At 43.7% G+C, this 72,089-nt stretch overlaps 1 protein-coding gene across 1 annotated transcript; it reads left to right on the plus strand.

The window, feature by feature from the left end:
- Positions 1-5,417: 5,417 nt before the first annotated feature.
- RCHY1 (ring finger and CHY zinc finger domain containing 1) lies at positions 5,418-59,815 on the plus strand. The gene is made up of 9 exons (XM_082271132.1): positions 5,418-5,520; positions 12,321-12,440; positions 24,476-24,591; positions 27,144-27,222; positions 32,084-32,128; positions 43,204-43,262; positions 43,779-43,805; positions 48,416-48,536; positions 59,129-59,815. Exons 1-9 carry the CDS (start codon positions 5,440-5,442, stop codon positions 59,255-59,257), a joined length of 777 nt encoding a protein of 258 aa, XP_082127258.1. The 5' UTR covers positions 5,418-5,439; the 3' UTR covers positions 59,258-59,815.
- Positions 59,816-72,089: the final 12,274 nt, after the last annotated feature.

The following is a 72,089-nucleotide window of genomic DNA, read 5'->3' on the forward strand; positions in this document are numbered from 1 at the left end:
GTTTACCCGTGGCCCCCCACTAACCTACAATCTGACCTCAATGCACTTTTCATTGGGCAACTATGTGGCAAATGAGGTTTAATGTTGATAAATGTAAAGTTATGCACTTGGGGGCTAAGAATTTGCATGCATCATACATACTAGGTGGAGTAGAACTGGGGAATCCATAGCGGAGAAGGATCTGGGTGTTCTGGTAGATCATAAGCTTAATAATGGCATGCAATGCCAAGCTGCTGTTTCCAAAGCAAGCAAAGTGCTTTCTTGTATTAACAGAGGCATGGACTCCAGAGAGAGAGATATAATTTTGCCCCTGTACAAATCATCAGTAAGACCTCATCTGGAATATGCAGTTCAGTTTTGGGAATCAGTTCTTAAAAAGGATATTGGGGAAGTGGAGAAAGTGCAGAGAAGGGCAACCAAACTGATAAAAGGCATGGAGGAGCTCAGCTATGAGGAAAGGCTAGAGGAACTGAATTTATTCTCTCTTGAAAAGAGGAGATTAAGGAGGGACATGATCAACATGTGTAAATACATAAGGGGTCCATATAGTGAACTTGGGTTTGAGTTGTTCACTTTAAGGTCAACACAGATGACAAGGGGGCACTCTTTACTTCTAGAGGAAAACAGATTTCGTCTCCAAATACGGAAAGGTTTCTTCACCGTAAGAGCTGTGAAAATGTGGAATAGACTCCCTTCAGAGATGGTTCTGGCCAGCTCACTAGATTGCTTTAAAAAAGGCCTGGATTCTTTCCTGGGTGTACATAATATAAATGGGTACTAACATTTTTTTTAGGTAAAGTTGATCCAGGGAATATCCGATTGCCTCTCGGGGGATCAGGAAGGAATTTTTTCCCCCTGCTGTAGCAAATTGGATCATGCTTTGCTGGGGTTTATTTTGCCTTCCTCTGGATCAACAGCGGGTATAGGATTGTGTATATGGGATTGTATGGTTGGGTTTTCAATACTGTTTTTTTTTTTTTATGGTTGAACCAGATGGACTGAAACACACAGCTCTGCCTAAGCAGCACTGATCTGAGGTTTGAAGTAAAATACAACATACATAAGATAGGAGGAGGACATGGGGAAGGGGCTGAGAGATGCAAGTTTACAAAGATCACTTGGAGTTATTTGGGGGAGAGGATATGTGCTAGAGGGCACTTTGGGAGGGGACTTGCGCTAAGAGGAGGGTTGTATATGAAATCCGCCCCCCCCCAAAGTCCTTTTTGCTGGGAGAAGAAATGTAGGGAGATTTGTCGTGCTGGGAAGGGAAAAAGTATTTGTACTGGAATAAAGGTTTGTGCTGGGAGGGAGGATTTGGGGGGGCGGAAGGGGGATTTGCATGGGAGGATCTGTTCTGGGAGGGGGAGCATGCAAATTATTGGATTTTTATTTTTTTTGTTGCTGTCGCTGTTTTCCAGTTTGTCTAAAAGCTCTTTTGCGCAAAAAGAACGCTTTTTGGACGCCATGGTTGTTCTCAAATTTCCAGGCACTAAAAACTGGAAAAGCACAGGCAGGGCACTGGAAAAGTCACCAGGTGAAATCCTGGCATGATACAGTGTAATCCGTTAGGATCACAACTTTCTATCATGTCATTTAGTGTATTTACATTTTTGAATTTGCCGCCGGTTCCACCCCCAGTGCGTCGCAATGCTCGCAGGGAAGGGAACCGGAAGACAGGTGCCAGCATCGGCTGAGCACACAGCATAAGGACGGCGGGGGAGGACAGCAGGGGATCGCAGGGGAAGGTGAGTTTTAAAATATAAAACAACAGATTTCCATGGAAAACAATGTACCGCTTTTAACACAGAAATCTGGACATAATCAGACTGCCAGGGAGGTTAAGGTAGGCTCAGACATAGCAATCAAAGCATATTTTATAGGTACAAGGAGGCCACACCCCTCAAGCCCCTCCCACTGTTAAGAGTTTGGATACACCCATATTTTTGCGCTCCACAGATCACTTTTCCCCTCAAGTGTCCCTCATTCTGAAGTTCAAAAGTTGGGAGGTATGTAAACCCTGCCCCACCTCCTGGCATCTGAAACCCTTTAACAACGTCAGCCCTGGAAGGTTTTACCCCCTTACTGACCAGGCCATTTTTTGCGATAGGGCACTGCATTACTGTAACTAACAATTGCGCGGTCTTGCAATGCTGTACTCAAAATAAATTGATGGCTTTTTTTGCCCACAAATTTTGTAGAGCTTTCTTTTGGTGGTATTTGATCACATCTGCTGTTTTTATTTTTTGTGCTATAAACAAAAAAAGAGCAACAATTTTGAAAAAAAAAAAAAAACAATATTTTTTGCTTTCTACTATAAACAACATGCAGTAAGGCTCCATTCACACCTGGGCGTTTTCAGCTCCCAAAACGCTCAAAAGAAACGCTTCCAAAACGCCCAACAAGTAAAACCCCATTCATTTAAATGGCCCCTGTTCACATCTGAGCGTTTTGCAAAACGCCTGTAGCTGAAAAAAGTACATGAGCTTCTTTTTGGGCTGATTACCAGCGTTTTTGATAGATGTCAATGAAAAACGCCTGAAAAAATCGCGGTAAAATCGCGGTAAAAATCGCGGTAAAAAACGCTACGCTCAAGTGTGAATGCAGCCTTAGTCCAATTATATGTCGCTAATCACTGCCATTAGTAGTATAAAAAAAAAATCCCAGTATATACCATAGATCGTAGATGATATCGCTTTCATGCAAACCAATCAATAAAAACTTATTGGGATTTTAACAAACGCATGTAGCAAAATTACTTTTTTTTATCAGTGCTGCCTATCTGTGCCCATCAGTGCATCCTCATCAGTGCTGCCCCATCAGTGCAGCTCATCTGTGCCCATCAGTGCCTCCTGATCAGTGCTGCCTATCTATAGCCATCAGTGCAGCTCATCTGTGGCCATCAGTGCCTTCTCATCAGTGCTGCCTATCTGTGCCCATCAGTGCCTTCTCATCAGTGAAGCCTATCTGTGCCCATCAGTGCCTCCTGATCAGTGCTGCCTATCTGTACCTTCTCATCAGTGCAGCCTATCTGTGCCCAACAATTCTGTCTATCCATGTCCATCAGTGGTGCCTATCTGTGCCCATCAGTGCAGCCTATCTGTGCCCATCAGTGCCTTCTGATCAGTGCTGCCTATCTGTGGCCTTCAGTGCCTTCTAATCAGTGCTGCTTATCTGTGCCCATCAGTGCCTTCTCATCAGTGCAGCCTATCTGTGACCACCAGTACCTTCTCATCAGTGCTGCCTATCTGTGCTCATCAGTGCAGCCTATATGTGGCCATCAGTGCCTTCTCATCAGTGCTGCCTATCTGTGCCTCCTGATCAGTTCTGCCTATCTGTGCCCATCACTGCAGTCTACCTGTACCTCCTGATCAGTGCTGCCTATCTGTGGCCATCAGTGCCTTCTCATCCATGCTGCCTATCTGTGGCCATCAGTGCAGCCTATCTGTACCCATCAGTGCCTCCTCATCAGTGTTGCCCCATCAGTGCTGCTCATCTGTGCCCATCACTGCCTCCTGATCAGTGCTGCCTATCTATGGCCATCATTGCAGCTCATCTGTGGCCATCAGTGCCTTCTCATCAGTGCTGCCTATCTGTGCCCATCAGTGCCTTCTCATCAGTGAAGCCTATTTGTGCCCATCAGTGCCTCTTGATCAGTGCTGCCAATCTGTACCTTCTCATCAGTGCAGCCTATCTGTGCCCATCAGTTCTGTCTATCCATGTCCATCAGTGGTGCCTATCTGTGCAGCCTATCTGTGCCCATCAGTGCCTTCTGATCAGTGCTGCCTATCTGTGGCTATCAGTGCCTTCTCATCAGTGCTGCTTATCTGTGCCCATCAATGCCTTCTCATCAGTGCAGCCTATCTGTGGCCATCAGTGCCTTCTCATCAGTGCTGCCTATCTGTGCCTCCTGATCAGTTCTGCCTATCTGTGCCCATCACTGCAGTCTACCTGTACCTCCTGATCAGTGCTGCCTATCTGTGGCCATCAGTGCCTTCTCATCCGTGCTGCCTATCTGTGGCCATCAGTGCAGCCTATCTGTACCCATCAGTGCCTCCTCCTCAGTGTTGCCCCATCAGTGCTGCTCATCTGTGCCCATCACTGCCTCCTGATCAGTGCTGCCTATCTATGGCCATCAGTGCAGCTCATCTGTGGCCATCAGTGCCTTCTCATCAGTGCTGCCTATCTGTGCCCATCAGTGCCTTCTCATCAGTGAAGCCTATTTGTGCCCATCACTGCCTCTTGATCAGTGCTGCCAATCTGTACCTTCTCATCAGTGCAGCCTATCTGTGCCCATCAGTTCTGTCTATCCATGTCCATCAGTGGTGCCTATCTGTGCAGCCTATCTGTGCCCATCAGTGCCTTCTGATCAGTGCTGCCTATCTGTGGCTATCAGTGCCTTCTCATCAGTGCTGCTTATCTGTGCCCATCAATGCCTTCTCATCAGTGCAGCCTATCTGTGGCCATCAGTGTCTTCTCATCAGTGCTGCCTATCTGTGCCTCTTGATCAGTTTTGCCTATCTGTGCCCATCACTGCAGTCTACCTGTACCTCCTGATCAGTACTGCCTATTTGTGGCCATCAGTGCCTTCTCATCGGTGCTGCCTATCTGTGCCCATCAGCGCAGCCTATCTGTGGCCATCAGTGCCTCCTGATCTGTGCTGCCTATCTGTGCCCCTCAGCGCACATCAGTGGAGAAAAATTACTAATTTGCAAAATTGTATAACAGAAACTAAAAAAAAAGTTGTTGTTTTTTTTCAACATTTTCTATCTTTTTTCTTTTGTTTAGCCATAAAATAAAAATGCCCAGTGGTGATTAAATACCACCAAAAGAAAGCTCTATTTGTGTGGGGGGAAAAAAATGCTAAAAAATGTCATATGGGTACAATGTTGCTTGATACGCACAATTGTCATTCAAAGTGCGGCAGCGCGGAAAGCTGAAAATTGCCCTGGGCAGGAAGGGGGTGAAAGTGCCCGGTATTGAAGTGGTTAAAGTAGCGCAGTGCCAATAAGAAAAATAAAAAACAAAAAAGGTGAGCTGGTTATGAAGGGGGTAAAATCTTCTACTTTTGAGAAAAAAATATAAAATCTTCTGGCGTTAGAGGATAACGTGACGCACAGGTAGCCAATCCACAGCAACAATACCCAGGTGAGGCTGGTGCAAGGGTATGCAGGCAGCAAGTGGCTGAAGGAGATCAGCAGCATTGCAATGCAACCAAAAATTTAGAAGAAAAAAAAAAAGATTTACAGTTGTCAGTCAGCATGAAGATGAATGGGCAGAAGTGTCTATAGAAGCATTGGCATTGTAATGTGAGCGGCGGTAGAGAAGGAAGGCTCAGGCTGACTCTAGCACAGCCCTCTGAGGCCTGTCCTCACTCCTTCAGTGTAATAGGCTGAGCCGTCACATCACAGAACACCGGGCTTCCGCTTCCTCGGGTCACACATGGCTGCCAGCTCAGGCTCCGAGGACATGGAGACGGCGGCGGGGGGCTGCGAGCACTATATCCGGGGCTGTGAGCTGAGGGTGAGGAGAGTCCGGGGGAGGGGGACTATAGGGTGCGGCCATTATCCCCGGTATATAAGGAGTCGGGTGCTGTGTATACAGACAGCTGGCTGCACTACAGGGGAGCAAACCATAGCAATACCTTCATAGGAAGCTTCTAGGCTCTGAGCTGACTTATACCCTCAAGCAATGTCACCTCTTCACAACCAATTCTCACATTTCCCCTACATGGAAAGATCGCCATTTTGCTGGGAAATTACTTAGACCCCCCCCCCCCCCCCAAAAAAAAATGTTTTTTTTTTTTGTCACAAGCCCTGGGTGGTTGTTGCAACTTTTTTATATATCCCACAATATTTGCGTAGACATTTTTAAAACGCCAGTTTTTCAGGAAAAATGACACTGATGAACTTTAGTACTGTACACGCCAGTGTTAATTTCGTCGACTAAAATATTTTCATTGACTAAATACTATTTTAGTTGACTAAAATACGACTCAGTTCACACTATAGCGATGTCAGATATCGCATGCGATTTGCACCGCACTGCTGTGCAAATCACGTGCGAGGTCTGTGCGATGCGAATTCAGCCATGCAGATTGTATGGCTGTATTTGCATCACATTCGCACCAAAGTCGCAAAGGACCCTTTTTTTTTAGTCCGCACCAGAATGTTCACACCTATGCGATCCGATTCCTGTCCAAACTGACAGTTCGCACTGCGATATGCAAACTGATCTATGGGTTAACTTTGTATTGACACTCTCAGCGGTTTGCATATGGCAGTGTGAACTGCCTGCGAGTCGGGTGCGATGTAGGAACGCACAGTGGATTCGCAGGGTTCACACATTGTACCAATGTGAACCGGCACTTAAACAATTCAGATGACTAAAACTAAAATGGCATTTTAGTCAAAAGACTATGACTAAAACAAAATTGAATTTATATCACAATAGTTAATCTGTATCTGTAGTGCATGTTCAAACCGTAGCAGACAGCGGGCAGAATCACCGCGATTCTGCCCACGATCCGGAAATCATTGCAAATCGCGGGACGCCTGTGCGTTGCTGTTGATTTGCAATGGCACCCCAAACGATGTTGCCGCGATTTCCGCCTGCCAAATCGCGGTAACATCGTGCAAACAAAATCGCGGGTCGCATGACGCCCCAAAGAAGCTTTTGTACCTTTTTTGGGCGTCATGCGACCTGCAATTTTGTTTGCGTGATGTTACCGCGATTCGGCAGGAGGAAATTGCGGCAACATCGCACAGCGTTTGGGGAGCCATTGCATATCAACGGCAACGCACAGGCGTCCCGCAATATGCAATGATTTCCAGAATGCGGGCAGAATCGCAGTGATTCTGCCCGCGGTCCACTACGCTAACGTGAACGTAGCCTAAAGCCCCGTTCACATACAAGCGACGCTACTTCGGTCGCGGTGCGAGCAGCGCGCCGCGACCTCGGAGTGGCCACCACGGACTTCATAACATTGAAGTCTATGGCGATCGCCTCCTGGTCGCCCCAAAGAAGCTCCGGACCCTTTTTCTAAGTCGGAGCGACTTGTGCCGCTCCTATTAGAACGGGTCCGCAGCTTCCCTATGGGAGGCGACCTGTGAGGCGACCAGGTCGCCGTAGTGTGAACGGGGACTAATACCATAAATAATAAACATTCGATTTTTTTACTCCTGGAGTATAAAATGTTTGGCAGTTCTAAAGAAATAATGCATTCAAATGTAACTAAAATGTACTGCAGATTTTAGTTGACCAAAATACAACTAAAACAATTCAGATGACTAATATAGGACTAAAACTAAAATGTCAAAAGACTAAAATACGACTAAAACTAAAATCACATTGTAGTCAAAAGACTATATAACTAAAACTAAATCAAAATTTGATGTCAAAATTAACACTGGTACACGCAAACTCAATCTTATAGCACAATGTTTGGTAGAATATAAATTATACGGTTATGCTGAGTAAACAGACATCTAACATGTCTCAATGTACACTTTAGTACTGTACACGCAAACCAGGGTGGATAAAAAATTTGACGACTTTTTAAAAAATAAAAAAAAATCTGATTCTTTTTTTTTTGATTTTTATTAAATTTATTTTGATAAAATTCTTTTGAAGTAAAAGTCTATCTAAAGATAGTTTTCTATTTAAGATACATTAATAATTGAGTTTATTCAGCATGAAATGGAGCTTAGTTATGTAGCATGAGGCTGTATATTTGCAATGTTTACAGTTTTGGTAAACTCATTCAATGAATCCAAGCCCTGCAAGCTGAGATAACATGCACTGCATTGATGCATTCACACAATTTCACAGTAACCATGAGATAAAACATAGTTCAGAAATTTTCCTTTATCCCATTGTTTTGCAAATCTATGTACACTACAAACTGTATGATTGAATCAGTTCTGATATCGCTGTTTTTCTAACCTGACAAGCTATTATTCTAAAATCTTTATTTTGTTTACAAATACTGTATTGAAGATTCTAACTACCAGCAAGAATGAGTCCTTCCATTTAAAGAGCACCTGTCATTTCAGATCCATCATGGCAGCGCCTGTTAGCGGACATCCAGTCACCTGCTGCCGCCACGTCCCTCACCTTGTTGTGTCACTGCCACATCATCAGCCATCCTGGTAAAGTGAATGGGACTGTCAGTGAGTCAACAGCGGGTCAGAGGAGGAGCCGCTGCATGACAGAAATGCCGTTTGCTCTTTAAATTTAGGATTTAAATCAGGTTTTTTTACTAGTAATTTAAATCTACTTGATTTAAATTAAATCAACCCTGATGCAATCACAATCTAATAGGGAAATTTTTGGTAGAATGTAAATGATGATGTTACACAGAGTAAATGTGTTCCAAAAAATGTCTCGCTTTAAATTTGCGTACGCCGGTAGAAGGGTGACACATTACGGTACTTGAAAATCTCCATAGGTGACGCTTTAAAAGCCTTTACTGGTTATCAGTTTAGAGTTACATAAGAGGTCTGTCATGCTACAATTATTGCTCTCGCTTTGACATTTGCGATGATACCTGACGTGGGGTGCAATTAATGTATACATTTGCATGCCGGGCCTCCATGTCCATTCACATTTGCGCATGGGGGAATAGGGCGCTTAATTATTTATTTTTTTAAGGACCCTTTAACACTTGTACGACCTGAAAGTCATGTGACTTTGACGCGATCGAGACGTGACTTTTAGTAATGCCTGTGTAATCTTGAGGTCTATGGACCTCAAGTCGCATCAAAGTCAGACCAAAGTAGTGCGGGGACTACTTTGAAGTTGCTATAGATATGAACGGTACACATTGGAAATCATGGGGTACCACTTGTCATGCGACTTTGCAGTTCCAAGTTGCAGGACAAGTCACACACGTGAAAGGGGCCTTATTGTATTTTTGTTTTTATTTAAATAGATTTTTTACACTGTCCCTTTTTATTTTTGTGTGTGTTTTTTATATTATGAACGACATCCCTTGTGATAGCATGAGCAATGACAGTTACTGTCAGAGATCTTGGGGGGGGGGGGGGGGGGGGTCTATTAGACCCCAGATGTCTCCTCTGCTCTCAAAACAACAAACTGAAACCGGAAGTGACAAAATCCTCATTGCTTCTGTTTTCCAACGTCATAGAGAAGGGGTGAGTATGAATGATGTACTTACCTTTCCCTTTTAGCAGCCAGAGAGAGCAGTCGCCCCATCTGTGTCCTGTAGAAGTGATTGGTTGGCTGTAGAGCTGCTCAGATCACTTCTACAGGAAAGTCCATCACCAGCCACAAATTTGATACCAGGATGATGGCTGCAACCATCATCCCAGTATAACTCCTTTAATCTGAGGACGTACGGGTAGGTCGTAAGAGAGTGATGTGATTAAGCAAGTTAATTTCATTTTTTAGTGAAGTCACCCTCTGGTTCACACCATTGTGCTGCGTTAACCACAGGTACTATTTTTTCCCACGCCCACTAGAACACAAAGTTGTTGATATGACTAATATTGCTTCAAGCGGTTGTACTGGGGTGATACCTGCAGCTACAGGCAACACCCCAGTACCGTTTCTTAAAGCCGACGGTCGGCTTTCTTGTAATAACAAACGATGCGGCTAAGCAGTCGCTCAGCTGTTATTACAAGCAGATGGAAAGACCCTCCCCACCTTCTCCTCCTGCCTTCTTCCACGGCTCTGCCCGGGTCTCCTGTCCCACTGGGAGGCCCGAGCGACCAGCCGACACGTCTGCCGGGTGGCTGAAGACCCGAACAAAGCTGGAATCAGCTCTGATCGGGTCTCCGCTGTAAAAACCCAGAAGTGATGTCATGACACCACTTCCAGGTACTGGAGCCTTAAAAGCACCAGATTTAAAAAAAATTGACAGTATTCAAAACTGCCAGACTTGGCGTTTTTAATGCTTTTAGGTACAGAGGAGAGGTTTGGGGTCTTATTGACCCAGATCCCTCCATAAGGAGTACCTGTCACTGCCTATTACTGTCATAAGGGATGTTTACATTCCTTGTCACAGCAATAAAAGTAATAAAAAAAAAAAATAATTAAAAGGACAGTTTAAAAATAAAAACTTTTAGGCCCCTTTTACACTTGTGCGACTTGTCATGCGATTTCGGACTGCAAAATCGCATGACAAGTCGTTCTCCATTATTTCCAATGAGCCCCATTCATATCTGTGTGACTTGAAGTCGTACCGACTTCAAAGTAATCCCTGCACTACTTTTGCCATGATTTTGATGCGTTTTGAGGAAAAGACATTATAAGCCCAGTCAAGCTCGCATCAAAATCGCGACTTTGAAGTCGCACAAGTGTGAAAGGGACCTAAATGTGCAGAATATCTGCACCTAATATCAGCTATCGGCCTGAAGGGTGGCCAGGAAAATCAGTATTGGTATCATCCCTGAAAAAGACAATATTGGTTGATCCCTAGCACACATTACTGTGTTCAGCCCCATAAGGGCCAATTCACACTTCCCCTCTGTGAAATAGTGGAGCAGCTGGTGCAATTCACCGCTCTGGGTTGCAGCTGCATTAAAGGACATTGTGATGCACAATTAATCGCATCACACTGCTTTCTTATTTGTTTATTTTTCTACTAACTTTATTTAGTGTACAAAAGGTAGACTTCATTCACTCGCGTTGCCCAACATTGCAGTGCGATTCTGGCCGGTGTTCTGTAATAAAATTCAGCAGCTGGGCTGCGTTACAGTGTGAATGGGACACATAGGAAATAATTGTTTACTGTGTGTCCCTGCAGTGACAGACGTTTTACAATGGGATAAGACGCCTGTCAACGCATATAGTGTGAACTGGCCCTAAGATGTATCTTCAGCCCTGCTCCAGAGATCTTTACCATGCAGCCATGCCTGGCACTGCACAACCTTTGCACAAAAAAAGTCCAGACCGTGTCATCGTGCCTACCAGAATGCACTTGAATTCCTTGGTTGCGGACCAGGGATGAGCTCTTAGTCTAAACTTGCCAGGAAGCTGTCACTATGGACTGCCAGTAATAGGCATCTGAGGTTTTCCCCACAGCTGCATGTATACATCCCCTTAAGGCCCCATTCACACTTGTTGCAACTTTGAGTGCGACTTAAATGCAATTTTGGCTCTGACCAATGATAATGGATGATTGTTGCACAACTGTCATGTATAACATTCAGGTGCGACTTTTGAGGGTTTACATTGCAGTCTTTGGCACTCAGGATGCCTGAAAGTCAGACCAAAGTAGTGCAGGAACCTGTTTAAAGTCGCACATATTTTAACGGTTGTCATTGAAAAACATGGGGTGCGACTTGTCATGTCTTTTTAGTGTCCAAAGTCACATGACAAGTCGCACAAGTGTGAATAGAGCTTTAGGAGCATGTACTGTATATGCAAGGTAGGGAATGCCTCAGCCGCTTATGGTTGGTGGTCCACAGTGACAGCTTCTTGGTGGGTTCAGACTAGGATCTGAACATGGCTGAGCGCAGCCTTACTGTGAATGTTCTCCTCTGGATGGTTTAGGCTCCATTCACACTATGGCATCCCGGATCGCGGGCAGAATTGATGCAATCCTGAATCACGGTAAATTGTAGGATGCCCATGCGATCCCCGTCACTTCCAATGGAACCCAAAAAGAGGGGAGATTTTGCCGCGATTGTCACCTGGCGAATCTCGGTAAAACCGTGCAAACAGAATTGCGGGATGCCTGTACAAGAACTTCTTTTGGGCGACAGGCATCCCGCGATTCTATTTGTGCAATTTTAAACTCCTTAGGCGTCAATCGCGGCAGAATCGCACCGCGTTTGGGGTGCTATTGGAAGTGATGGAGATCGCACGGGCATCCCGTGATTTGCAGTGATTCGGGATTGCGGGCAGAATTGTGGCGATTCTACCTGCGATCTGGGACACCAAGATGTGAATGGAGCCTAAGGCGCTTGTTGAACAATGACCAAGCTGTCACCAAAAGGTTTCTGTTGAAGATTTGAATTGTGGCTACTATGACAGCCAATGATCAGGAAGTCCTGACGTTTACAACTCCTTAAAGGGTGATTTAAAGGCAGTGGCAGCAAGGGGTAAAGTAGAAAGGGAGGCTAAAATAATAAGTTTTTCACACTGCCTCACCACTGCTCTTAGGCCTCATGTACAAGAGTGATTTGGCCTGGGGAGTGTAAAAAATGGGCGTTTCTTGGCGCCCAGAGGCACAGGTGGTACAGCTTCCTTTTTAAGTAAACCCATGAGGACAGAAATTTGAGGGTTACCAGTGGCTGATTTGATTTAAAGACGCAGATTCTTGATCTCAAGCCTTGTGTTTTTTGTGTTTTTTTTAGGCTCCTTGCTGTGGTAAATTTTACACTTGTCGATTGTGCCATGATAACAAAGAGACGCATAAGATGGACCGTTTCAAGGTCGTGGAAGTCCAGTGTCTAAAGTGCAAGTGCATTCAGAAGGTATATTATTTTACGTTTTTTTTTTTTTGTATATGTAAGTGTCAGTTAAACTGAAAGGAACATTTCTGAAGTGATTGTTAGGCTCCAAGTCACATGAAAAACTCGCACACCATTTTTTTCAATGAAACCTACTCAAATCATGGTGACTTAACGTAATTGTAAAGTCTTGTGTTTTTTTTTTTTTTTTATTAAAATAACAAACGTGTTAGACTTACCTCCTCTGTGCAGTTGGTTTTACAAAGAGCAGTCTGGATCCTCCTCTTCTCAGGTCCCTCTCTGTGCTCCTGGCCCCTCCCTCCTGTTGAGTGCCCCCACAGCAAGCAGCTTGCTATGGGGGGACCAGAGCTGAGCTTGAGCTCGGTGTGTCCATTCAGACATAGAGCTGCTGTTCGGCCCCACCCCCTCTCTCTCCTGATTGGCTTACTGAGTTTGATTGACAGCAGTGGGAGCCTGGACCGCCACTGCTGTGTCTCAGCCAATCAGAAGAGAGTCCCGTCACACTTGGACATCGTTGGATAGAGAGGGGGATCAGGTAAGTATTAGGGGGCTAAGGGGAGCTGCTGCACAAGAAGGCTTTTTACCTTAATGCATAGAATAGATAAATATCATTTAGATTCACACTTTCTCATAACCTGGGACAGAGGATAAAATTACAATGATTAGAGGAGAATGCTTGTACACAGAGCAAAGTATAATTGCAAAAGTTACATCAAAATGGGCAGTAGTGTATAGATATAACGTGGAGGAAATAATATTTGCTTGTTATATATGCAGTCTTGCTGCATAGTGATTGTACCTTACTGCTTCTCTTTTCTCAGTGCAAGTATGTGGGTCAGCTCAGACCGGTGATGGTTCACTGAAAACCATACAAACTTTTAAATTGTATTTGTCATTCAGGAAGGTTGTTGACTGCACCCACAGAAAGCCACTAGACTAGATGGTTGTTCTATGGAATACCATTGGTAATATCCTATACAGCTAGCATATACAACTTTGTGACACCACAAATTACTTTAGCTAATGTTTACAATGAAAAATGATTTATTACATTGTAAAGAAAATATACTAATGCTTTTTAAAGGTATTCTGCCTTCATTTTCATGATTTTGTTAATTTCCCTTTTTTTTTGTTCTCTCCGTTCTCCCCTTCTCATCTCCTTTTTCTTCCTCCCTTCACCCCTCTTGTGCCTTCCTGCTACCTTCTTTATGTCCCCTACTTTCTTTTTCTTGCCCCTTCTCCTATTTTCTCACCCCCTTCTCCTATTTTTTCACCCCTTCTCCTATTTTCTCACCCCCTTCTCCCCTCTTCTGGTCCCCTTCTTCCCCCTTCTTCCCCTTCTCGTCCCCTTCTCTTTCCTCTTCTCGTCCCCTTCTCTTTCCTCTTCTCGTCCCCATCTCTTTCCTCTTCTGGTCCCCATCTTTCCTCTTCTCGTCCCCTTCTCTTTCCTCTTCTCGTCCCCCTTCTCTTTCCTCTTCTCGTCCCCCTTCTCTTTCCTCTTCTCGTCCCCCTTCTCTTTCCTCTTCTCGTCCCCCTTCTCTTTCCTCTTCTCGTCCCCCTTCTCTTTCCTCTTCTCGTCCCCCTTCTCTTTCCTCTTCTCGTCCCCCTTCTCTTTCCTCTTCTCGTCCCCCTTCTCTTTCCTCTTCTCGTCCCGCTTCTCTTTCCTCTTCTCGTCCCGCTTCTCTTTCCTCTTCTCGTCCCGCTTCTCTTTCCTCTTCTCGTCCCGCTTCTCTTTCCTCTTCTCGTCCCCCTTCTCTTTCCTCTTCTCGTCCCCCTTCTCTTTCCTCTTCTCGTCCCCCTTCTCTTTCCTCTTCTCGTCCCCCTTCTCTTTCCTCTTCTCGTCCCCCTTCTCTTTCCTCTTCTCGTCCCCCTTCTCTTTCCTCTTCTCGTCCCCCTTCTCTTTCCTCTTCTCGTCCCCCTTCTCTTTCCTCTTCTCGTCCCCCTTCTCTTTCCTCTTCTCGTCCCCCTTCTCTTTCCTCTTCTCGTCCCCCTTCTCTTTCCTCTTCTCGTCCCCCTTCTCTTTCCTCTTCTCGTCCCCCTTCTCTTTCCTCTTCTCGTCCCCCTTCTCTTTCCTCTTCTCGTCCCCCTTCTCTTTCCTCTTCTCGTCCCCCTTCTCTTTCCTCTTCTCGTCCCCCTTCTCTTTCCTCTTCTCGTCCCCCTTCTCTTTCCTCTTCTCGTCCCCCTTCTCTTTCCTCTTCTCGTCCCCCTTCTCTTTCCTCTTCTCGTCCCCCTTCTCTTTCCTCTTCTCGTCCCCCTTCTCTTTCCTCTTCTCGTCCCCCTTCTCTTTCCTCTTCTCGTCCCCCTTCTCTTTCCTCTTCTCGTCCCCCTTCTCTTTCCTCTTCTCGTCCCCCTTCTCTTTCCTCTTCTCGTCCCCCTTCTCTTTCCTCTTCTCGTCCCCCTTCTCTTTCCTCTTCTCGTCCCCCTTCTCTTTCCTCTTCTCGTCCCCCTTCTCTTTCCTCTTCTCGTCCCCCTTCTCTTTCCTCTTCTCGTCCCCCTTCTCTTTCCTCTTCTCGTCCCCCTTCTCTTCCCCTCATCCCTCTTGGCGTCCCCTTCTTCTCCCCTCCCCATCTTTCTACCAATGTATACTTGATGCACAGTAAGAGCAACACAGGAGGGACATCAAAAGGTTTTTAGACCATAGTGTTAGAAGACATTTTAAAATAGAACACGGTCAAAGCACTTTTGGCCTGCGGTTTCTATAGAAAGTAAACACGGACTGTTTACATCTGTGCAGACTTTTTTGATCTTCAGCCAAACGAATATCCTCAGCAGTAGCAAGTACAAATAATTACAATATTAAAACATCAACCTTTAACAAATATGTAAGACTAGCACATAGGAAACAATCTCATGTACATAAGTATTCACAGCCTTTGCCATGACACTCAAAATTGAGCTGATCATTTTTGAGATGTTTCTACAACTTAATTGGTGTTCATCTGTGGTAATTTCTGTGGTAATTTCTGTTGATTTAACATGATTTGGAAAGGCACACACCTGTCTATATACGGTTCCACAGTTAATAGTGCATGTCAGGGCACAAACCAAGCCATGAAGTCCAAGAAATTGTCTGTAGACCTTCAAGACAGGATTGTATCAAGCTCTGGGGAAGGGTAGAGAAAAATGTCTGCAGCATTGAAGGTCCCCATGAGCACAGTGGCCTCCATTATCCATACATGGAAGAAGTTTGGAACCACCAGGACTCTTCTTAGAATGGGCCACCCGGCCAAACCGAGCAATCAGGGGAGAAGGGCCTTAGTCAGAGAGGTGAGCAAAAACCCGATGGTCATTCTGACAGAGCTCCAGCATCTCTCTGTGGAGAAAGGAGAACCTTCCAGAAGAACAACCATCACTGCAGCACTCCACCAATCAGGCCTGTATGGTAGAGTGGCCAGACGGAAGCCACTCCTCAGTAAAAGGCACATGGCAGCTTACCTGGAGTTTGCCAAAAGGCACCTGAAGGACTCTCAGACCATGAGAAACAAAATTCTATGGTCTGACTGAACTCTTTAGCCTGAGTGGCGAGCATCATGTCTGGAGGAAATCAGGCGCCACTCATCACCTAGCTAATACCATCCCTACAGTGAAGCATGGTGGTGGCAGCAACATGCTGTGGGGATGTTTTTCAGTGGCAGGAACTGGGAGACTAGTCAGGATCGAGGGAAAGATTAATGCAGCAATGTACAGAGACATCCTTCATGAAAACCTGTTCCACAGTGCTATGGGCCTCAGACTGGGGCGAAGGTTCATCTTCCAAGAGGACTATGACCCTAAGCACACAGCCAAGATAACAAAGGAGGGGCTATGGGACATTTCTGTGAATGTCCTTGAGTGGCCCAGCCAGAACCCAGACTTGAACCTGATTGAACATCTCTGGAGAGTTCTGAAAACGGCTGTGCACCGACACTCCCCATCCAACCTGATGGAGCTTGAGAGGTCCTGAAAAGAAAAATGGGAGAAATTGCCCAAAAATCAGTGTGCCAAGCTTGTAGCATCATACTCAAAAAGACTTAAGGCTGTAATTGGTGCCAAAAGTGCTTCAACAAAATATTGAGCAAAGGCTGTGAATACTTATGTACATGTGACTTTTTTCCTTTTTTATTTTTAATAAATTTGCAAAGATTTCAAACAAACTTCTTTCACGCTGTCATTTTGGGGTATTGTTTGTAGAATTTTGATAAAAATAATTTAATCCATTTCAGAAAAAGGCTGTAACATAAAATGTGGAAAAAGTGAAGTGAATACTTTCCGGATGCACTGTGTGTGTGTATAATATATATATATACACTGTGTGTATATATTAGGGATCGACCGATTATCGGCAAAGCCGATATGCACTTTTCCCGATATATCGAAATCGGCCCCGGAGGTTACTGATATTTGGGGTAAGTGCTGTACCCGAATGATGCCTGCAGCTAGAGGCATAACCCCGGTACCGGCGTTCATAGCCGATGATCGGCTTTCTTGTAATGACAACCGATGGGGCTGAGAAGCCGCTTGGCTGTCATTACAAGGAGCGGGAGGGGACGTCGTTCCCCCCCCCCTCCCGCCGCCTTCCGCGGTTCGCCCGGGTCTCTCGTCCCACAGGGAGCCCCGGGCAACCAGCCTGCACGGCCGCCGAAGGCCCGCTCAAAGTCGCATTCAGCTCTGATCGGGTCTCCATGCAAAAACCTAGAAGTGATATCATGACATCACTTCCGGGTGCTCTGCGTCAGATTTAAAAAAAATGACAGCATTCAAAACAGCCAAACTTGGTGTTTTATATGCTTTTAAGTGCAGAGGAGGGTTTGGGGTCTTTTAGACCCCCGGATCCCTCCACAAGAGTACCTGTGAAGAAAAAAAAATAAAAAAAAAAACAATTTTTTTAAATGTACAAAAATATTGGTGCATATCGGCCGATACCGATATGCATTGGCCAAAATATTGGAAACGAAAAACCGATATCTATCGATCACTAGTATGTGTGTGTGTGTGTGTGTGTGTGTGTGTGTGTGTGTGTATATATATATATATATATATATATATATATATATATATATACACACAGTTGGATATAGAACATAAATGGTATGTTCGCTTATACAGACATACTGTATATACAGTCTATCTCAATCATATAATTTGGTCCTGTGTTGCACCACAACGGATTTGAAATGAAGCAGTCAAGTTTTGATTTGATTGAAGCATAGATTTGTATCTTTTAGCCGGTTCACACTATGGCGATCGGACTTGGGGGGCAACCTGTGAAGTCACGTGCAGTGCGACTTGCACAGACTTCATAAAATGAATGTCTATGCAAGTTGCTCCAGGTCGCCCCGAAGTAGTACAGGAACCTTTTTCTAAGTCAGAGCGACTTGTTTTCGCTCCTATTAGAACCATATTGTATTACACAATGGACCGCAACGGTCCGCGACTTGTCAGGCTGACAAGTCGCCTGACAAGTCGCATTGGTGTGAACGGCCTCTAAGGGGTTTAACAATAAATATTTTGAGTGTTTAGGAATTGCAGCCATTTTACACCACCACCCCCCCCCCTCCCCCATTCCTTCGAATATATATTATTGTTAATATGTTTTTAATTTTTTTTTTTTTAAAGCCAAAACAAAAATATTTTGCCAGCGTCCAAATCTTTATGGATCTAAGGCCTCATGTACTGATAAACAGAAGTTTAGGAGCAGTTGGGTGTTTTTTTTTTTTCAGCAGCCCCTGATCTCTCCTCTATGTTATCTTGTCCATCCATGTACACTGACTATTTTATAGTCCTTTGGGGGCAGTTGAGTTTAGTGTCATTTTTTTGAAAGCAAAAAAATGCATCCTGGACAGAAGTTTATTGGCTTTTAAAATGCCAAATGCATGTAACCGCTTGCAAACGTGTGTAAATGCGGTAAATCGCGTTTATAACCATTTTTTTATGGGGAAACATTTCTAACCATTTGCAGTGAGAGAGATGGAGAGAGACTCTCTAATGTGCTAGTCTTATTTGTTAAAGGTTGTTGTATTTGGATAGGGGTCCCTGATCTTTATAGGATTGTAATTATTTGTACTTGCTACTACTGAAGATATTCATTTTAGAAACATAGGTATGTTTTTGTTTTTATAGGTTAGGGTTGTGTTGTACCATTTTTCTTGTTTATGAGTTAATACTATATTGTGGTTATGTAGTTTGCTCTGCACACATGGCTTATTAATAATTTTGCCTTAGATTCTAATCTGGGAAAAGCTGGTCAACATGCAATTTAACCGACACAGACAGAGCCATGTTTTGCCTGTGACTACCCAACCACTAACCTCTATAACATCCATCTTTGCCTTGCCATCTACCCTCACATACATGTCCAAAATATTTTTCAAATGCATACATAGGCAATGAAGCATTGGTATTTACAAGATTATGGCCACATACACACAGTTACTTGCATAGCCGACTGTACGCAGCACATGCAGCTTCCCGTGCGGGGGAAGTGCGTTGAAACTTTACGCTAGGCACATTGGAATGCCTACAAATATCTTTGTGCATTAACTTATTTTGTTTCAGATTGCTTAGAAGTAATCCTATAATTACATTTATGTTTGTGTAAAAAAAAAAAATGGAGTGCTTCCATTTCTTCCGGCAGATTATTTAGGTAATACACTAGTGACATTTACTCAGATATAAACTTGTGTAAATAATACATGATCCAGAAATTCCAGCCTAGTTATTACCGTGCATGTTATTTGGAGAATCACTTGACTTCTGGTCTTGTGGCTAAACATCTTGTGTTCTGTCTGTTCCCATTATAGCTTTTTGAACATTGTAGTTTTTTTTAATAATCTTTTTTTTGCATAAGTCCAGACTATCTGACATCTGCACTTAAAAAACATTTATTTAGAATAACTTTAAATTCATACTCTCAGTAAGTAATGCATATGTAATACTTGACCTGCCAAAAGATTTTAATTCTGTGATCCACACACATCTATCGCACTACACAGCCAGGCTGGTAACATAATTTCTTCTGAAAATTAGGTAATCTTAGTCATGTTCCTGACTACCAGAGGTGTGTTGCACAGGTACAATCTGCCAAAAACAAATCTTCTGGCAGGCCAAGACATAAAATATATATATATATATATATATATATATATATATATATATATATGTGTATATATGTATTTAAAGTGTGGATTTAACTCTTTTCCTTAATTTGCCCTTTTACAGACTCCAAGAGAGTGCTTTTATGGGTTCTCTTTCCCTAATAAATTTCTTCCCCTAAATTCTTGCTGATGAACTTTATTGCACGTGATAAACAAAACCAAGTCATAATCTCCATACTCCCATGAAATGCTTTTTGTGATTAGTGCAAATGTGCAAGGCACATGTCTTAGATTGACATGAAGAAAAAAAGGTAAAAAATGCATCAAAAACAAACCAGAACGCATCAAAAATGCGTGAGAACACGCTTACAGAAATGTATCCTGAGTGCAAAAATGTGGCAATAACTGGCCATAAAGGAGATCTCCAACCATGTGGTTATACTATGTTCATGTAAACATGCTTCACCCCGACAGCAGAGTATAACTACATTCCAGACCATGGTAAAAGTGTGTGTGACCTCATCCAGAATAATCAAACGCCTGAATAAAATCTAGCAGCTGCTATATTATTATTATTTTAAAAAAGCATGCCAACAATTAAAAAATGATGGGGGGAAAAAAAACACGCCAACATTAAAAAAAAAAAAAAAGAAAGCGTGGGGTCCCCCCAAAATCCATACCAGAGCCTTATCCAAGCATGCAGCCCAGCAGGTCAGAAAAGTGGCGGGGGTGGACAAACAAGCAAACCATACCAGTCCAAATGCCCTCAACATGGGGACAAGATGCTTCGAGGCAGGGGAGGCTCTGCCCCCTCCCCCCCTTGGCGGTAGTTGTGGGGGTGTGTGGGCAGGGGGCTTATTGGAATCTGGAAGCCCCCTTTAACAAGATCCTGCCATTCCCCATGTGAATGAGTATGGGGTATGAGTAGGAGTACCCCTACCTATTCACCAAAAAGGTGTCAAAAAGTAATAAAAACACAGACAGTTTTTAACAATTCCTTTTATTAAAAAATAAATAAAAAAAAACAGTTTCCCTCAATGTAAATCAATGGTCAATCACAATACCCGCCCACGGCCGGCACTCGAAAAAAAAAAGAGTTTGGCAGATGTGTGTTGATATCTCATGCCTGCAATACCTTCAAAACAAAGCAGAGCTAAAGCTGAATTGAAGCCTCTCAAAAGCTGCAAGTGCTTCAAGCGATCTTTGTTATAGACTTCTATGGAGGCTTTGAAGATTCTTTGGAGCACCACTAAAGCGACATGGGGTATAATTTTTGAAGCAAACGCAAACAGGAACTGTAAGCTTATTTACCATTTTTTTTAGTGACAGGTGCTTTGCCTGGCGTTCAGAGAGCTTTAAAAAAGCGTGTCTGAAGCGATGTATACGAGCCCTTCAAGTGATTACAAACAATCACCTTGTAAAACATCCCATTCAGGCTGGGTTCACTCTTAATAAAGCCGGTTCACACAGTTCCAAGGCAGCCACGATACGCATTTGGAAAGGGTCCTGTTCGTCTTTGGTTCCGATTCAATTGCGAATTCGGGCAAAAATTTAGACCTGATTCACACCTGAATAAGTGTACAGCCAAAATAATAAAGGCAGAACATTTTTGTAGAGATGTATATACTTTTTTTTTTTTTTTTTATTAATGATCACATTCCCTCTGTTCTCAGCTGCATAAGAGCTGGGGGAGGAGAAGCAGCTGCACACTAAGCTTACCAGTAAACAGCTGTGCAGCGGGGCCTGTCAGGACAAGCCTGATCATTGGAGGAGAGCACGTTAAGTTCTCAGCATAGCTAGAGAACTGACCAAAGCGTGTTCTCCTGCTTAGTGTGGTCAGTTTTTACCGGAAAGCAAAGACTGGCAGTAACACCAGAGATTTCACACAAAGGAAGCAATACAAAGAGAACAGGTTACTTTCTCATACAAGTACATGGTACAGCAGTCACATATCAGGAATATGAAGTGTTGGGGTAGCAAACGCTTTAAAGTGTAATGACAGCCAAAGCGCTTTTTTTTTTTTTTTTATTTTGCTTTAAGTAAGGAATGATAAAAAAAAAAAAAAAAACCCTCTTAGGTTTTTTTTTTCCATCTGTGTCTCATTGGAGAGCCAGCAAGGGATTGACTGCCATTAGGTAAAGTGACAGCCACAGAGCAATGGTTTTGCTGCTGATGGTGTTGCTTGTGGCAGATTTACCAGTGTGATATGAGCTTTAGGCCTGTTTCACACAGGCTTCAGCTTGTATAAGAGCAGTGTGTACAGCAAGCTTTGACAAAGCATTTGCAGAGCTTTCAGCAAGCTTTGTTGAAGCTTTTAAAGCGGAGTTCCAGTTCCCTAAACAATTTTTAGTTGAAGACGCCTGTAGCTTTGACAAATCAAGTACATGAAGATTATCAAACAGTCATAATGCATTTTGTTTTATTTTATTAAAAAATAAGCTTTTACTTACCTGATGTCAGAAGCAGGCAGGTTCCATTCTAGCTGTGGTCATCTGAAGCCCTCCCGCATTCATTTCCAGGATTTCTGTGCAGCTGGCTACCCAGCATGCACCCGGATTTCGCGCCTGAGCAGTAATATCACAGTGCGGCTCTCCCTCCCGTGCAATTACGTAATGCATCAGCTGTTGCTGCATCCCCACCGCGTCCCAGTACGCATGTTCCGTCCCAGTGCGCATGCACAGTCAGTCACTGATCTTGGCTGTAGGTAAATTGTTGCTTAAGTCCGCCTATTCGCGTAATTTCCGGCCTGCAAATAACGCGATATTTCGTCCCTAGGCGATTCGCAAGGAGCATGGCATCACGGTGCTATCCCAGGGGCCCTTGCAAATCGCCGAATGACGTAATCGCCGAAGCGTCCACCATAACAGCGGCGGACGAAAATAGAAAATAAAAGGTATTTGCATAAAAAAAAAAAAAAAATGACTAAGATTGTGAAATGTATTACTAAAGTCTGAATGATCTAAAGGGACTTAAAAAAAAATATGTGGAACTCCGCTTTAAAGTACTATTCAACTCCAGTTTGTAAATGCTGAACACGTATCCTAATGGGAGTGCTGATTGCCATTTTAAGTAAGCTGCTAGCAGGCTTCAGCACTTCTTGAAGCTTCTTGAAAGCCTATCGAAAGCTTGCTTAAAGTGGCAATTAGCACTCTCATTAGGATCTACTATATGTTCAGCATTTACAAACTGGAGCTGAATGGTGCTTTAAAAGCTTCAATAAAGCTTGCTAAAAGCTCTGCAAATGCTTTGTAAATTCTTGCTGTTCACTCTTCTCTTATACAAGCTAAAACCTGTTTACAGCTTCTGGTCCCACAGCTGCTAGAAATAATGCTTGGTGGACCCTGCTGTTCTGTGGAAAGATGTTTTGTTCTTTTATAGAGAATGTTTCTTCCTTATACAAGTCTTACCCTGCTTTTCCTTTCTTTCCAAGAATAGAACTGGGTGATGGCTGTGAACAGTTAGCCTAAAATAGATACAACAATCTGGGAGTAAAGGAGATGGTGGGATTAAAGAGGACAGATCATATGAAACAGGAAAGTGGAGATTTTGCCACTGATTTCATGCCATACCGAAAAGAAAATTGCTAGTAAACTGTTGGGTTGGTAGTGTTTTCTATCAGTCCATAACAAGACTAAATTGGCTAATAGCAGTGCTATCGCTGGACAATCATCGAATCAGTTTCTGTCTTTCATCTTCATTCCTCATAGACCTTTTAGGTCCCTTTCACACTTGTCCTGCGACTTGGGACTGCAAAGTCATACCCCATGATTTCCAATGAGTATCATTTATATCTGTGTGATTTCAAGCCGCAGCGAATTCAAAGTAGTTCCTGCACTACTTTGGTCCGACTTTGATGCAACTTGAGGTCCATAAACCTCAACATTACACAGGCATTGCTTCAAGTCGCTTGACTTTCAGGTCGTACCAGTGTGAAATGGGCCTTAAAGGGAATTTTTCTTCTTGCCCCTATACCTTACAGGTCATGAAATTCAGGTTTTGGCTTAATGCCAGTCTGTTGTCAGTCTCTCTTTTGGGTTCAAAGAAGTATATGAAAATCCAGCATGGAGATGATGATGATTTATACTAGCAGAAATAGTTTTGCATTCATCACATTAGCACATCTCGATTTCCAAGAGAGGCCTTCTGATAACTTCCTACTTTAGCGATCTGTTGGAATCCACTGAAAAGCAGTGGGAAGGGAGAATTTTATCAGGATATTCCAGAGCTTTGCCTAACATCCTGGCATATAAACTTTTAAAAGCAAAGTTTAAAGAAGAACTCCGGGGGAAAAATCCCTACGCAGTGGCGCTGTGCCCGCACTGCATGGGTTAGCTGCTCATTTTGTTCAGGGGAGCTCAGAAAAGCTAAACTTACCCGACCCTTTGATTCTCTGGAAAACAGCGGTGGACTGTTCCTGTCATTCTCATGTCCAGAGCTGGTCTATGGGCATGATGATGTCAGAAACAGTCCATGCAAAAGAACGCTAGTGTGGGAGGGGCTGAAGCAGCAGGGACCAGTCTTGCGCTCAGAGGATTAGGTAAGTATATCTCTGCTCTCCGCACCCATAGACAAAAACGAGCAGATATCCCATGCAGTGCCGGCAAAGCATGGGATTGTTTTCTTAAAGTTTGCTGTAGATAGGTGTAGATCACTCTAGGGTTGTGCACTTTATACCTGTAGCAGTTTTATATTTTCTTCCATGACAGAAATGCCTTTAATAATTGTATTATGTCTGTAAAAATAATACACAGCATGGACTCCAAAGTGTTTCTCATGCTAAAATTGTGTGCCACGCTCCTAGTAAACAGGAGCCATGGTGTGGAAAGTATGGCATATGTGTTTTAGTGGTGGCACCCCAAAGTAATGAATTTAGATGCCAAGCTATCAGTCTTTCTCTGTGACAGTTCCTGTATTATTCACAATATGGCAAACATTGATTTGTTTTCATATTTATTTTTTCTTTAGGCTCAAAAAAGTTGTGAGCATTGTAATCATGTTTTTGGAGACTATTACTGCGATATATGTCATCTTTTTGACAAAGACAAGAAACAGTATCACTGTGATGGATGTGGAATTTGCAGGTATGTCTTGTGTTTATTTTATAAATTGCCTTCATAAACTATTATATGAATGTGAAGTAATTGTGAAAACACAAAGTAGCAACATTTCCTTTGCAGAACAATAGTGAACTGACATATGGTTCCTCCGGTGGGAGGAACCATTTGGAAGAGAGCTGCAGAATTCTTACCTTAAGGACCTAAGGAAATTGGGTTCACCCATAATTGGTTTGGGCCCAAGGTTGTTTTGCAGCATGGAAGGAGTTGTGCAGTCTTTTTCTCAGCGTTCCAGTTTTGTTACATTTGATTGGTCAGAATAGCGTTTTCTGCCCTTGTGTAATTTCATTGGCCAGGGGGACATGTGGGGAAGCTAGCATTGGTTGGGTGTTGCGATTCCCAATCAGATCTGCTCTGACTGCTGGTGGGGAGAGCCATTTCTTCCTGAATATGGTTTAATTGGCCTGGGAGGAGGCCGAGGGACAGGTTGGGTGTTGCGGTTCCTTATCAGGTTCTCCCTGATGGCTTGTGGAAGGAGCCCTAGCCATTCAAGCTATATACAGGCAGAAATGGCTCATCCCAGCAGCCATCAGAGGGGACCTGATGGGAAACTCATTGCCAAAAGAACAGCCCAGAAGGAGCATGTCCATCTATATTGTCGCTAGGATGCAAGCGGCTCAAGGCTACTCCTTCAAGGCTGACTGACAAATGAATTGATCCAGCCTATTACTACTTAGACCTCCTAAAAGCAGTACTTACCCCTAATGCCCAGAGGTTATTGATTCTTAAATGCCCAAGTCAGTAGTGCCAACATTCATTAGTAAACTTGACAATAATTCTATGGCTTATTTGCATACCTTAACCACTTAAGCCCCGGAGGATTTGGCTGCTCAAAGACCAGAGCCTATTTTGTGATTCGGCACTGCGTGAATTTAACGGACAATTGCGTGGTCGTGCCGCACTGTACCCAAATGAAATTGAAGTCCTTTTTTTTCCCCACAAACAGAGCTTTCTTTTGGTGGTATTTGATCACCTGTGCGATTTTTTTTACTTTTTGCGCTATAAACAAAAAAAGAGTGACAAAAAATCGCAATAAGCGTATTTTGATTGGTTTGCGCAAAAGTTATTACGTTTACTAACTAGGGGAAATATTTATGTCATTTTTATTGTTTTTAACTAGTAATGGCGGCTATCTGCGATTTTTTTTATTTTTTTTTGCGGGACTGCAACATTGCGGCAGACAGATCGGACCCCTGACTGACATTTTAGACACTCTTGGGAGTACCAGTGACATTACTACAGTAATCAGTGCTATAAATATGCACGGTTACTGTAAAAATGACACTGGCAGGGAAGGGGTTCACTTTATTGGTGATCAATGGGTTAAATGTATCCCTAGGGGCGTGATTCTAACTTTGGGGGGCGTGGCTTGTGATGCAACCACAGAGATATACGATCCTACATAGCAGGATCGTATAGTCTCTGCACTTGCATCAGGGAGAATGACAGGCGGCTTTGTTTACATCAGCCGTCTGCCTTTCTCCCTGTCCAGCGGGAGATTGCGATTGACTGGCGGACATCGGAGCCGCCGGTCACGCGCGCGGGGATGTCAGGGAACGAGCGGGGGCGGGTGCTTGTGGGTTTAGCGACGTACTGGTACTTCGCTTTACCCAGGAGGGGCTGACTGCCGCAGTATATAGTAGTGTGGCGGTCGGCAAGTGGTTAAACTATTTCCTGCTCTTTTTTTTTTTTTTTTTTTTTTTTAATATAAGCTGACAAATGTATACAACTGCAAAAAATAAATATATTTGTGGCCTAGGGAACCTCTCCAGCGCCAACACCACTGACATTTTTGCCCGGTCTCCTTACCAGTTTGACTTCTGTGGCCTTCTTGATAGGTCAGCCCAGAATAATGCAACTTCCATGCATGGACACTGCAGTTGATTTATCCTGGCACCAAGGTATGCTGAAAATGTATACTGATCTGTGCATGAGTGGCAAGTGTGCATCCAGAAGAAACATTGCTGGCAGGCAGAAGAGACAGTCTATTTTGTGATACTATAAAAGCCTACCCGCCAGCAGTGTTTCTTAAAAAGACTTTAGTTCTGCTTTAAACATATGGCACTGCAAATGAGCACTGTAGTCTGAAAACAACAGTGTTAATCTGCAGGTTAAAAGCTTTAATATTTTCAGTAAAACTTCTGGCCTCCATGCGATCACATTTCATAGCTGAGCTAGTGATCACATGATCAGAAATCATGCTAATTGGGGATCTGAGATGTCAGGGATAGCTGGTATTGAGAACCACCAGCTGCTGCTAAGTGTTGTTTGGTAGCTCTCAAACAGAGAATGTTAATATATCTCCAGAACAGGAGAAAGATTATTTACAGATAGGGAGGTGGGAAGGGTTTATCAAACCATATACTGTATTTTGATTCTTGGCTGTCAGATCACAAGTGCATGCTGCCTAATACAGCAATAAAATACTAGATATCTCACCTGTCATTTTGAGATGCAATGCACTTTACTCTCACTATACCTTTTTTAGTTTTAAGAGGATTACCTTTTTTGTTCATTAGGATTGGCCCAAAGGAACAGTTCGAGCATTGTGCAAAGTGTAACTTATGTTTGCCATTAAGCTTCAGAGGAAACCACAAGGTAAGAAAGCAACATCGATCTTTTATCTTGAGTTAACCTTAAAGGAGAAGTACTGCAAAAGCTTGTTTGGCTGTTCTGCTCCTGTGGATCACAGGAGTGCAGTTCGTTCTGCACTCCTGTGTCCCATTTTCAGCAGAGAGCAGGCTGAAGCATGCTGTCCGCTGATGTCACAGAGCCAGTCCAGGCTTGGGAAAAATAGCAACCATATGGTCAGGACCTGCCCTCATACCTGGACCAGCACCCGGCCGCCCCCGCCTCTCCACAGCTCAGCGCTCCAGTGTGCGCGGGAGGGGGGCAGAGCATAGAGCGGTGACTGACAGTCACCAGCTCTCTGCTCAGGGAGCTCTGAGAACTGAGCGATTGTCAGTGTTGCTAGGCTCTCAGTCTTAGAGCTGGCGGGGGTCAGGTGCAGTATTGGACCAATGCTGCATCCATTGAGGTAAGTATGATTCTACAATAAAAAAATACCCATACTTCTCTTTTAAAAAAGTTGATCGAAAATGCAGGAGAGACCCACTGCCTGGTGGTATGCACCAAATTTGGACCCCTTTCACTTAGGCAATTCTGTAGGCTGGTAGTTTTTTTTTATCTTGCTTTTGCTTATGCTTGTTTATTTCAAAAGAAAATAGAAAAACAGTAAGAACCCTTTCACACGCATTCTGATCAGGTCCTCCTGTCAGTTTTCAGGCTGACTTGATTGAAAGCTCCATGTAGCTCTGTGGACAGGTGGGTGTAAACTGACTTGGGTCGGTTTACACCTGACTGCCTCTGAGTCTGTCCAGGTTTTGCGCACCTAAACTTGATGGATCGGAGGTAGCCTGATGTAAACAAACAGCAAAATCTGTTTACATCCGACCACCCGTAGAGCCATCTCGGATCCGCCTGTGTCCACTGTGTAAATTCAGGTAGGCACCGATGTCAAAACACTGACATCCATCCTGATCAGCCCCAATTTGGCAAGGGAACCACTCACAGATGCCCTTCTGTACGGAGTGGAGTGGCTCTGTGTGAAAGAGCCCTAACAGCAATAGAACAATTCTTGTTTTATCTACTTGCTGTGTCTGATTTCTCTTGATGCAGAGTTGTTAGTACAGTACAGGCAGGCCATTATTCAGAAGGCCTAAAACATGGATGCAAAAGCATGTTTCGTGATGCACCAATCATAATTTGGACTTCTAGTTTAATAGCAGGTTTTGTTGACTCTGGTTTAAGGAAGAGCTTTTTTGGTTCATTTAAAGGGGTAGGGTGAGCCCGTGGTTGCAGGAAATAAAGTCACACCTATTCTTGCTTTAGTTATTTTTGTTATGATGGGGGCTGGAAATCTGTGTTTAGCATAGCTAACCCCATTTGTACTGTACAGAGCAGATATCTTATCAATTGTACTATGTTTGATACATGCTCTTACTAAAAGGTTAAAGGTTTAGTAGCTAGTCCTCTCCATTGTATGCTATTGAAACCGATAATGCTGAGCTACTTTCTTGCAGTCAGCCATGATGGCCTCTTCTCAGAAACATTTAAACAAATATATATATGAAAAAAAAGTTTTTAGTGTTGCTGTGTGACAAACGTATAGTGGAGTTTTCTCAGTTTTGACTGCAAAATGGAAATACTCTTTGGCAGCTCACCATAACCCAAGCTAGAAATCTAGTGTGCTTCTAACTTTCTGTTTGGGATGACCACAACGTATTTGCTGCACCAAAATTCCAACCAGCCGTGCCTGCTGCAAACAGAATTCTGCCTATCCCCCACCATTTTATTGTCCCACCCAACATGTATGCATTGATTTTTTTCCTAGCAATACAGTGTAGCAGCCTTGACTCCCAAGAGCATGCCAGCAAACTATGAGACATTTATCTATTCATTTATACAGCAAAGCTATTCTAAACAGGAGCAAAGGCAGATTGTGTGCCAGGATTACTACAAGGTTTCAGCTTGATTCATAAATCATTCCCTCTGCTGGTCTATATAAGTCCTGCAAAATAAAGAAACCTGGCCCTGACTACTTCCTAAATATGCATCTATTTGGATTGAAAATCTGTCTCAGAAATTCACAAATCTGTTGCATTTGGCTGCCCACAGTTCCAGGCACAGGGGTTACAGTAGTCAGATGAAATGTTACATAAACTTGCTAAACAAGAGCCAGCCAGGATTGTTTCTAATTGTGTTGCTGCTTTGCTTTATGAATGTGGCATATATTGTGTGTAGGTAAGGCCCTGTTCACACCTGAGCGTTTTTCAGCTCCTAAAACGCTCATCTCTGAAGTCTCAAAAACGCCCAACAAGCAAAATCCCATTCATTTCAATGGCCCCTGTTCACATCTGAGCGTTTTGTTGCCTGAAGCAAAAGGCCTGAAGCTCAAAAAACTACACAAGCTTCTTTTTTGGCAGATTGCAGTAGTTTTTGCTAGATGTCAATGCCTGCCTCCAAAACACCTGGAAAAATGCCTAAAAAAAAAAAAAAAAAAACGCCTGAAAAAACACCTGAAAAAAGCCAGAAAAAATGCCTGAAAACGATTGTAAATGGAGCCTGAGGCTCCATTCACACCTGATCATATCCTTTCAAGCGTTTTTTTTTTTGGGCTTTTTTCAGGTGTTTGGAGGCAGGCATTGACATCTAACAAAAACGCTTTTAATCTGCCAAAAAAGAAGCTCATGTACTTTTTTGAGCTTCAGGCATTTTGCTTCAGGCGACAAATAGTTCATATGTGAACAGGGGCCATTGAAATGAATGGGATTTTGCTTGTTGGGCGTTTTTAGACTTTAGAGATGAGCGTTTTATGAGCTGAAATACGCTCAGGTGTGAACAGGGCCTTAAAGACTCTTGGGAGATGTAGTTCTGGGGGGTGTCTCTATCAGTAGGAACAGATCTCCCAGCAGCTGTCAAGAATTTTGCAAACCTGGCTATGACGTTAGAGGGAGTAATAAAAGATGTTTCCTGCTACTGGAACAAGGTAAAAGATACAAGAAATAAAATATGCTGGGACATGCTTTAGAATGGATGTAGGGGGGGAGTTGAGGTTACATTTAGGTAATGCTTGTACATTTGCTTGCAGAAATAGATTTCACTTTCACTGCTGGCTTATAATTTTATTATTCATTCAAACCGTGAATAGAAACACACTATTGCTAGAAATCTTAGATAGCTTTTAGTCCTACCTAAAGTTGTCTTTTTAGTGCAAAGGTTGTTTTTCCATTATTTCTTTTGTTTTTAGTTTCTATTAAAGCATCCTAACTAACATCTAAAATTGTCTATATGTTAGAGAACAACACAAACTTTTTTTTTTTTTTTTTTTTGCTTGCTATTAATCTATTCCTTTAATACACAGCAGCCACACCTTGAGTGTCCAGGATATAAATAGCTGATATTTGCAAAAGTGTATGTCCGCTTGCCTACCCGCTGCAGTACATATACTACAACCGGCAGGCTCCTACAGGCACAGCCCCGTATCAGTTCGTAGCTGCCTGTTTCTGGATTTCAGGTGCATGTCATATAGCGGGAATTTTTTATCAGATCCAAACCAATGATTCATGGACAAGACCTGCTGATCGGCTGTGTCAAATCTCAGCCCAGAACCCTGTGTTGACTATCAATATAGAGCTCTGTATAGAGGGAATGATCACTTTGGTTTTTTCTCTTTAAAGCAGGGAAAAGGAACAAATCTATCTGCATTAAAAAGCAGCACATATTACACACATTACACATTGTTAGGTGCACGGTTAACCCCTCCCCAGCCAGGGTCATTAGTGTAGTGATCCTGTATGTTATTAGCACTGATCACTGTATTCGTGTCACTAATGATGTCAGTGACAGTTAGTTCCCACAAAGTGTCAGTTAGTGACAGATTGCCCACCACACCATCACTGTCCCCACTTTAAGTTGCTGATCGCCACCATTACTAGTGTTCCTGTGTGTGTGTGTGTGTGTATATATGTATATATATATATCTATCATTGTTATGCTATAACTTTCACACAAACCAATTAATATACATTTATTGGTTTTTTTTTTTTTTTTTTTTACCAATAATGTAGCAGAATATATTTTGGCCTAAATTTATGAAGAAATTTGATTTCTTTTTTCATTTTTTTTTTATTGGATAGGTTTTAGAGCAGAGTAAAAAATTATATATTTTTCGAAATGTTTGGTCTTTTTTTGTTTTATATAATAAAAAATAAACAGTGGTGATCAAATACTACCAAAGTAAGCTCTATTATTGTGAAAAAAATTATATAAATGTCATTTGGGTAGAGTGTTGCATGACTCAGCAATTACCAGGTAAAGTAGCGCAGTGCCGAATAGTAAAAAAAATTCCCTGGCCTTGAAGTGGATAAACTCTTCCAATGCTGAAGTGGATGCAAACAGGTGCAGCACCCTCTTTAAGGCTCGGTTCACACTACGGCGCTCCGACTTAGGGGGCGACCTGTGAAGTCGCGTGCAGCGCGACTTGCACGGACTTCATAAAATGAATGTCTACGCCAGTCGCTCCAGGACGCCCCGAAGTAGTACAGGACCCTTTTTCTAAGTCGGAGCGACTTGTGTTGCTCCTATTAGAACCGGTCCTGTACTACACTATGGGACGCGACGGTGCGTGACTTATCAGGCTGACCAAGTCGCTTGACAAGTCGTACCAGTGTGAATGGAGACTAATGCCAACCAAACAAAATAAATGTTAATGTGTATAGTTTAGGTAAACTGTTTGTACTTTAGGGTGCTTGTCAACAGGAAATACCTGATGGTGTGTCGTATCCACAAAACTTCTGCCCTTGTATGCCCAATATCAGCCCTCTAAGAAAGGGAATGCAAAAAAAGAATTATCAGATACTTGAAGTGTTCATGCATTTTATTTTTATTTATTTTTTAGTGCATAGAAAATGTCTCAAGACAAGACTGTCCTATATGTTTAGAGGTAAGTAATGTCATGAAAGTATTTCACTGTTTTTATGTTGTTCAGTGTTTTTTGTGTGAATGCCTTCTGAATTCGAATAATAGTTTGTCATGTTTAAATTCCCCTTCTGGTAAGAAGAAAGCAAACCCTTTTACTTTTAGTCTTCCGTTTTCTGTATTTTTTATCTACTATTTGTAGACATACAGTATTTTTATTGTTTTATCAAGTGGAGAGAAGCAAAGTTTGGTGGTTGATTACAGCTTTTAAACTGTAGTCACACGTCTTTGATTTACCAATTAAAAGTTGTGATCCAAATGACATACATGACTTTTAATGTTCACCTCCCACCTTTATGAGATTTCACAAACGTAGAGTTCTACAAAGAAAGATGCAAGTATCAGGGAGTTTGAGGTATAAGCCACACTGCTGCTCTTGTACTCTATGCACACGTGACACTAAACCACGCTGCTTCACCAATCACCATGCCATTTGTATATCTCCCAAGTTTTTGAGATGGGAACAAGGGACACCTATTAGCAAACATATCTAGGCATAAGACACACCCCCTGCTACACCCCCTGAAAAGAGAAATGTAATTAATTTAACCCACAATTGCTTTTTTGTACCTCTACTATTCTTTTATATTGGCTTTTAAAATTTACAAATGCAGCAGTTTAGAAGTTGGATGAACGGTTTAGCCCTGGAAAATACTTTTTGAAGGATAAAAAAAGCATTTTATAAACAATTGTATAGATCAGACCAAAATGAGGAACTTTGTTCCAAATCAAGGACAGTCCCTCGAATTCAGGGACAGTTGGGAGCTATGCATATGTGATATACTGCACAGAATTCCTTTTTGATATTGGCTACTGCTAGGCAGCAGTGCATAAAAGTTAGCTGTGGTGTGAATATCTCCTGTCAATACCAAAGCCAAGAAAATCTGAATTTTGTGCAGTATTTTTGCAGTATGTATGGTTTATAGTAATATAAAACATCTCAGATTTGTACACTTTACTTGTTTTATTATGAGCGGTGAGGCGTGACCCCTACACTATTGTAAAGTTTTTGAAAAAATAATAGTTCATTTTCAAAGATTGTTCTGTGATCTTTCCCTGTCATAATAAAATATAGATTAGCTTATGAAACCTAGTAGCATCTTTCTACATCTTTAAATCTATGACTCACGTGGTGTAAATCTCATGTGGTATGAGAGCAACGCCAAAGAAACATTTTGTTTGAGAATAAATAGGAAGGGATTAACAGCATTTTAGAAATGTATTTCAAGTGTCTGGCAGCATGTCATGTACTGGAGGCCTGTTGATATAGTCTTTTCATTATTAGTATTATTATATTATATATATATTATATATATATATATAAATATATGTATATATAATTTTTTATTTTAATTTTTTTTTGGGTAAACCATACAATAGATACATGTATAAGCTGCACCAAAGTTATGAATTGATGGAAAGTTCTCTTTCTCCCCACTTGCTAGTAAAATGTCTGATGTAATCTATTTCTGGCTCGGAAAAAAAACAGTCCTATTTTAAAACCAGTGTAACATTTGGAAAAAATGTGTCTTTCTCGTCCAGAGACACAGGAAGTCTTCACCATCAGGTTATACTGATGCCTACAGGAGTATTGGACCCTGGCAAACAAAAAATTGTGGGCCAGCTCAGGATAACCCCTCCAACAACCAACATAACTCAGTTTTTTCTAGTGTCCTACGAGGATGGAAATGTTTCCTAAAGCAGTACTTCACTCAAAAGGGGCAAGTTCAGTTTTATCCGCCTCAACCAAACACACATATTTTGGATTATTTTTATTTTTTTTGGAGGTGGATACCTAGTCTAAAGGCCCCTTTTCACGCGAACAAGCCGATCGGATCCGCCTGTCAGTTTTTCAGGCGGACCTGATCGGATCCTCCATGCATACCTATGGAGCAGCGGATGTCAGCGGAGATATGTCCGCTGACAACCCGCTGCTATCCGATCCTGTCCATGAAATCCGGACGGATGGAAATTCCTATTTCTCTTACGTCCTCCGACAGTCGCCGCCTCTTCATATTCGTCACATATGGGGTATTAGACTTTGCTCCGAAGGAGTAGCTAGGCAACAGAATATGTTAACAATAAAGCTTTAACATATCCCACCCTCAAGGGGTGGTCCCCTCAGTCAATACCCTCCTACTTCCTGCAACCATATCTCAGTTTTAATGTCTAGCTTGTCAGGAGTGGCTGGCTCTCTCTGTGCTGGGACTTTCTGTCCCAGACTCTTTCTTCTTTTTAATATTTTGTTTGAGTTTTTCTCTCTACCTTTATTTAGCTGTTATTTTGTCAGCGTTAGTTAGTTCTTCGGACGAAGAGGATCATGCGGACTGGGTCTCGGGCTGATCCCCCTGGTCGCAGGTCGTGGGTCAGTGGCTTCCCAGTCTGCCATCGAGCGTTCAGCCAGGTAACGCTCCTGGCATAGTGAACGACCCATCCCTGTTCGGTGCAGGGATGATTGGTGAGGTGGCTACCTCACTGGACGCTGTGCGGTTTCTTAACCCCCATTTTGTGCGTCTTGAATTGCGACTCTCCCTGCCTCATGTGCAGCGGCTTGTTCGCCTGTGCGGGTCCCCCACGCCATGTGAGGTAAGTGTATTTATGTGGGGACCTGTCTGTCTGGGGGGGTGTCAGTCTGGGACTGTGTAACCTGCCTCTATTCACACTGCTTGTCTCCCTATCTCTCGGCTGCATGCTGTGGGCTGCAAGGGGGGGGGGGGAAGCTGTATGACACTGTGTGTGTCAGACTGGTCAGTGTGAGAAGCTGTGTGCTGTGGGGCATGTTTTTTTGGCATGTTTGGGCATATACAGCGATCGCTGCGGCGATCTGACATGTATTCTTATATTGGAATGTAATGTGTGTTTTAATGCACTGTGGAGCGGCGGTTTCGGCGCCAAACGACGCCATTTTGCCTACACCCGCTCCGGCCGCATGGTTTACATGCATGGCGGCCATTTTCTTGTAGCCTCCATAGGCTTACATAGAGCGCCCTGGCAGCATCACTTCCTCTTTCCAGGAACACCGATCGAGGCAGCAGCAGCGGCGAGGGTCTCCTCAGGTTTTATCCTTCTGTTCTTGCTATCCATTGCCTGTGTTCAGTTTGCATATTCCCTGTGGGGGTCTCATTGTGCTTGAGTGTGGTGCGGTGGGCTGCGCTTGCCGCGCTTGCTTAAAAGGGGCAGTTAACCCTTGGTTGTCTGGCATTACAGGGGCAATGGATTCTCAGGAGGGCAAATTTCCTACAGTATTGGTGGAAAGCCAGGGGACCGCTGTTTCCCCCCCAGGGGGGGATTTAGCCACTATTGTGGCTGGCCTTGCTGCTCAGGTGCAAATGCTGGTGGCTGCACAATCTACTAAAAGGCCCAGAGTTGCTCTTTCCTCTGATTCTGAGGGTGAAGGTGATGGGGCTGTTCTGGCAGGGGCCTCCTTATCGGGGTCCCGCTCCTCTCTTGATCTAGTGGGGTCTGAGGTGGAGGCTGAAGTTGAGGGGGTTGATAATTCTCCCCCTGGCTCGCCTGAAGAGCTTGCAATCATGGATGAGTTGATTGCTTCCATTAAGCAAACGCTGCGTTTGCAGGACGAAGTGTGTCCCCCCGCTGCCTTGGCGGCTTATGGGACGCAGAGGAAACGCAGGACGCCGCAGGTTTTTCCCTGCAATGCTGATTTTCAGCGCGCTGTTAAGGATCAATGGCGCGATCTGCGCAAACCTTTTGCGGTACCAAGTAAATTCAAGCTGCGTTATCCTTTTTCGCCTGCCACTGATGAAAGGTGGTGTGTGCCTCCACCAGTGGATCATGCAATTGCGGTTTTGAAAAAAGCCACTGCGATTCCTGCGGAGGGTTCCCCTGTTTTCCGTGATGCCACGGATAGGAGAATGGAGTCTCTTGCCCGTCATACTTATTCTGTTACGGGTTCTATGCTTAAGGCTCTGTTTGCTTCTCTCATGGCGGCCCAGGCGATCGCAAGTTGGACGCAGATGCTTAGGCGCGTCCTAGTGGCCGACTCGGCCTCGCCGGCGACCCTGGATATGGTGGATCAGATCCACCAGGGTGTCATGTATCTGTGTGATGCGGACCTGGACCTGATTCCGTTGGCTGCACGTGTGCACAGCGTGGCGGTGTTGTCTCGCCGCCTGGTTTGGTTAAAATGTTGGTCGGTGGACCAATCTTCACGTAAGACCTTAGCCAATCTGCCTTATGATGGGTTTCGCCTTTTTGGGGAGTCCCTGGATGTGTTGATTAAGGGGATCACCGGGGGTAAGAGCACTCTCTTGCCCCATTTCCCCAAGGCTAAGGGGGCTTCTGGGAAGAAGCATGCTAATTTTTGGCCCCCTCAGGGGTCCTTTCGTGCCTTTCGGCCGCACTACAAGGGCAAACCGTTCAAAGGTCAAGGCTCTCAGAAGAAGCCCTGGTCTGGTAAACAGAAGTCCGGCCAATCCGGACCTGCAGCCCATAACAGTTCGGCCTGAAGGGGCGCCCTCACCCAGTTTTGGGGTGGGGGGACGCTTGCTCGGATTTCTTCAGCCCTGGTTGGCCCGTGTGCGGGACAGATGGGTTCTGGAAATCGTTCGATCTGGTTACAAGATCGAGTTTCTCTCTCGGCCCGAGAGCAGATTTTTTCCCTCAAATCTTCAACTGTCTCCAGAGCGCTTGCGGGACCTGCACCTGGCGGTGCGGGACCTGAGGGCTCAGGGAGTGGTGGTTCCGGTGCCTCATCGGGACAGGTTTCGGGGGTTTTATTCCAATCTGTTCACCGTGCCCAGAAAGGAGGGCAAGGTTCGTCCGATTCTGGACTTGAAGGCTCTGAACCGCTCTGTGCGGGTTCGCAAGTTCCGCATGGAATCCCTGCGGTCGGTGGTGGCTGCCCTGGTTCCGGGGGAATTCATGGCCTCCATCGATTTGAAGGATGCGTACCTTCACATCCCCATATTCGAGGGTCATCAGAGGTACCTTCGATTGGCCATTGCGGAGGATCACTACCAGTTCGTGGCGTTGCCCTTTGGTCTCGCCTCGGCTCCGCGGGTCTTCACCAAGGTGCTTGCACCGGTTCTGGCATTATTGAGGGCCCAGGGCGTTTCTGTCCTGGGGTATCTGGACGACATTCTGGTTCGGTCTGCGACCAGCCAGGGTCTGGAGGAGGACCTGTCTGTCACGATGCAAACTCTGCAGGAGTTTGGTTGGACGATAAATTTTCCAAAGTCGACACTGAGTCCGTCGGTTCGTCTCCCCTATCTGGGAATGATACTGGACTCGGTGCAGGCGAAGGTCTTCCTGCCGGAAGACAAACTCAGGACTCTCCGGGAGGAAGTCAGGTCCCTCAGGGACGTTCCGAACTCGTCTCTGCGGACGTGTATGAGATGTCTGGGATTGATGGTCTCGGCCTTCGAGGCGATTCCTTTCGCACAGTTTCACACGCGGGGTCTCCAAGCGGAGATCCTGTCCAGGTGGGACGGGCGACCTCAATCTCTGGATCTTCAAATCTCGTTGAGTCTTCGCACCAGGGAAAACCTTCTGTGGTGGCTCCAGTCCCCGTTGGTGTCCGGGGGCAAGTCGTTTCGTCCGATCTCGTGGACGGTAATCACCACAGATGCCAGCCTGTCGGGCTGGGGTGGAGTTCTGGGCGTTCTGTCCGCTCAGGGGACTTGGTCGGAGGGGGAGTCTTCCCTTCCGATCAACATTCTGGAATTGCGTGCGATAAGTCTCTGTCTTCATCGCTGGACGGACCGGCTGCAGGGTTGCCCGGTTCGGGTGCAGACGGACAATGCCACGGCGGTGGCCTACATCAACCACCAAGGGGGCACCAGGAGTGCCCGAGCGGCTCGAGAAGTGGCCGACATTCTGTCTTGGGCCGAGACTCATGTCCCGGCGATAACGGCGGTTCACATTCCGGGAGTGGAGAACTGGCAGGCGGACTATCTGAGTCGCCAGACCCTGGATCAGGGGGAATGGTCTCTCCATCCGGCTGTCTTCCAGATGTTGTGCGCGAAGTGGGGTCTTCCAGATGTGGACCTGTTCGCGTCTCGCCTCAACAACAAGGTGAAGAGGTTCGTGGCAAGGTCGCGCGACCCTCGGGCAGACGCGTCGGACGCGTTAGTGGCCCCGTGGCATCAGTACAGGCTGATGTACGCGTTTCCACCGATTCAGTTGCTGTCCAGGTTCCTTCGCAGGTTACATTCGGAACGCAACACAGTGATTCTTGTGGCACCGGACTGGCCTCGCCGGTCTTGGTACGCAGACCTCGTGAATCTGGCGGTCGACGCCCCGTGGCGTCTGCCTCTTCGAGACGATCTACTGTCTCAAGGACCGATATACCATCCTGCTTTACAGTCGCTGGCTTTGACGGCCTGGCTGTTGAGACCGAGGTCCTGAAGGAGAGGGGTCTCTCTCCGGAGGTCGTTCATACTTTAATCAACGCGAGGAAGTCTTCCTCGGGGAAGGTTTATTACCGTACTTGGAAGGCCTATTTTGCCTGGTGTGAGTCCAGGGGGTTTTCACCCCGCACGTACTCGGTGTCCCGTGTGCTGTCTTTCCTTCAAACGGGTGTTGATCAGCGTTTGGCGCTGGCTACGATAAAGGGTCAGGTGTCTGCTCTGGCCGTTCTGTTTCAACGTCCCGTGGCTTCCAACCCATTGGTTGGCACCTTTGTTCAGGGTGTGCGGCATCTGGTTCCCCCGAGGCGGGATCCTCTGCCCCCTTGGGACTTGAATCTCGTTCTATCTGTGTTACAATGTGCTCCTTTTGAACAGATCAGGGAGATCTCGTTGTCTATGTTGTCCAAAAAGGTCGCCTTTTTGGTGGCGATCACTTCGGCTCGCAGAGTGTCGGAGCTGGCGGCTTTGTCCTGCAAGTCTCCGTACCTGGTTATTCATTTGGATAAGGTGGTCTTGCGACCTAATCCTTCTTTTCTTCCGAAACGAGTTTCGGAATTCCATCTTAATGAGGATATTGTCTTGCCTTCGTTGTGCACGAAGCCTAAACATCCAAAGGAGGTGAGATTGCACTCTCTGGATGTTGTTCGGGCGATAAGGGTTCACCTTAAATCGACTGAGTCTTTTCGAAAGTCGGACTCCTTGTTTGTTCTTCCAGAGGGTCCTCGGAAGGGCATGGCGGCTTCGGCCTCTACCATCGCCAAATGGATCAGGCAGACCATTGAACAGGCCTATGCTTTGCAGGGGAAGGTTCCCCCTGTGCCTGTGAAGGCGCACTCTACTAGATCTCTGAGTACGTCTTGGGCCTGTCGTCATGGGGCTTCTGTAGCCCAGGTGTGTAAGGCGGCGACTTGGTCGACCGTGCACACTTTCACAAAATTCTACAAAGTAGATGTTCAGGCATCGGCGGATGCTTCCTTTGGCCGCAAGGTTCTTAGTGCGGCTGTTCCCTAGGGTCCCTTGTTGGGGACTCCTGGCTGTTGGGATAAGTTTTGTATCCCCTGGTTTTTTGTCTTTTCCTGGGTTGTTGCTCCTGTTGAGCACTTGTTTTTTGCTGTTGCCCAGCTGGTTTCCTTCCTTTGGTAAGGTTCCTTCTTTGATGCGGAGACTGCGTTGCCTTTCGGCGCGGATGCGTTTCCCACCCCTCATGTTTGCACTGCTTTGGGACGTCCCCATATGTGACGAATATGAAGAGGCGGCGACTGTCTGAGGACGTAAGAGAAAACGGAATTTTTGTAAAATCTTACCTGTAAAATTCCTTTCTCTGAGTCCTCCGACAGTCGCCGCCCCCGCCCCTCTTTTGGGGTTTGATTGTATACTCTACTGCTATTCCACTAAAACTGAGATATGGTTGCAGGAAGTAGGAGGGTATTGACTGAGGGGACCACCCCTTGAGGGTGGGATATGTTAAAGCTTTATTGTTAACATATTCTGTTGCCTAGCTACTCCTTCGGAGCAAAGTCTAATACCCCATATGTGACGAATATGAAGAGGCGGCGACTGTCGGAGGACTCAGAGAAAGGAATTTTACAGGTAAGATTTTACAAAAATTCCGTTTTTCCATCCGTCGGATGGGATTAGATGAGAACGGGCAGGCGGTCCGTTCTCCGATTCCCCCATAGAGGACAGCGGGGATCTGACAGCAGAACACAGAGCGGAGACGGAGCTGTCATCGGCCTGCTTAGTGGGGATCGGCGGCTCTGTCGACGGAACGGACCCGTGTGTAAGGAGCCTAACTTCCTTGGAAGTCCCCTTAATCCTTATGAGTTTAGGTGAGTTAAGGCTTAAGGCCTTTTCAGTTTAGAGCCAGAGCCGCATCAAAGCTACCCAGTGCCCAGGATGAAGTTTCTAAATTTTGCCCCACCCCACCTATACCCCATTTTTTTCCCAGGGGGATTTAGCTCTTTGAAACTATTGAATAGAAACTCTCTCTAATTATTAGATGGAAGAGAGATATGAGCACATTAGAGATTATGGGTGGTGGGTACACTCTACAAGCAGTCCTTGCAGGGCTAAGCCCAATGGGGCTGGGTGTACTGCTTGTAGCCCCTGTCAGTGGATGTGGGGCTAGGGGTATGGATGGCGGGGATGGTTAGTTGAAGGTTGAGTTAGGTGCAGGGTTTTGGAGAGAAAGTGAGGGTTTGTGAGGTGTTAAGGTGAGGAGGACCTTAGGGATAGATCACTCTGCACAGTGAACAGCATTGAGCTGTCAGTATCTGAACACAATGTACCAGCAGAGAATGGTCTGGCATGTAGGCATGATCTGAACTTCAGAATATTTTTCTTTCTATCACCCAAAGATACGCATATGTTTTTCTCAAAAATACACGTTTATGCCCATGAAGCATGTGGATGATGAGCCATTAGGCAGGTCCAGATCATCCAGTGAAAAAAACAATAGTGGTCATCCTTAAGTATACAACATACCATTATGTTTTCTTCCCCTAAGATCAGTCAGCCAGAGGTGTCGTGTGCTTGCTTTTGGAACCCACAGACATGAAAATCCTCTCCTAGTCTGGCCACAGTTCAATTAGCCCCCTTTTACATGAGTGGCTAGGGGGGAGGTAAAACATGAGGTGCTCAATGGTTCACAATCGTGGTTTTACCACCTCCCAGTCTTCCACCTTGATTCTAAAATACAGCTAGAGGGGGATGTTCATATTCTGTCGCCTGTCAAACTGCCCTTCAAGTCAATGGGGTAAAGCCACAACAATGAGATAAAAGCTTGGTTTGTAATTGTGGTGTGTTAATCCCAATTTGTTAAACAAACCGGTATTCGGTAGGGGAACACCTGACAGCGGCTGCTTAGCTGCACACTTGAAAGGGATCGATTGTTGATTGCTTTTCAGAGCATGGGCTATTGTGTACATATCCTTTTGGTTTTGGTAGCTTGTTGACAAGCAGCCTCTGAAGCATATGGTCCCTGTAGATTTATTCTCAGCCACTCCTAAACCCTATCTTGCTGCAAAAAAGAAGAGCAGAGACTTGGGGAGCCCCACACCTGGCAGCCCTTCTGCCAACATTTACTGTTTGTGCTGTGCCCATCCATGCCTCCCATCCAGCTCAAAACTCTCCTCTTTTTGTTTGGTCCTGCTGACTGGAAGCCTCAGAGCCTAGGCACATGACAGGAATGCAATACTTTCAGGCGTTATGTCCCTAGCCTGAGCTCACACCTATCTCTGATCTTTGGACTTTTTATTTTTATCCCTTCCTTTTTTTTGCTTTTCATTCTGGAGGGAGGCTCCACAGTGACATCTAGTGTCCTTTGGTCATTATTGCAGTGCTACTGCATTGTATTGTAAGTTTTGTTACAAACCTAAAATGTGGTATTCAGAAGAAAAATAAAATAATCAGCACCCCCCTCCCAAATAACATGAAAACACTACCAGGTGGATGATTCAGCCTTACCCATTGCCAGTTGCAGGCATTTGTACTACAGAAGTGTTTCTAGTTTACATTAGGCCTGGTAGCAGTTTTTGCTGTTGCCCACCTCACAGTTGATCTTCTTTTGGATGTGCTAATAGTAAAGACTTGCTGTGTTCCACAAAGGATGAGAAAGAAAATAGGATTTTGAAGTCCCACCCCTGTGTGTTTTAACCATGCTTTTGGTACATGTTGGTTGTAAGAGGGATCATCCTGGGCTGGCCTACAGTGTTTTCGTTTGCCAATGTCTGATCCTCCTGCAGGTGCAAGTATAACCCAATAGTGAAAGCTTTCTGTGGTCCTACATTGGGTGGCAAGAAAGGCTTTTAGTACACAAATCTCATTATTTACTGTAGCCCTGTCAACTCTTAGTGATAATGTTATCATTAGTAAGCATTTAGGCTAGCATTTGCTTATAGTATCATTCTCTTAGTATATATTTACAGATTAAGATAATCAATCTGTCAGGCTTTAGCAGGTAATACAGTATGACAAGGCTTATTATAATGTTTGAGGCAATAGAAATGCAAATCTTTAAGAAGGCGGTACCACTTTTGCTGGTGCTTTTCTGAGTTAGGAAATGTATGTCAATTGCTTTCATAGGTATCCAATTAGCATTATTATTGGATCCAGAGCGAGCAGAAGGAGCCATAAAAAAATGGAATGTTAGATTTGCAGGATATGAATGGAAAAATTAATATATTTAAGGGGCTGAGATGAGGTGAAAGTGGATATATTTGTTATTCTTGTACTCGTAGACCCCTTTCACACGGGGCAGGTCAGTTTGGATGGACTCCCCTTGCTCAGCAGGAATCGCTCTGTTGATTGAGCAGGCGGATGACCGCTCACTGTGCAGAGACGAACCTGTCAGAATCCCGCTCTCCTTTATGGGAGGATTGGATGAAAACGGACAACGTGTCCGTTTTCATCCGATCTGAGCCGCTGGACAGATAGGGAACGTATCGCCATTCATTTGTTTTCAGCGGATCCTTTCGGATGTCAGGCAGGTGTTAGTGGACACATGTCCGCTGACATTGGCCTCCCCATAGAGGTCAATGTGTGGCCCGATCAGGTCCACCTAAAAAACGGACAGGCGGACCCAATCGGTCTGATCATGTGAAAGGGGTGTTAATCAGTTGCATTTTTGTATAAACTAGACATGGTAAATATATAAAAAGCATTTCTTTTACAGGATATCCATACCTCCAGAGTGGGAGCGCGTGTGCTTCCTTGCGGGCATCTCCTACACAGGTGAGAAACCGCTTCGGTAGAATCACTTTCTAATAGTGACTTTATTCTTCATACAGCATACTGTATCTATGGACAAAATGTAAAATTGCATTTCAATCATTTCTAGCCTACTCCTAATAATCAGTGCGATCTTGGATTCTGTAAACTTACTTTGTGAAGATCCCCACATATCTACTACTTTGAATTCTGTGACATGTTGTCACTTTGTCCTGTAGATAGGCACTACTGTGTCACAGAATTCACAGAGCCTGCTTTCTGAATTACAGAGGTGTTGAGAGAAGGAGTTTCAGGAGAAGTTAATACAGGAATCACCGCTTGCAAACAGAAAGGTACCAGGGTCTCTTTAAAGTCTGTTGTGTCTTCTAGACATCACAGTGATCCAACTTCTGTGGGTATCTCTGCAGCCTGGTGTACTAATCGTGTGTTCTTTAGCTGTTTATTTATGACCAGATTGATACATTTTATATCAACATTTGTTATATAAATTCTAATGTGTTGTACTCTGCTTTCCTCTAGTCCATGCTACGAGGACATGCTAAAACAGTAAGTAGATTACACAAATCTAATTTGTGTATCCTGACCGAATGTAATAGTAGTATTGTTTGTTGATCCAAAACTAAGCCAACATTGAGAAAATACATATTGTTGTACATGCCTATATTTTAATTTGGCTATTCTCTACATGCCCAAACAAACAAACATTCTTTTCATAAACTGATTTTTAGCGATAATTTCTGCTGGCTTCAGACTTTACTTGGGGATGACCTTTATTTGGCTTCCTTGGACTGCAGATATTATTTTTCCAGCGAACAGAGCATTACATTACTACATTATTACTGTAACTTCAGGGTTTTATGGAGTAAACCAATATATATATTTTATAGTGTTGTGAGCTCAGCATCCTGGTTCACAATGTTGTCAGCTCAGCACCCAGGGTCACTGTTGGGACCTCAGCACACAGCGTCACTGTTGGGACCTCAGCACCCAGGGTCACAGGGCTGGGAGCTCAGCACCCAGGGTCACAGGGCTGGGAGCTCAGCACCCAGGGTCACAGGGCTGGGAGCTCAGCACCCAGGGTCACAGGGCTGGGAGCTCAGCACCCAGGTTCACTGCATTGGGAGCTCCGCATCCAGGTTCACTACATTGGGAGCGCAATAGCCAGGTTCACAGGGTTGGGAGCACAGCACCCAGGTTCACAGGGTTGGGAGCACAGCACCCAGGTTCACAGGGATGGGAGCACAGCACCCAGGTTCAAAGGGTTGGTAGCACAGCACCCAGGTTCAAAGGGTTGGTAGCACAGCACCCAGGTTCAAAGGGTTGGGAGCACAGTGCCCAGGTTCAAAGGGTTGGGAGCACAGCACCCAGGTTCACAGGGATGGGAGCACAGCACCCAGGTTCAAAGGGTTGGTAGCACAGCACCCAGGTTCAAAGGGTTGGTAGCACAGCACCCAGGTTCAAAGGGTTGGTAGCACAGCACCCAGGTTCAAAGGGTTGGTAGCACAGCACCCAGGTTCAAAGAGTTGGGAGCACAGCACCCAGGTTCAAAAGGTTGGTAGCACAGCAGCCAGGTTCAAAGGGTTGGTAGCACAGCAGCCAGGTTCAAAGGGTTGGTAGCACAGCAGCCAGGTTCAAAGGGTTGGTAGCACAGCAGCCAGGTTCAAAGGGTTGGTAGCACAGCAGCCCGGTTCAAAGGGTTGGTAGCACAGCAGCCAGGTTCAAAGGGTTGGTAGCACAGCAGCCAGGTTCAAAGGGTTGGTAGCACAGCAGCCAGGTTCAAAGGGTTGGTAGCACAGCAGCCAGGTTCAAAGGGTTGGTAGCACAGCAGCCAGGTTCAAAGGGTTGGTAGCACAGTGCCAAGGTTCAAAGGGTTGGTAGCACAGCAGCCAGGTTTAAAGGGTTGGTAGCACAGCAGCCAGGTTCAAAGGGTTGGTAGCACAGCAGCCAGGTTCAAAGGGTTGGTAGCACAGCAGCCAGGTTCAAAGGGTTGGTAGCACAGCAGCCAGGTTCAAAGGGTTGGTAGCACAGCAGCCAGGTTCAAAGGGTTGGTAGCACAGCAGCCAGGTTCAAAGGGTTGGTAGCACAGCAGCCAGGTTCAAAGGGTTGGTAGCACAGCAGCCAGGTTCAAAGGGTTGGTAGCACAGCAGCCAGGTTCAAAGGGTTGGTAGCACAGCAGCCAGGTTCAAAGGGTTGGTAGCACAGCAGCCAGGTTCAAAGGGTTGGTAGCACAGCAGCCAGGTTCAAAGGGTTGGTAGCACAGCAGCCAGGTTCAAAGGGTTGGTAGCACAGCAGCCAGGTTCAAAGGGTTGGTAGCACAGCAGCCAGGTTCAAAGGGTTGGTAGCACAGCAGCCAGGTTCAAAGGGTTAGTAGCACAGCAGCCAGGTTCAAAAGGTTGGGAGCTCAGCAGCCAGATTCACAATTTTGTGAGCTCAGCATCCATGTTTACAATGTTGTGAGCTCAGCATCCAGGTTCAAAGGGTTGGGAGCTCAGCAGCCAGATTCACAATTTTGTGAGCTCAGCATCCATGTTTACAATGTTATGAGCTCAGCATCCAGGTTCAAAATGTTGTGAGCTCAGCACCCAGGGTCACAGGGCTGGGAGCTCAGCAGCCAGGTTCACGGGGTTGGGAGCTCAGCAGCCAGGTTCACGGGGTTGGGAGCTCAGCAGCCAGGTTCACGGGGTTGGGAGCTCAGCAGCCAGGTTCACGGGGTTGGGAGCTCAGCAGCCAGGTTCACGGGGTTGGGAGCTCAGCAGCCAGGTTCACGGGGTTGGGAGCTCAGCAGCCAGGTTCACGGGGTTGGGAGCTCAGCAGCCAGGTTCACGGGGTTGGGAGGTCAGCAGCCAAGTTCACTGGGTTGGGAGCTCAGCAGCCAGGTTCACTGGGTTGGGAGCTCAGCAGCCAGGTTCACTGGGTTGGGAGCTCAGCAGCCAGGCTCACTGGGTTGGGAGCTCAGCAGCCAGGCTCACTGGGTTGGGAGCTCAGCAGCCAGGTTCACAGGGTTGGGAGTTCAGCAGCCAGGTTCACAGGGTTGGAAGCTCAGCACCCATGTTCAGTGTTGGGAGCTCAGCACCCATGTTCACAGTGTTGGGAGCTCAGCACCCAAGTTCAAAGGATTGGAGATCAGCGAACAGGTTTACAGGGTTGGGAGCATAGCCTTCTAGGTTTAGAGGGTTGGGAGCCCAGCACCTGGGTTCACTGTTCACTGGGTTGGGAGCTCAGCATTCGGGTTCACAGTATTGGGAGCTTAGCATCCGGTTTCACAGTGTTGAGGGTTCAGCATCCAAGTTTATAGTACTAGGAACTGAGTGACCGGATTGGGGGCAGAGCATCCAGGTTAACAACGTCAGGAGGAAGAATGTTCAAAACTCATTTATTAGACAAGAATTATTTTACTGAAAGAGTAGTTTTTGCTTGTAATAGATTCCAAGATAGTGAGTCACAGTCAACAGGAAGTGGCTGAAAACTTGCTTTGGGCAAACAGTGTCCTGAGTGAGGATAGGGTCTTTTTCCCTTCCCTGCTCTGGTAAAATGGAAATAAAAGATATAGCTAGACATAGACTTTAAGTAAACACTAAATCCGACTTTTTCTTAAAAACGTCCCCTTAACACCCCCCTTAACTATCCTGCATGACCGTTTGCTTAGGTTTTTTATTTCTGATCCAGGCCATTCACAGAATTCAGCTGCTCCTGCTACTCTGTGTAAGGGACTGCTCAACAATGGCTGTGAATTCCCAGAGTCCTGACGTCACCCATAGGCTTCCATGACACAGTCGTTGCAAGCGTTCCCTCCTCTCCCTACAGCAGCGGCTCACTAATGCAGGGTAGCTGGAGCTGCTGGATCTTGTGACTGGACCATATTAAAATTAGGCAAGTACACAGATCTATTTTATACAGGGTATGCATGATGGGTAGGAGGAGGGTGTAGAGAATCTTCTTAAGAATAGTTATTACACTTTAGGTGGTTTGTAGCAGGCATTTACATTATGATAGATGTGCCTGTGTGCTATCGACATGACTGCCACAATCACCTTCGTCACCGCTGCTTACAACTTCTATCAGTCTTCCCCCGGGTCCAGCACCCTTTCTGTCTTCCATCGGGTAGCCATGGATGATATAACTCCTGCACATGCACTCAGTCGTTAGATCGTCCCCAGCACCTGGCTACATTCCTCTATTCTCATTTTTCTTTTCAGTTTTCCAATTACCTTGGGGTGCTTATTACTCCTGTTTCATTTTCCATTTTATAAATATCAATTTAGGAACAGGGATGGGCTGCCCCCCTTGTACTAGATGCAGAAGATGTACACTATTGAGAACCCAGGAACAAAAATCTTATCTGAGGGATATAAGAAACCACTGGCTGGATTAAAGCTGGCCATTCACTCACTGGTAGATTTGATCTCCAAGGTTCATACAGAAATTTGTGTCAGTACATTTGATAATGCCATCATAGACTTAAATAACGTCATTTGAAAGTACCTCAAAATGTAATTTGCTTTTAACCCCGGGTCACACCAGTGCGACTTGTCATGCTGTTTGAAATCGCATGACAAGTCTCACCCTATTGTCCGCAATGGAAGCGGTCATATCGGTGCAACTCCGATAGATTTTGAAAGTAGTTCTTGCACTACGTTTGGCACGTGCCAAGTACAACTTGCATAGACTTCTGTGCATGAAATCACAGATGTCTTCCGTGTAGCACCTGAAGTAGTACTACTTTGAAAGTCTGCTACTTCAAGTGAAGTAGTACCATTTTAATGTTGAGTTTGGTGTAACCGGGGGCTTATCATTCAATGGTGTTCATGGGATTTCCCTATCGAAAACCACATATACTGTTCGATATTTGTTTGTTAGAGAAAAATTTTCCAACCTGCTCCTTTACATTTTCTCTACGGTCAAAAACAATTGTCTGTTTGATTAGAAAATTGAGCGAACATTCTGAAAACAAACATTTTCCAACAACATTCTACTGGTGCTTTGCCACCTTAATTCCCCAGCATCTACATAAAAACTGATATGTCTATCTTGAGTGGACTAACCCTTTAAGCATAATGCAATTCCTTGGCACTAATGAAATGCTTTTTTTCACAACCAATAAAACCTTTAGTTGGCATACTTATCTGCATTTTCCGTTGTTCTTTATTTCTTTACAGAGGATACCGTTGTCCACTGTGCATGCGTTCTGTATTGGACATGTCGCAGTACTGGCGCCGACTGGATGAAGAAGTTGCTCAAACACCGATGCCCTCTGAATATCAAAATACGACTGTCAGCGTAAGTAATTTATTACATTTTTTTTTTATTTACATGCTGTAGATCTCCAATTTTTTTTAACCATGCCATCAACATATTGCCACCTATTGCTGCCTTTTATATAGAGATTGGTGATAAGCTTTCAGAATATGTTAGAATAACCACTAACGTGGACAAAGACCTTACACCATTTTGTGGTCAATATGCAAGTAGGCTTTTAAATTAGATTATATAAAAGCATAGTGCATGGCGTTCACTTCAGCTCTAAAATAACAATGCTGAATAATCATTTTTTCAAGCATTATTTTTATTGATATTTTATCCAACAGTACATAGTAGAGTAAACATTGCATAGACCAGGGATCTTCAAACTACGGCCCTCCAGCTGTTGCAGAACTATGCGTCTTATGAGGCATTGTAAAACTCTGACATTCACAGACATGACTAGGCATGATGGGAATAGTAGTTCCTGAACAACTAGAGGGCCATAGTTTGAAGACCCCTGGCATAGATTGTATTCAAGGACTTACATAGAAGCTATAGGCAGCTTTGTAGTCGTTAACTTGGGAGGTATAAAAACACTAGTCCGAATTCAAGCATGAGTGTGAGATACTCAAGGTACATGTTTAGCAGGATAGAACAAACAATAAAGGACAAATCAAAGATATTTATTGGGCCACCAGTCACAGTGCAGAAGAATTCCGTCATGCTGGTGTCCTGAGAGAGAAACACATTACTTCCTCAAAGAATGAGTTGACAACAGTTGATTTTCCTAAGCCAGCAAACATTTATTCAGACACGGCATCTGAGTTACAATCCACTGATCCCAAGCTCTATGGAACTGCTTTAGGTTCACGGGCTAGAGTGCTATACAGTGCTCGTAGCTCACTGTGAGGTTCATCTGAGTCTTCACATCAGAAACATTAGGAGTCAAAGGAGACTTCTCCACTTTTTAAGAATCATTAGTATGGCAATAAACAGTATGTGAGCTACCATTGACCTGAATTTGTCAGGGAAGTTGTCCATTCCTATGCTGAGTAGGGCTAGTGCCATATTAGGTTTTGTTAGACAACCTGTGTCCTCGGAAATAAGTATGAAAACTTTATTCCAGAAGCTTTTTAATTGCGGGCATTCCCACAGTATGTGTATCAGAGTGCTTACTTTTTGGCATCCTCTCCAGCATTAAATGTCAGTAGTACTTGTAATTTTCGTTTAATGTATTGGGGTTAGATACCACCTGTGTAGTATTTACCAGTAGTTTATACATTTAGTAAGTATTGAGCTATACTGTATAGCTTTCAGCCAGTGAGCCCAACTCTTGTTCCCATTTTAGCATAGAGGTGGATTTCATAAATTCCATTTTAGATTGTAGGAGATTTTATAGCCCTTTGCCCTAGGAGTGGTGGAGGTCCAGTATGTCCAGGCTGTATAGAGTAATGTAAGTGGGGGTTGGGTTTCGATGTAGGTATGTTGAAATTTGTAGATTTGCAAATTGGTCCAAAGCTGAGACACAAAGTGTTTTTTAATATGATCAAAGTAGTTGATCATCGATCATTCTATCTTTTAGAGGGATCGAGTTTAAAGGGAGACCTTTTCTGAGGGGAAGATTAGGTATTATAAATTCCAGGGGGATAGGTATGGAGGACTTAAGCGAAGAAGATTGGGATGTTTTAATGAAGTAGCGCCAGGCTTCTGTTGCTGCTGTTGTATATTATTACACAGGATTTATATAGCGCCAACAGTTTGCGCAGCGCTTAACAAAATGAGGGCAGACATTACAGTTGCACTACAATTTGGAACAAAAGGAATCAGAGGGCCCTGCTCGTTAGAGCTTACAATCTAAAAGTATAGTATAGTAGGATGGGTACTCTTTGGGGAAGCCCCAGTAAAGGTTTGTGCCAGGAGAAAGGTTTTTAGGTGTCCCCGTTTGATGAAGTATTGTTCTATGGCTAGCCAGCTGAATAATCATTTTTAATGGTCTTTGGAATTGCTGCGTGTTATTCAGGAGGAGAAGCAATCCGCAACAGAGAAGGGCATGGAGGGCAATACTGAAGAATGGAGAGATGTTTTTTTTTTCCCCCAAAACAGTAAAAGGTGCACAACAATATTAAATAAAAAAATAAAATCGGAAGTAAGGCTTTAACACTTGATAAATGATGTAGGAACATTTCCAAATGTAAATCACAAGCATGCATACATTTTACTCTTCATGTACAGTATATTATTTATATATATTTTTTAGTACGTAGTATGGGTATTAAATTGTATGTACTTACAATGGCCACAAAGTTAGAGGGGCTTTTAAACTAGGGAATGGGGGGGAGGGTACAGATGTAGAATTAGCCAGTGGAAAGCAAGATTCAGAGGGCAGAAATGGGGGCATTTGCGGTAGGGTGTTTGGAGCTCCTATACCCAGGGTGGGTATGGGGAAAAATCACAAGAGCAGCCTAAAAACATCAAATGAGGATATTTGTAACCGGTCAAAATTACGAGGTTTGTATACCAATAACTGAGACTTGGTTTGACAGCTCTCATGACTGGATGGTGACCATTCAGGGGTATTCCCTTTATCGCAGAGATAGAGAAGGTAAAAAAGGGGGAGGGGTATGTCTGTATATTAAGAACAGTATACAGGTAAATATGAGGGATGATATTAATAATGGAGCTAAGGACGAGGCAGAATCCCTATGGGTAGAGCTTCAAAGGGAAGGCACGGTGGTGAAGGTAATATTGGGCGTATGCTATAGGCCCCCCCACCAGAGGGAGGAGGGGGAGGTGGACCTCATTTTACAGATAGGATTGGCAGCAAGGATGGGAAATGTCATTATAATGGGGGACTTTAATTATCCTGATATAGACTGGGCAGAAGGAACCGCACACTCAGCCAAGGCTCGGCAGTTCCTAAATGTTCTGCAGGACAATTTCATGGGTCAGATGGTGAATGCACCGACAAGAAACAATGCGGTACTTGACCTACTGATTACCAACAATACAGACCTGCTCACGGATATAGAAATACAGGAGAACTTAGGAAACAGTGACCATAGGTCAATAAGTTTCAGTATTAATTACAGTAATAGGAAGCACAAGGGTAAAATTAAGACGCTGAATTTCAAAAGAGCCAATTTCCCAAAACTGCGCTCACTGCTAGAAAATATCAATTGGGATAGAACCCTGGGAACAAAGAATACGGAGTAAAAATGGGAGTGCTTCAAGAGCATACTTAACAAGGGGATTGGCCAGTGCATTCCAAAGGGAAACAAATTTAAAAGAGCAAAGCTAAACCCTGGGTGGATAAACTCCAACATAAAAAGGTATATTAGTGCTAAAGAAAAGGCCTTCAAAAAATACAAGACTGAGGGGTCATTGGCAGCATTTAAGCATTACAAAGAGTGTAATAAGAAATGTAAAGATGAAATCAGGGCGGCTAAAATAGAACACGAGAGACATATAGCGGAGGAGAGTAAAAAGAACCCCAAGAAGTTTAAGTATATAAACAGTAAGAAATGAGGCCAGAACACATTGGCCCCATAAAAGATGACAAAGGAAATATGGCCACTGAGGACAGAGAAAAGGCGGAAGTGTTAAATAATTTCTTCTCTTCAGTCTTCACAAAAGAATCGGGGGGCTACACAAACCTAGCTTGTAAGGCCGAACTAAACAACACACCTCAGGAAATACCGCCATGGCTAACAGAAGATAGACTTAAAACGAAACTAGAGAAACTTAACATAAATAAATCACCGGGACCGGATGGCTTGCACCCGAGGGTTCTTAAAGAGCTCAGCCAGGTGATTGCCAGACCATTATTCTTGATCTTTAAGGATAGTTTACAGACGGGTATGGTGCCAGCTGATTGGAAAAAAGCCAACGTGGTACCAATATTTAAAAAGGGGCCGAGATGTATCCCGGGTAACTATAGGCCGGTCAGCCTAACATCTGTAGTCTGCAAGATTTTGGAGGGGATGTTAAGGGACCACATACAAGACTTTAGTAATGAAAACTGTATTATTAGTAGTAATCAGCATGGATTCATGAAAAATCGTTCTTGCCAAACCAATCTATTAACCTTCTACGATGAAGTGAGCTGCCACCTAGATAAAGGTAAGCCGGTGGATGCGGTGTATCTGGACTTTGCAAAGGCCTTTGACACCGTTCCCCACAAACGCTTACTGTACAAACTAAGGAAGGTAGGTATGGACCATAGGGTGAGTACCTGGATAGAGAACTGGCTCCAGGGGAGAGTCCAGAGGGTGGTGATTAATGGGGAGTACTCGGATTGGGCGGGTGTGGAAAGTGGGGTCCCCCAGGGTTCTGTCCTGGGACCAATCCTGTTTAATTTATTCATAAATGATCTAGAGGAGGGGATATCTAGTACAATCTCAGTATTTGCGGATGATACTAAACTAAGCATGCCAATATCTTCTATGCAGGATGTGGAAACCTTACAAGCGGACCTGAACAAAATAACGGGGTGGGCAACTGCATGGCAGATGAGGTTTAATGTTGAAAAATGTAAAGTAATGCACTTGGGGGCCAGAAACCAGAAAGCAAGCTACTCACTAGGGGGGGAACCTCTGGGTGAGTCTAGGATGGAAAGGGACCTGGGGGTACTGGTAGACAACAGGCTTGGCAGTGGCATGCAATGCCAAGCCGCTGCAAGCAAAGCCAACAGAATACTGGGTTGTATAAAAAAGGGGATTCACTCCAGAAATAAAGAGATTATTCTCCCGCTCTACAAGACTCTGGTCTGGCCACATTTGGAGTATGCTGTCCAGTTCTGGGCACCGGTCCTCAGGAAGGATGTGCTGGAATTGGAAAGAGTCCAGAGAAGGGCAACAAAAATAATTAGGGGAATGGAGGACATCAGCTATGAGGAAAGACTACAAGCACTGAACTTATTCTCTCTGGAGAAGAGACGATTGAGGGGGGATATGATATCAATGTACAAATACTGTACTGGCGACCCTAGCATAAGGAACAAACTATTCAGAGAGAGGAGATACAATAAGACACGTGGCCATTCACTAAAACTAGAGGAAAGGCGGTTTAACCTTAAAATGCGTAAGGGATTCTTCACTGTAAGAGCGGTAAGGATGTGGAATTCTCTTCGACAAGCAGTCGTATCAGCTGGGAGCATTGATAGTTTCAAAAAACTATTAGATGGGCACCTTGGAGACCACAACATACAGGGGTACACAATGTACGGTTATAAGCAAACACACACACATCATAGGTTGAACTGGATGGACTGATGTCTTTTTTCAACCTCACTAACTATGTAATACAGGGAGAATTTTTATTTTTACATTTGGGCATGTACGATGGGATATATAAGCACAAGGATACTCCTTTTTTACATGTACAGGTCTTCTGCTTTCACAAAATATATGGTTTGGCATTTTATTGGTGCATGTTAAAAATGCACAGTTGGCTCAGCTATCTAAGGCCTCTTTCACATGGCTGTTCTGATTAGGTTCACTTGTCAGTTTTTCAGGCAGACCTGTTCGGAAGGCCCATTCATCCCTATGGACAGGTGGGTGTCCACTCGGCAAAACTGAGCGGACAAGGATGTATTACCCACCCGGTCTGCTCTGATCAGCGAGGGATCTGTGAGAATCTGCCCCGTGTGAAAGAGACCTAAATGTGCAAAATGGGAGCTAGCCCACAGCAGTGAAAGGGATATTTTTTCAGGATAATGAACACATAATTGCATTAATTTCTGTGTGTTTTTTTTTTATCTACCTGGAGTTCACCTTTATGTCTGCAACTCTTTTTTGTCTGTTGGAAAAATTCTCCATTACTGCTGTGGTACAAAACAGCATGACACCAACCCATCTCTACTGTGTCAGCTGAAGGCTGCGCAAGCTGGCCGAACATTTTTTTAGCCCACTAGATTCCTCTGGGCTAGACTTAGCAACTGGATTTTTTGCCTTGATAAGAATTGTGGCTACAATTTGCTCTAGCTGTGCCCTAAAATAACCTGTCCGCTCCACTGTGGCAGTGGGAGAACATATTAGGTTTACCTCTGTAAAAAAAAAGACGCAGCCCTACAAGTTTAAGAAAAATATTTTAGTGGAGTAATTTGACTCAATTCCTCTTAACTGCTTACTGATAAAGTACCATTGTGTGTTTTTCAACTATGGATCAGTGGCTCTTTCTCTGGTGTTGTTTATGGATGGCAGGTAGGGTAAGCTGATAGGGAAGCTAATCCGCCGGGTGATCGGTGTGTCCTGACCTGTAATACAGAGACCCTGTATCCAGCCTAGTCGAGGGGTCAGATGGTACTATTTACAGTACTGATCCCTCTCCTTTACAACAGGGGAAGCAGAGAGATTAGTAATTATGAATGGGTACAGAATGAAGGGATCAGCGGCTGAAGCTACTGATCCATTTGTTCTAATACAGTGAGACAGGTTTTTTTGTTTGTTTTTTTTTAAACTCTTTCCTGCCACCCTCCTCTTTTACACATACTATCTCCAATACTGTCTCTTGTGACTTGTAAGTTAACCCCTCACCTCCCTTATCTTGCCCATCTACTTTACAGCTTTTACAATTCCTTGGATGTGATGGCTTCATTATATTCCTTTTTTTTTTTTTTTTTTTTAGGTCTTATGCACACTGGACATTTGTGCATAGACGCCTTCCTCCTGGCAGCAGTGTTTTGGTGGAAAAAAACGCTTGACACTTGTAAACGCGTGTAAATCATTTAGGCACGTCAAGCGCTTGGGCATTAATTCACCAATGAAATGAATGAGGATCAAGTGCTAAATATGCCTAGTGTTAACGCCGCGGTTAGACGAATCAATTGTTTTTTCTGCCAACATGCCACTGTTACTGGACACGCTGGCAGCGTGGTTTCATTCGGTTTCTAAGTGCTTATGTGTGCATAGACATATAGGCTAACATACAAGATTGAAGGCAGAAAAAAAAGGCTGACATCCATAAAAACGGCTTTAAAAACTTCCAGTATGCATGAGGCCTTATTTTAAATTAGTGATTCTGCCATCCAATCCTACAATGTCAATGCTCCCTCACCTTATTTTATCAGGACAACAGAAACGAGACAGGACTACTGGGGACTCCCCCTGTCCTCTTGTATATAACCTAGACAAGACTAGGTCTTACAGTCCATTGAACAATATAACTGATAAGAGTGCAGCGCAGGATGTTATCAGTTGCAAGATCATCAGGTATTTTTCATGCTAATAGAACAGATATACCAGAAATGCTTTCAATAGTATATTTAAAGTGGTTATAAGCCCTTACATATATCCAGTGAAGTGCTTGGCCTCAGGTGATGCACAGAGATGAAACAAATCCTCCTACATAAGTTGTACCTGTTTATCTGCAGTATTCTCTTCTCTACACCCGTTTAAAGTCCTGAATTGATAAAGCTTGGTGGAGAGTTTAGAAAAAAGGGGGCAGAGAACTAAAATTACAAACTTCAGAGCTCAGTGAGGGAAGAGACAAGCCCCCTCCACACAGCTCACAGGAACAGAGCTGAGGCTTTCAATCAGTTGGAGCTCCCTCCCCGGTCACCATTTTTCTCTTGGTGTCAGAAAAATTATTATTATTCATGCTGATAGCAGAGGAATGAGGCAGCAGACAGAAATGACACTTAAAGAGGAAGTAAACCCTCCTCTGTAACTTGTACCTATAGGTAAGCCTATGATAAGGCTTACCTATAGGTACTGTAAATATATCCTAAACATGTACCGTTATATATACCGGAGATATTTACCTTACATGCAGCCAGTGACGTCACTGGCGCATGCACTCTGAAGGACCGGCGCTGGTGCCGTTTCTTCAGAGCCCCGTGCCGTGACCATCGGCTCCCGCGCGCCTGCGCGGGAGTGACATCACCGCGGCTCCGGCCAATCAGAGGGCCGGATGCCACGATCCCGGAAGACGGGCGACTGGACATGTCGTCTGTCATACAGGTAAGCGGACGGCACGGCGGGGGCTCGTTCTAAGGTAAGTATTTCATAATGAGCTAGTATGCGGTGCTCATTACGTGTTTCTCTTTCAGGTTGCAAAAAGAAAAAAAAAATTTTTTGGGGGTTTACAACCTCTTTAAGTTTTCTGCATTGAGACAAGTACACACTATAGAGGGATATGCTTTGTTTATATTTCATGTCAGTGGTTTACAACTACTTTAATGTTAACATTGTAACAGCCCATTCAGACTGGCGCGACACTTTGTATAATTGAAGTCAATGCAAGTCGCCTCCAGGTCGCCCCAAAGTAGTACACAAACCTTTTTCTAAGTCGGAGCGACTTGTGTCGCTCCTATTAGAACGGGTCCTGTGCTAATCAATGGCGAGCGACCGACCAAGTCATCTGACAAGTCACGCTAGTCTGAATGGACTCAAGCGTTATGTTATTTTAGCACCAGCACCAATTTGTAAATAAACTGCTGCCCAGGATAGCAGGCAGGACTTTGTTTGGCTTTGTGGTGGAAATGTCCTTTTTAAAAATGACCTGTTACATAGGGAGCATTTCAGCCACCTTCTGCTAGCAATAAAGTTAAGTTAGAAAAAAAACATTAAAAATGTAAAGTTTATTAAAATAAATAAACACACAATTTTAACAACCTCCCACATACACATGCATTAGGTGCTGAGCATACGAAAACTAGAAATGTACCACATTGTGGAGTAAGACCAATAATTCCAGGATGATCATTGATTGTTCACTCTTAGCTGATGACCGGTAAATGTTTTAAAGCGTTGCCTATGGACAATTTTGAGTACCGTAGTTTTTTTTCAGTGTGCAGAATTATAAGACTTGAAATGTTTGCCATTTATTTACTCAACCTCATCTTTTTACATTTTATCAAAAATTGGATATTACATTGTGTTTCTGTATTTTATACTAAAAATATAGGTTTGATAAAAAGTAGTGCAAATATCTTACGACATAAAAAATTTAAGCTTCCGCTGTTTTATTTTACCAGTGTTTCTGCTTTAAGAAATATGTTGTTTTGGGGGTTTGAAGCAATCTTCAGACCTAAAATGTACATTTAAAGAGGAACTATGGGCAAAACTTTTTTTTTTTTTGGTAGAGTAATGGAGGGTTTTAACCCGTCAGATTTTTTTCGCCATCTTTGTCCCAACGCGGAGATTTCCTCTCACTTCCTGTCCAATAGCCAAACAGGAAGTGAGAAGATATCGCTGCAAATTAAAGGAATTTCTTTGGGACCCCCAGGTCATCAGAATGCGTGTCCCCATTGGAAGATTTCCCATCTATTACTTTTCTGGGGACAACCCAAAATTTGGGATTTTCTTTTACTTTCACTTTCAATGATAATGGTAAACAGAACAATAAGAGAGGGGGAATCTCCTTAACCACTCCCCACCCGTCATATAGCAAAATGACGGCAGGAAAGTGGTTGCTCTATTCTGACTGGCCGGCATATGAAGTCCAGCAGGATAGACCCCCTCTATGCGCTCCCAGAGCGGCGATCGGTGGTGAGGGGGGTCACTCTGACTCACCGCATCTCCGATCCCGGTAAAGAGCCTAATGACTTAGGCTCTTTACCATGTGACCAGCTGTGTCCAATCACAGCTGGTCACATAGTAAATAGGAAGCGCCGTTGACCGGCTTTTCTCAGTTCGTGCCTGACAGGCACGAGTAGAGGAGAGCCGATCGGCAACTCTCCTGACGGGGGGGGGGGGGGGGAGTCTGTACTAGTAATCAGAGCATTGATTACCAGTGCAGACCCTTGGGGGATGCCACTAGAGCCACCGGGGATTGCCCACCCATGGCCACCAGGGATGCCAATCAGGGCTCAGGGACCCTTTCAGTGCCCTCCTCATCAGTGCTGCCTGTCATTGCCATCTATCAGTGCCCATCATTGCCATCTATCAGTGCCACCCACCAGTGCCCATTATTGCCCATCAGTGCCGCCTATCAGTGCTACCTATCAGTGCCGCATATTAGTGCCTCCTCATCAGTGCCTGTCAGTGCAGGAAAAAACGTATCTATTTACATTTTATAACATAAACAAAAAACTTTTTTTTTTTCTTTCAAACTTTTCGTTTTCTTTTTTTATTTGTGTAGCAAAAAGAAAAAACCTTGCGGTGATCAAATACCACCAAAGGAAATCTCTATTTGTGTGTGGGGGGGGGGGGGGGGGGATGACATAATTTTGGTTTAGGTACAGTGTTGCATGACCGCGCAATTGTCATTCAAAATGCGACAGGACTGAAAGCTGAAAATTGGCCTGGGCAGGAAGGGGGTGAAAGTGCCCTGTATTGAAGTGGTTATTGGAGGCACAGACAGCTATAAAACTTGACAGGTGTTCTAATCTCTCTTCACTCTATCCAAAACTAAAAAGAAAAGTTTAGTTATACTTTAACACGTGTACAAAAAAAATGCTCCAGCAGCAGATCAAACAGATCAAAAGGAAACCTTTAGAAGAAGTTTATTGTTAGAGGTTCGTGCACATTAAATGTTTGCTTATTACAGTTTCTACATAAAATATTTATGTAAATAAGCTTAGGTTCCAAAGGACGATTTATTCTTTATTTGATTCTCCACATCAAACATTCAGTGTACTTGCATCTGACAGATCTATTTTCACTAATATATATTTTTCACCCACACAGATTCTTTGCAATGACTGCAGTAAAAGATCTACGGTGTCCTTTCACGTTCTGGGGATGAAATGCGAGAGCTGCAAGTCATACAATACCACACAAGAAGGGAAACTTCTATCACAGTCCGCAACTCCATAACCTCAAACGTTGTTCAGCTGTTTAAGGACAGATTGCTATAGCATCTAAACTCCAGTCCTCAGAGAGCATCAAAAACAAGAAGGAAAATATTGGTTATATATATATTTCTCGGTTGAACATGTAGCTGAAAGAAGATTGATAGTTTGTTGCCAGTTATTTTAAAGTTCTGCTATGTTAATCCCTGAGGACTGTAACTACCCATGTTTTTAGGAGGCAAATAAAGAGCATCTGACTTTTTATCATAACCAAAGCAAAAAAAAATAAAAATAATTGGGTAAATGACAAGAGGAACGAGATGCATGCGATAAGAGCCTGGCAATATAGTTAGAAAAATAATAACTGATTGTTGCAAAGTATTAGTAAAAAATACTAGTAGATGTAGAGTCCAAAGTAAGGGCTAGTGCACATGGGCCTATGGTTTGCTTCTAACATCAGACGTGTAATGCAGCGTTTCAATTTTGAATAGGATCTTAAGGAACTTTATGCACCTAACTAATCTTACATGCCCCTGTACACTAAACCTAAAAAAAAAAACTTGCTAAATTGTCTCTCAGAGATGTTTAAAGTGATTGTAAAATCTTTTTTTTTTTTTTTTTAAATAACAAACACGTTATACTCACCTACTCTGTGCAGAGGTTTTGCACAGAGCAGCCTGGATCCCCCTCTTCCTGCATCCCTCTTCTGCTCTCTTAGCCCCTCCGTCCTGTCGAGTGCCCCCAAGCAGCTTGCTATGGGGGCACCCGAGCCGAGCTACAGCTCAGTGTGTCAATTCAGACATGGAGCCGCCATTCGGACCCGTCCTATCTCTCTCCTGATTGGCTAACTGAAGATTGACAGTTGCATTAGCCAATGGGGCCACGGCTGTGTGTCAGCCAAATAAGGAGGCAGAGTCCTGGACAGCCAAGGGACTCGTGGACATCGCTGGATAGAGTTGGGCTCAGGCAAGTATTAGGTGGTGCTGGGAGGCTGCTACACACAGAAAACGTTTTATCTTAATGCAAATAATGCATTAAGATAAAAAAAACCTTCTGCCTTTACAACTCCTTTAATGCTTCACTAATATGGGCATGGGTATTGTGTTTCTGTAAGTTCCAATTAAAGGAAAACTATACTTTTGTTTTTTAAAAAATCATTATGCAATATATTGCTACACATATTCAAAACTACCCTTCTATTTCAATCTACTCTTAGCTATGATCTGCTAAACAATTTTGAATATCCAGTACCCCTTTGGCAACTATGGGCAAATGTGGCATGCTGTTTGTGTGGAAACAGGTCAGAAATCGCATTCCCTGCATGCATAACTGGTTCACTGCTTTTCCCCAAAATCTGCACAAAGCTTTGGGTGAACTCTGAAGCTTTGTCACATCTGTGCTAATGTTTGCTGCAGTCAGCCTTTAGTTTTTTGGTGTGATAATGCCAAAAGTGCTGCATGTATGAAGGGACACTGGGCTAGTTTTCTCTTTTTATAAAAATGTGGAAGTGGTTATAGCTGACAGAACATTGGCAGTCTGAGAGAATTGGTGTTAAGACCCTAACTAAACTCAAGAGAATAGAGACAAGGCAGGAGTTTCTTAATAGCCTTCCAGGTTCTCTGTCTTTGACCTAGACTTCTGCAGCTTTATTCCATTTTCAATTGTGGAACTGCTATAGGACACCAGTTTGGTGTATTTTGTTCAAATACTAATTTGTAACTGCCCTAAAATGCATTTGAAATGAACAGTTGAGCCTTTCTGCAGCAATTGGTATGTGGATGACACTCAAGAACAGATTAAAGAGACTCTGACAGCAACCCATGCCTATTACGGTAAATACCTCTAGTTAAAGTACTCACATAAGCATATGCTTGGCTGTATTTTATAGATAATGCATTGTCTCACTGTGATGGAAAATTTGTTATCACTTCCTACAATTTCCAAAGGCATGCAGCTGCTTCCTGTCTCCAGCCCTGCTATCAGCAGAGGTCCTGGCAGGCAGGGGCCAGGGAAGATCTGCATAAGGCCCGGTTAACACTGGTGCGACATGTGCTTCAACTTTGAGAGCACATGTCGCATCACAGGGCTCACCCCATTAAGTGCAGTGAAACTGTTCTAATAGGAGCGATTTGAGTCGCTCCGACTTAGAACACTACTTTTGGCCCAACTTCAGCACGACTTGCATTGACTTCTGTTAAAGAAGTTGTATGCAAATCGTGCTGAAGCCGCGCTAGGATGTCAGCTTCAAAGTCGTTCGGAAGTCGCAGCAGTGTGAACCAGGCCTTAATCTGTTTGCAGATTGTGTGAGGCTTCTCCAGTCCCTGTCAGGAATTTGGCTAGCATGAGGGCTTTGGAGTAGAGCAGCTTGGTGCCTCTAGAACACAAAGAGTGTCAGAGGTGTTTTCAGCAAAGCAGGGGCAAATCATTTCAAACCAAATACAGCCTGTTAAAGTGTGTACTTTAACTTGAGAAGCTAATCTTAATTGGCGTGGGATAATGACGGGATCTGTCTAAGGGGACCTGACTGGAATGGAAAATTGATGTTGCCAAAGAACAGTACTGTTGACTGCTCTAGAGCAGGCAATTTAAAAACAAGTCTGTTATAGCAGCTTTCATATATCATTCCTCAAAGGTTCCTCTTAATAAAAAAATAAAAACAAAGTACGAACAAACTCCATCAGATGGTGTATTTCCATTAAACTGGATAAAAATTGATTTTTATTTTTTTTTTCCTTTATTCCTTCAAAATTGTTTTTCATTGCAAGCGAGGAATTTAGCAATAGATAAGAACTTTATTTTGTTGAAGATTCCTTTATAATAAATATTTATTCGGCAAACAATTTATTACGGGGGCCTGTATTTATTTGTAAGTTTCTGATTCTATATGGTGGTTATATCCAGTTGTAATGTCAGTGTGAAATATCGCCTCTGTTTAAATAAAGACTGGACAGATTCTAGATGCCAGAAAGCCAGTGGGCTACAGATAAATCCTTCTGTCTTGGTAGCATTGGAATTAAACAACATCGGGTAAAATATTTTGTGGCTTCAAGACTGGGCCATCAGCCGATAGTAGTTGTATTCAGCAGGCCATATCTGTAAGGCAGGGGAACTAATGCGACCTTCTGCAGAGCAGTGTTGGCAAAAATGCCCAATCGTATTTACCTAGGACTGAGAGGGTTATATAATAAGTGCGTTAGAAATATTTGTCTTACTGAGAAGCCATTGGTAAAGGTGTCTTCAGCATGCCCACCTGCTCTTTATACCAAAACATAAATGGTTGCCTGATAATTCTGGATGTGCTGAATGGCACAGATCCCGGTGGGTAGTCAGATCATGATTGCACATCTAATAGCCCTATGTTCTCTATAACTAGTTTTAGAGTCCTCTGTAGGATATTTCTACCTGTCTCACTACAACACCTTCCATATTAATGTATTATATTTCCACTCTTAGCACTATTGTATCGTCTACTCTAGAAAAGGGCTTCTTTTTCCCAACTGGAGTTTTGCATGTTCGCATACCTAACCAAGCATAGTGGTTTCAACACACAGCATGTAAAGTGTGAAGTATGGGGACATACACCTATGTTCACTTAGGCAATCCCCTGCACACAATTGGTTGGTTCAGCTCAATTCACATTTGTTCAAAAACAAATCAGGTCCACAGTATTAAAGCGTTACTTCACTTTTGTTGAGAAAAAAACGTTCCCCTCTGGGTGATCTCTGTACATTGCAAGGACTATAACAACCTTTGTTGCAGATTCCTACCTTTTGTTGTTATGAAGAATTCCCTGTTTATCTGTACCCCTGTGCTGAGTGGGTCTAATGGGAGTGGTTTCATAATTATCTATCAGCTGCGCAGCTGCAGAACACTGAGGAAATCTGCTGGGCCTGCATCCCTTTAGAACGTGTTCCCATTGGGAGTATCACACCAAAAATGACATTTTTGTTGCAGGGGATGCCTGAAATCTGACTTGTATCCTTAGGCAGACTTCTGGGAAAATTGGTGTTCCAATCACACAAGCAGGAAATTATGTTTCTGGGGTGTGGTCAGTATACATTCTGTGTACAGAACAGCTCCAGGTAGCCATATTGCATTGCGTTTTCAGAAAATTGCAGCAGCTGCAGATTGAAAAGGAAATGTCATTTTTTAATACCATTCAATTACAATATGACTTGTGTAGCAAATGTATACGTTATATTATTTTTTCTTTATTTGCTATTTTTTTCCCCCACGAAAGTGGAGTTACCTTTTAAAGCATGCTTTTTATGTAACCAGTTCTGGACCGGAAGGATTTGCCCCTTAATGACCAGGCCATTTTTTGTGATTCGTCACTGCTTTACTTTAACAGAAAATTGCACAGTCATGTGACGCTGTACCTAAATAAAATTGATGTCCTTTTTTTCCCCCACAAATAGAGCTTTCTTTTGGTGGTATTTAATCACCTGCGCGATTTTTATTTTTTGCGCTACAAACAAAGAAAAAGCGATGATTCTGGAAAAAAAAAAAATATATATATATATATATATTTTTCACATTCTGCTATATAACATTCCCAAAAAAAAAATGTAAAAATCAAAATTTTCACCCTTCTAGGCAAATTTGTATTCTGCTACATATCTATGGTTAAAAAAAAAAAAATTGCAATAGGCGTACTTTAGTTTGCGCAAAATGTATCATGTCTACAAACTAGGGGAAAGATTTGTCATTTTTTTTTTTTACTAGTAATGGCGGCAATCTGCGATTTTTAGCGGCACTGTGACATTGCGGCGGACAGATTGTACCCCTAACTGACATTTTTGACAATTTTGGAGACCAGTGACAATCCTACAGTAATCAGTGCTAAAAATATGCACTGTTACTGTAATGGCACTGGCAGGGAAAGGGTTAACACAGGGGCGATCAAAAGGGTTAAGTGTGAGCCTAGGGGAGTGTTTTCTATCTGTATGGGGGATGGACTTGTGAAATGACTACAGAGACCTGTGATCCTATATAGAAGGATCACAGGTACTCTATGATCATTTCAGAGAGAAGAATGGTTAGCTGTGTTAACAGCAGCTGACCGTCCTTCTCTCTCAGCGGGGAGCGATCGCAGCAGGAGCTATGTCGGTTCGCGCAGGAGAGCCAGCCTACCGAAGTAAAACTGCAGCAGGTGGTCGGGAACCGGTTAAAGAGGAGCTCCAGGCTCCTGCAGAAGAAAAGTCAGCAGCTACAAATACTGAAGCTGTTGACTTTTAATATAAGGACACTTACCTGTCCAGGGATCCTGCAATGTCCTCACCCGAGCTGATTCTTCAATCTGCTTTGGGTGCAGGCACCGGCATCTGTAGTAGGGGAAACAGGAAGTGAAGCCTTGTGGCTTCACAGCCTGTTTCCTACTGCACATGCATGAGTCGTGCTGCGCCTTGTGAATGGTCTCGTAGTCTTTTGGGACCTGTAGTGTGTCCCAGAAGACTACGGGGGAAGTAGTGGGGCCAGAACGTCCAGCTCAGTTCACTGCGGCGATCTGAAGTGGGAGTGGGTACCTGTCAAAACAAGGTACTCGCTCTCCTCTCCCACCCCCCCCCCCCCCCCAAAAATGGAAAATGTGACAGTGAGGAGGGTAAAAACAAGGAGCGCTTCCCCTTTTGGGTGAAGCTCCGCTTTGAAGTGATTGTAAAGTTAAATATATTTTTTTAATAACAAACATGTCATACTTCCCTTCTCTGTGCAGCGGTGTGTGTGTGGGGTGACAATAGAAAGTTTTTTACCATAATGCATTTGATAAAACACCTTTACAGCCACTTCAAGTTAAAAGAAGAGCGGATGCTACATGGTCCTGTCCCAGCTTTAAGACATGTTGCTTCCATTGTCAAAGAAAAGAAAAGGCGACACTCGCCAAGCCCCGGTGAGCAGGGCAAAACATGTCAGAGGAGCGTGGCTGGAACGGTGCTGGCTAAGGCCACATTTATCTACATACTAATGTACTGGGTTGATGAGTGGCTCCTTTTCTTCTATTTGATAAAGCTCTTACACCTCTGAATGGTGTACTGTCGCCAGTTCCTTTCTCTGCAACCGACAGGAAGATCTCTGTCTCAGCTTAGAGCGGCACTGCAAGTTTCATTTGGATCACTGTGTTGCTGCTATGGGTTTCAAAATGACCTTACTTTTTCCTAAAATTGTAAATTTTCTCAGTTTAAACATTTGATATGTTTTCTATTGTAAATAAAATATGGCTTTATGAGATTTGCAAATTATTGCATTCAGTTTTTATGTAGATTTTAGACCTTGTTTCAACTTTTATGGCATTGGGGCTGTAAAATAAACTTACCTGCATGCTCACAGTTGTCTTTAACCACTTGCCAACCTGACACAGTACATATACTGCAGCAGGGCGGCTTGTACAGGCACTGTAACATACCTGTACGTCGGCTTTGTTTAGGGTTCTGGGCACGCCCCCAGCCCACCGTCTTTACTGTGCTTGAACACAGCGGGACTTAAGCCCCGTACACACACACAGATCGTCATCATACAAATGTTCGTCTTTTCTCCCCGGGATGTCGGTGTCTGTTGAAAAGTGCAAAGACAGCACAAGGACAGCACAAGAATTTTGTCCGCAGACTTCAGCTGACTGCAGAAGTGATGTCATGTAATGGTTAACTTTCCCTGTGCTTTTTATTTTCTGAGCATGCCCAGTCTTGCAAATCTGCGGTCTGTCGGCTGATTTCTGTACTGACAGGCGAACAATCGTCCGTTCTGGTGTCTGCAGACAAAAATTTTCATGTTTGCAAGAAAGACTCTTGTCCGCGGATTGTGTGCAGACATCTGTCGGAGGCACCATACTAACACGCGTACAATCGGCAGATCTTTCGTCCGCCGACGTTTGTATGACGACGATCTGTGTGTGTGTACGGGGCTTTAGTCAGCATGTCCCGGCCAATGATTTATGGCCTGGATCTGCTGATCAGCTGTGTCCAATCATCTTGACAATCAACACAGAGCTCTGTACTTAGGGAACAATCTCTCTGTTTCTTATCCCTGTTTTATATAGATTTCGCAGTGTCCCAACTTTTATGGATTTGGGGCTGTGAAAAAAAATGTCTGTCGGCTTTTCACTTAAGGATCAAGCCTTTTCTTTTAAAAATCAGTATTTTTAGCTAGGATATTACTTAGAACCCCCAAACATTATATATATATATATATATATATATATATATATATATATATATATATATATATATATATATATATATATATATATATATATATATATAGTTTTTTTAGCAGAGACTCTAGAGACTAAATTGACGATTGTTGCAATATTTTATGTCACACGGTATTTGCGCAGCGCTTTTTCAAAGGCAGTTGTTTTGGAGAAAATGTATTATAATGAATTTTATTGCAAAAAACATAAAATATAACCAACTTTTTTTGGTAAAATATAAAAGATGATGTTACGCCGAGTAAATAGATACCGAATATATCACAATTTAAATTGCACACGCTCGTGGAATGGATTCAAACTATGATATTTGAAAATCTTCATATGCGGCGCTTTACAGAGGCGGTCTAGCGCAAGAATTATTGCTCTTGCTCTATTGTTTGCAGCGATACCTCACGTGTGTGGTGCGAACACCATTTACATATGCGTGCGTGGCTTGCGTATGCGCTCACTTCTGCGGTTGAGCACAGAGATATGAGGGTGCTTTTAAAAATGTTCTTTATTTTATTTAATGTAAGTTTTTTTTTTTTTTTTTTCACTTATACTCCTATTAAAAGGAATGTTAACATCCCTTGTAATAGAAATAAGGGATGGCAGGTCCTCTTTATGGAGAGATCTGTGGACCCCAAATCTCTCCTCTACTTTTGAAAGCAAAAGATCAAAAAACAAAAAAAAGATCTTTTGCTTAACCACTTAAGCCCCGGAGGATTTGGCTGCTAAAGGACCAGGGGTTTTTTTGCGATTTTTTACTGCGTGACTTTAACGGACAATTGCGCGGTCGTGCGACGCTGTACCTAAACGAATTTGACGTCCTTTTTTTCCCACAAACAGAGCTTTCTTTTGGTGGTATTTGATCACCTGTGCGATTTTTTGATCACGCGCTATAAACAAAAAAAGAGCGTAAATTTTGCAAAAATAACAATATTTTTCACATTTTTTTATATGAAATTCCCCAAAAAAAAAAGTAAAAATCAAAATTTTTTAACATTTTTCGGCCAATTTGTTTTATGCTACCTATGTTTGGTAAAAAAAATCGCAAAAAGCGTATTTTGATTGGTTTGCGCAAAAGTTATCGCGTTTACTAACAAAGAGAAAGATTTTTGTCATTTTTGGTGTTTTTTTTTTTAACGCGTAATGGCGGCGATCTGCGATTTTTTTTTCGGTACTGCGACATTGCGGCGGACAGATCGGACCCTTGACTGACATTTTTGACACTTTTGGGGTTACCAGTGACATTACTGCAGTAATCAGTGCTATACATATGCACTGTTACTGCAAAAATGACACTGGCAGGGAAGGGGTTAACTTTATTGGGAAGGGAGGGGTTAAGTGTGTCCTAGGGGCGTGCTTTCTACTGTGTAGGGACATTGCTATTGGTGTAAAAGCAAAGATCAACCGTTCTACATAGTAGAACGGTCAGATCTTTACTTTTACACAGGGAGAACTGACAGGCAGCTTGTTTACACAAGCTGCTCTGTCTTTCTCCCTTCACAGGAGCGATCGTAGTGTGGCCGGCGGACATCGAGTCCGCCGGTCACACGCACTGACTTGCCTGTGAACGAGCCGCGGCGGGCGCGCGCCTCGGCGGGCGCGCGCCCGCTCGCTATAGGCTCGCAAGTCAGTGACAGGCGAGTGACGTACCGATACGTCACTCTGCCTGGCCGGGGCTGACCGCCGCAGTATATAGTCGTGCGGCGGTCGGCAACCGGTTAAAAAAAAAAAAAAAATGTTTTCTTTCACCCTAGACCGGAAGTGACGTCATGGCGTTGCTCCATTCCTCCTAGATCATAGAGGAGATCAGAGACGATCTGGTCTTTCCTCACCTCTATGACAAGCCACGTGAACCGTTGGATCGTTTCCTGGGCTCATTGGTAAGCTTGAGAAACACCGGTGGGTGGCGGGATGACCCCTCTCACTGTTTCTAAAAGCGATCCAGCGGCTGCTCAGCCGCTCAGATCGCTTTCATGAGAAAAAGAATCGCCAGCTGGAAAAAGAAAAGGGGTTATGGCTGATAGCTTCAGCCATAGCCCTGGTAAACCACTTGCCGACCGCTTACCGCATATATACTGTGGCAGGTGGCTCTCCTACGCAAACTAAGGTAGGGGTACTTCGGTTGTGCGTGGGAAGCTAGGGGGCGAGCGTGTGCTGGCGTGCTTTCGCCCCCACTCGGCAGCAGGGAAGCCAATGCATGTGTCAGGCGGCTCCGATTGCCACCTGATACCCACAATCATTTCCCACTGAGAGAGAAGGATGGTCGGCTGTTGTAAACACAGCCTACCGTCCTCCCTGAAATGATCACAGAGCTTGTGTGATCCTTCTATATAGGATCACATGTCTCTATGGTCATTTCACAAGCCACTCCCCTAGGCTCACATTTAACCCATTGATCACCCATAGGGTTAACCCCTTCCCTGCCAGTGTCATTATTACAGTAACAGTGAATATTTTAGCACTGATTACTGTAGTAATGGCACTGGTACCCCCAAAAGTGTCAAAAATGTCAGTTAGGGGTCCAATCTGTCTGCCATAATGTCGCAGTCCCGCAAAAAATTGCAGATCGCCGCCATTATTAGTATAAAAAAAATGACATAAATCTTTCCCGTAGTTGGTAGATGTGATAACTTTTGCGCAAACCAATCAAAATTGCGATTTTTTTTTTTTTTTTTTACCAAGAATATGTAGCAGAAAACATATTGGCCTAAAATGTTAAAAAAAAATGTGATTTTTAAATTTTTTTTTTTTTTTGAGAATGTCATATAGCAGAATGTGAAAAATATAGTTTTTTTTCCAAAATTGTCACACTTTTTTCGTTTGTAGCGCAAAAAATAAAAATCCCACAGGTGATCAAATGCCACCAAAAGAAAGTTCTATTTGTGGGAAAAAAGGACATCAATTTTTTTTTGGGTATAGCCACACAGGACCGCGCAATTGTCAGTTAAAGTAACGCAGTGCCGAATCGCAAAATAGGGCCTGTTCATTAAGGGGGCAAATCCTTCCGGTCTTAAAGTGGTTAAGGTTGCAACATATATAAACATAGTGTATATTTTAACCACTTGCTAACTGCAATAACAAGATGGCTGAAGATTGGCACTCAGAAGAAGATTGGGAGAAGGTGCTGGCATCTGTGAGGGACCTCTGAGGCATTGGAGCAGAGGAAAGTATTTCAGTCTTTATGGTTTAAAGATGAATTTCAGGTATGGATATTTTATATGCTTTGCACTCATTCTGAAAGTTCAGATCATTCCCTGAATAGTGGTCGACCTCCTGTATTCACAAAGCAATAGGTGTAGCGTGCACCCTGGAAGCTAATGAAGAGCACTGGAGTAGTGGTGTCTACTTTAGGCTCCATTCACACTTGTTGGACTCCAAAGTTGCAACTTTGGATGGGTGCAACTTGGATACAACTTTGACCAGTGATAATGGACAACTGTTTCACACAAGTTGCATTGTATTCATCTACGACTTTCATGCAACTTCTGTGGGTTAACATCGAAGTCTATGGACCTCAAGTTGCATGAAAGTCAGACCAAAGTAGTGCATGAACTACTTTGAAGTTGCTGTAACTTTAATTCATATGAATGGTTATCATTGGAAAACATGGGGAACGACTTGTCATGCAACTCTGATGTCCAAAGTTGCATGGCAAGTCGCACAAGTGTGAATGGAGCCTTAGTAATTTCCAGCTTCAGGGGCAAGCTGGACCAATGTAACACTATGTACAAAGTATCTATACCTGGAATTCATCTTTAGGTAGTAAGCATCCTGCAAAGGAGCCGACACTTCATACATGATTCCTTACCTAATGAAGATTTTTAGTTAATAAATATTTTTTATTTCAACATTGTCTATTACACTCCTGTGTGGAGCCATACTGTGTGTTACCATTACAGTACACCATGAATGACAATAGAAAAGTGTGAATGGCTCGGTTTTCTTTAAGCATCTAAGAATGTCTATGTGCTACCACCTATTCCACAAACTAACCATTTCACGGGCAAAAATGCAAAATGGGTGAAGCTTTGTCAAATGATGGCATGTCCTTAGATAGTTCTGATAGACATAAGTATGAATGTGGTATAACACCACATTTCAAGCAAAGTATGGGTATCTACCTTCCCTATCCTCTTTTTTTTGCAGCAGGTTTTTTTTCTTATACACTTGTAGTGTGTGCAACTCATCTTCCATATGGGTTAGAATTTTTCCATAACAAATGAGTATTAGTTTGTTTCCACCTTGTCCTCATATGATCCAGTTCTATTTTTGGAACAGTGTCCCTTTAAGCATGTCTTCTGGCATTTGATTTAATTTGTTAACCAACTGGAATTTCAGAAGGGGACAAATAATTCTTTCTTTCGCCTCAGTTTTCACTCTTAGTAAACAGCGGGGGTGCACTATGACATTTCAAACGAGCTTTGTAAGATAACATTGCTATCCAACATATCACTGGACCAGTTTATGAGTTTGATATTAAATGAGTATTTCAGAAAAACACTTAAACTTTGGCACATTTTTATAAACTGATCTTTTAAGTTATAATGATAGAACCTTTTGGTATCTTTGTTTTTTCATTTTCCAAGTACTATTTTTCTCCAAAAACATGGCCACTAAAGGCCCGTACACACGCACCGATTGTCGGCCGAACGATCGCCCGTCTTTTGTCCGGTGCTGTCGTGTAGGTTGAAAAGTGCTAAAGACTGCACACAAATTTTGTCGGCCAACAACAACCGACTGCAGAAGTGATGTCATGTGATGGTTAACTTTCCGTGTGTTTTTTCTTCTCTGAGCATGCCCAGTCTTGCTCATCTGCTGTTTGTCGGCCGAATTCTGTACTGACTGAGGAACAATCAGCCGTTCTGGTGTTGGCCAACAAAAATTTTAAAGCATGCACATCAGATTCTGTTCGGCCGAAAAGTCGCAGTCGGTTGTCGGAAGCATCATACTAACAAGCCGACAATCGGCCGATTGGACGGTGGCCGAATATTTACGGCCGACAATCGCTATGTGTGTACGGACCTTTAGTTAAATGACCTACAGTGGGTATAGAAAATAATCACCCCCTTAAAATAATCACGCTTTGTTGCTTTGCAGCCTGAAATTAAGACAACGTTTTTGTTTTATACAGCTGTTTTTACTTAGTGCAACTTATAACATCCAAGTAAAAGATATAACACCATTTCAGAAAAAAATAAAATAAAAAACAGAATCACTGAGTTGGGAAAAGGATCACCCCCTCATAAAAATGACTTGTAAACTCAGTCAGGTGTAGCTAATCACCTTCTCAATGGCACAAAAATCCATTTGACTTTCAACTGTGATGTGCTGTTATTTTGATTAGCTCAGCATGTAAAAAGAATTCCTGGAGCATTTCAGTCCCTGGTAGTGAGACTAAAGCAAACAACCAACTATGAGTGGTAAGGCACTGTCACAAGATCTCCAGGATAAAGTTGTGGACAGGCACAAGTCAGGAGATTGATACAAAAAAATGTTAAAGGCTTTATCAATGCTTAGAAGCACAAATAAGTCTATTATTAGGAAGTGGAAGGTATTTGGTACAACACAGACCCTCCCTGGATCAGGACGTCGCTCTAAACTGGATGAAAGAGCCAGGAGGAAACTTGTCAAAGAGGCTACCAAGAGGCCTACAGAAACTCTGAAG

Source organism: Pelophylax lessonae (assembly GCF_965119305.1).
Source record: "Pelophylax lessonae genome assembly, chromosome: 1".
NCBI lineage: Eukaryota > Metazoa > Chordata > Amphibia > Anura > Ranidae > Pelophylax > Pelophylax lessonae.

Bases quoted from the DNA above. Each gene is read 5' to 3' on its own strand.
- RCHY1 (XM_082271132.1), top strand. From the start codon at position 5,440: ATGGCTGCCAGCTCAGGCTCCGAGGACATGGAGACGGCGGCGGGGGGC. The intron at 43,806-48,415 runs GTAAGTAGATTA...ATTTCTTTACAG, and splicing joins TACGAGGACATGCTAAAACA to AGGATACCGTTGTCCACTGT. The intron at 48,537-59,128 runs GTAAGTAATTTA...TCACCCACACAG, and splicing joins ATCAAAATACGACTGTCAGC to ATTCTTTGCAATGACTGCAG.